Here is a 70,590-nt window from a genome sequence, read left to right as displayed (position 1 = left end):
CGTCATACTCACCCCCAAACAAAACAAGCTAGATATACAGCTAAATAATATTTAGAAAAACATGAAAGAAACCTGTCAAACCACCCTCAGCATCTGTCTCAGGACACAGGAATGCCCTTGGCTGAGCATGGTCTGGGCAGGCTGAGATGTGTTCTTTATCCCAAGGGGCTGGGGACTGCTCACTGGTACCCAGCAAATGAACAATTGTATTATGAGCAGGATTGATCCTCTCTCTAGACTTTCTTTCTTTTTTTCTTTTTTTTTGGATTTTTCGAGACAGGGTTTCTCCGTAGCTTTTGGTTCCTGTCCTGGAACTAGCTCTGTAGACCAGGCTGGCCTCGAACTCACAGAGATCCGCCTTCCTCTGCCTCCTGAGTGCTGGGATTAAAGGCGTGTGCCACCACCGCCCGCCCTTCTCTAGACTTTCTGTACATCCTAAAATTTCTATAGTAAGTGTATAATTTTATAATCACACCCAAAAATGTTTAGTAAGGGAAAATTGAGACAAGCAAGGGACATGGTCAGAAGTGTGGCCTGCCCTGAATGGCACCCGTTCTCCTCTTCCAGGGGCCACTCAGGGCAGGCCACACCTCTGACCATGTCCCAACACAGCCAAGGTTTGGGCTTCTAGACAATCCGAGGACCAAAGCCTTGGCAACTGCCCAGGCGAGGCGAGGTACCAGTGTGGGGAGGTCCTGGGCAGTGGGCGGGGTGGGGTCCACTCTCCATTTCTGAGCCAGGCACACACTTGCCATCAGATGTTGCTTGGGTAGACAGCCAGGCAAGTGTGGGGCTCACAGTTATCTCCTGGGGTGAGGTTCATTGCCAGCACTGAGAGGCAAGGGTGAACCAGGGAGAATGAGTCATGCAGAAAGGGAGCTCCTGTCACTCGCTGTCACCACCACCTCGAGAAGGAGGCTGTGCACGGAGGAAGGATATAATTCCCCACCAGCTTCCCTCCTAGTCCCACCGTTCCCCACTAATATGTTTCCACGTGGTTATAAAAGTGATTAAATCTGTAAGATGAAATAAACCCCTCCCCCTCAGAAAATGATTATGTTTAAAGTTTTGAATTATACAGGGAAATTCTTTGAAAATGTAAATTGCATTTATTTACTTATTGTGTGGAGGGGCTGAGTGTGCACACATGGAGAGGCCAGAGGACAACCCCCAGGAATCAGTTCTTTTCCTTCTACTGTGGGGTCCCGGAGATCCAACACACAGGCCAGCTCACCTGTGTCCCCCACACAGGAAAGCCTGTGGAAGAATGTTGAGCTCACCCATGATTCATGCATTTATTCAGCCAGCACTACTGGGCGAGCCCTAGGTCCGGTGAACAGAACAGAGACAGGGGATCCCGCCTCAGCTCTCCAGACATCATGCGCTGGGCTGGGGATACAGCACAGCAGTGAGGCAACTGCCTAGCGCTCACGAGGCTTGAGTTCAAGTTCCAGTCCTGCAGGAAACGAAGACTAGAACTTTGTGCCCGGCAGAGGCATCCTAGAGACAGGGAGCAGTGAGGAACACCAGCACCTCTGAGAGTGTCTTTGTTTTCACTGTAGCAGTGGGGGGCTTGGGAAATAGTTCAGCTGGTCGTGTTTGTCTAACATAAATGGGCTTGATGCCCAGCACTGTATAACTGGGTGCGGAGGTGCGTGTCGTGTCTGTAATCCCAGCTTTCCCGAGGTGGAGGCAGGAGGGTCAGAAGTTTATGCTCATCTTTGACTTCATTGGGAGTCTGAAGGCAGCCTGCTATAATGACCTAGCAATAGGTGTCATTTGGGTATTTAGGATTTATTAAACAGCTTCCAAGCAGCGGAATCCATCCTCATTTTAGCAGATAAGAAAATGGACGGTCAGGAAGATGAAGCAGGTCACTGAAGCCCAGCCCTGTTGGGGTGGAGCGTCCTCGGGCAGGAGATGACTCTGAAGCCTTGGTACAGACTTCTTCTTGTTTTTTTTTTTATTATTTATTTATTTATTAAAGATTTCTGCCTCCTCCCCGCCACCGCCTCCCATTTCCCTCCCCCTCCCCCAGTCAAGTCCCCCTCCCTCGTCAGCCGGAAGAGCAATCAGGGTTCCCTGACCTGTGGGAAGTCCAAGGGCCACCCACCTCCATCCAGGTCTAGTAAGGTGAGCATCCAAACTGCCTAGGCTCCCACAAAGCAAGTACGCGCAGTAGGATCAAAAACCCATTGCCGTTGTTCTTGAGTTCTCAGTAGTCCTCATTGTCCGCTATGTTCAGAGAGTCCGGTTTTATCCCAGGCTTTTTCAGACCCAGGCCAGCCGGCCTTGGTGAGTTCCCGATAGAACATCCCCATTGTCTCAGTGTGTGGGTGCACCCCTCGCGGTCCTGAGTTCCTTGCTTGTGCTCTCTCTCCTTCTGCTCCTAATTTGGACCTTGGCATTTCAGTCGGGTGCTCCAATGTGGGTCTCTGTCTCCTTTCATCGCCTGATGAAGGTTACTATTCAGATGGTACAGACTTCTTAAGAGCAGAATCAGGCAGCCTCAGTTCAGCCTCGGCACAAGAGCCACTAGGGGGCAGCAGAGGCCTGGTTTGCAGGCCTCCTCGTCCCCAGCTGACTGCGTGCTCTGGTTGGTTGTCCTGGGTCAATCTCTGAGGGCCCAGAATAGCAAGGGGCTGTAATTCACGTGGCTGGATGCCTCTTCAGGTTTCGAAAGCCCCTCACGTCATGCCTGCCACTTCCTAATCCTGCTCACAGGGCACATTTTCCGTCTTCTTTAGACAGGTTTGGAGTGGGCCAGGCCCTCGTGCTGCCCTGGGGTTGTGTGCTAGATGCTAGCTGGGGCCTGGAGCCACAGAGATCAATAAAAGAAAACGCAGGGCTTGCTCTTAGAAAAGATGGACACAACCTTAAAGTGCAGTGACAAACATTCGGGATTTCGGAGGAAAAGGGGAGGAATTATGGGCTAGAGGTTGGCTCAGAGGTAGCCCCAGGTTGGGTCTCTGTTTGTGAATGTCCTTGTTACACTTGATCACTTATCCTCAAAGCAGAGAAAGAGGCTCATTCTGGATGTTGTGTGGTAAGGAGCCCCCGGTTGAAGAGCATTGGGTGGCAAGGGTGGGCCAAACACTCTGGAGAGCGGTGTGGCTGAGTTGGCAGAGGGCCGCCTGAGTGGCTGAAGCCCTGGCTTTGATTTTTGGCACTCCACAAACTGGGCATGGCGGTGGGGTGGTGCACATCTGTAATCCCAGCACCCAGGAGAAGAGTTCAAGGCCATCCTCAGCTACTTAGCTAGCGGCTAACCTAAACTATGGGAGACCCTGCCTAAAACAGAACAAAAGAACAAGCAAGGGCCAGGAAGGTGGGGGTAGGGGATGTACTCTCCCTGCAAACTTGAGGACTGAATTTGGGATCCCAAGAACCTACTGAAATCCTGGTGGGCATGGTGGCTCCCTGTAATCACAAGGCTCAGGGGAGGGAGGATTAGGGCAAGCTAACTAGCTAGAGTAGCCATAGCAGCAAGCTCTGGGTTCAGCGGAGGGACCCTGATTCAGTATAAAAGGTGGAAAGTCATTGAGAAAGACACCCAGGGTCAACCTCTGACCTCACCACACATCCATTCTCACTCATACATATGTGTGCGCTTCTACACACACACACACACACACACACACACACACACACACCCATACACACACACACACACACACACACACACCAATTAAAATAAGGAAAATAAAAGCTAGAGATCAGGAAACTGCACCTCTAAATCTTCTTGGGTGTGGGCTGGGACCGCAGAGGCAGGCCTGCAGAGACAGTAAAGACAGGGCCGTGGTGAGGTACTTAACACACCCAGTGTCAAGGCCAGCCTTGCTTACCTTCTTTGTAACAGACCCACAAGAGCCGCAGTTCCTTACCTACAGGGGTGTCAGAAGGGTGACCCTGCCTGGACCCTTTCCTCAGTACAGGGAATGAGGATCTCACACTTTTCCCAGCCACAACCACCCCAGTGGGATTCCATGTCTACCCCCAATTCCCTATTCTAGCCTCCCAAAAGAAGTCTGAAACAGGCCTGACTAGACGAGGTAACCTCACACTGGTCCTCATTCTTGGCTAAAATCCTGTGTGGTCTGTGAAGCTCTGGGCTTGCCCAGGACTGGCCCAGAAGGGGATGGAATTCAGAGATGGAGGCGCTGGTGGTGCTGTTGTGTCTCCACCTGCTCCCCGTAGCCCAGCAACCTTCGGGGGTGCCCACTCCTTAGGCATCATGAGCAGGTGTGCCTCAGCACCAGCAGGCTGCCAGGGTCACATGTGTGGGACACCTCTGCTTCGCCAATAGTTAATTTTAGCACTAGGCCACTTTTCTTTGGGCAGCTGGTCCAGGAGGGTGATGTTAGGTAGCTGCCCTCGAAGTTCATCCTGAGGCAGGACCCAAGGGCAAGGGAGGGAAAGGACACTGACCGTGGTCTCACATCCTGTGGCTATACGAGATTTTATGTCATCTTATTTTAATTTCCCCCTTCTTCCTCTTCCCCATCTGTAGCATGATTAATAAAAACCCAGAGACAGAAACTGTGGTTCAACCTGAAGGTCAGAAAAGCAAAACAACCAGCCTCTTACTTCTACCTCAGACTGAAAGGGTGATCCCGCCTCCAGGAATCTCAGGTTGAGACTGTGTATGAAAGCTGTCTCCTCCCATCTTGTACTCCTCTCTGGGGCTGGGACTAAAGGCATGCACCACTACCGCCTGCTTTCTATGGCAAACTAATGTGGCTACAGGGATTAAAGGTGTGTGTTACCACTGCCTGGATTGTAAGGCTGGCCAGTGTGGCTGTTTTACTCTCTGGACTTCAGACAAACTTTATTTATTAAAAATACAAATGAAAAAAAAAAGAAAAAAAATACAAATGAAAAACCACAAAACCACTAAACCCATCCTCAGTTTGTTCTTTTCCTTTCTTCCTCCTTCCTCTTAGAAACGTTTTAATTTTATTTTTGATTATGCTTCTGTGTTTGAGTGAATGTGTAGGTATGTGTAGAATGCAGGCCCGCAGAGGCCAGAGAATTGATGAGATAGCTCGGAGAAGAACTTACAGGCTATGCGGTCAGTCCAACAAGAACCTGGAACCAGACTCAGGTCCTCTGGAAGAACATGTACACACTTTTAACTGCTGAGCCAGCTCTCCGGACTACCCTTTTTCTTCCTTCTCTCTTCTTTCTTTTTTGGCAAGGTGGGGTGGAATGGTGGGGTTGCACTTTTGGCTGACCCAGAACTCACTATGTAGATCAGGCTGGCCTCCAACTCTTAGAGATCTGCTTGCCTCTGCCTCCCACGTGCCGAGATGAAAGGTGTTCATCGGACCTGGCAAGATTTGCAAAAACACTTGCTGCTTTTGCAAAGGACCCAGGTTTGGTTACCGGCTCCCACTTGGCTGCTCATAACCACTGGACACCAGGCATACACACTATGCCTAGATATACTTGCAGGTAAACACTGAAACACGTAAATTAAAAGCAAATAAACTTTTTTAAAAAGTGCACGTTCATTTGGACTTCTACTTTTCGGCGTGTCCTCATAAGTTTTAGCACAAAGACAGTATCTTAAGTGGCTCACAGTTCCATTTAGAATAAGTTAGGTCATTAGTTTATTTTCACACTTGGAAGACGGTGTCGATTGCAGGGGCTGCGGATGTAGCCCCCTGGTAGAGTGCTTGGCTAGCGTGCATGAAACTCTGGGTTCAATCTCCAGCACCTCATAAACAGCCGGTGGTACACACCTACAGTCTGAGAACTTGGGGGTAGAGGCAAGGGAATTAGAAACTTAAGGTCATCCTTGGCTACAGAGCAAATTCAAGGCCTGGGGGGCTGGAAAAAATAGCTCAGCAATTAAAAGTATTTGCTGGTCTTCCGCAGGACCAAAGTTCATTTCCCAGAACCCATGTTGGGCGTCTCACAACTACCTGTAGCTCTAGCTCCAGGGGATCTGATGTCCTCTTCTATGGAGAATATATGTGTTACAAACACACACACACACCAACATACAGGCACGCACACACACACACACACACACACAGAGAGAGAGAGAGAGAGAGAGAGAGAGAGAGAGAGAGAGTCAACTGCAAGAAGAATGTTGGCTATGGCGATGTTTAATTTCTTAGATGTATGATGCTTGGCCTTGGCTTTGTGTTGGCTTCGCATAGAGTGAGGTTGTTGTAAGTTGTCCCTGAGTTTTCCCACTTGTCACCTAAAATGTTCAGGAGCTCTGTGGAAACATTCTAGTAAAATGGGGCCATCGGAAATGTGATCATCTGGGACAAGAGCTGGCTGTGAGGTGCTGTCCTCCCGACAGATCCCATCTGAGACAGCCGCCACTCACATCCTCCTGTACTCCCCTCCCCAGCCACACATGGTGGTGCTAGATTGCGGACGAGATGGGACTGTAGCTGAAGGGGGTTCCTCCAAGCAGCTCCCCAGAGGCTGCGCCTCCCCCGTGTTGGGGGGCTTTGGTGATGCTGCTGTTTTTCGAGTCATCCATGTTCCTGTAAGTTAAGTAAGCACAATTAAGTCATTGTCTCCAAGCTGGAATTTTGTTTTATTCTTTAGTACATTTATTTGCTTGTATGTGTACGTGAGTGTGCATGCTTGCACACATGTGCGCGTGTATGTGGGAGGAGGGGGTACTTGCCATGGCACTCCTGTAGAGGTCGAAGGACAACTCGCAGGACTCAGTTCTAGTCTTCCACTCTGTGGGTCCTGGGGATTGAACTCAGGTCGTCAGACTAGGCAGCCAGTGCCTTTATCCACTGAACCACCCACCTCACTGGTCTCTCATCGACCACCTATTTGGGGTGAACAGGCATGAGTTCATGTCTCCCCAAGAAAAGCTATGCAACAAAACTCTTCAAAACAGCATTTCCACAACATTCGTTCACCCCGCATGGCTAGACGCCCCACTTCTCGCAGGTGACGAGCTCACAGAATCCTCCAGGCTCTTTACACCAACAGGGCTTCTGGACCCAGGCAGAATAACCTCCAGCCCACTGCTGTGCTATATTTTCTTGGAAATCACTTTGTCGCCTGTCATCTCATTGGTTTTTGTTTTGTTGTTTTGTTTTTGTTTTTTGTTTAAGTTTTTTGCAACAATGAACTTTTTGCCATAGCTCTTCCTTCTTATGGGACCGAAGCATAAATTTCAGCTCTGATTGATTGAGCACCTTGCCTGACATTGTGCAGATACGAGGGTGGGGAGCCCAGAGTCCCCAGGTCTTGCTTTCTTCGTTGGCTTCCTGTGTGCAGGAATTATTTCAGTACTTTTGATTTCACAAGAACAATTTGATTTTTTTGATTTTTAATATTTTTTTATTTCTCCCTCTATAACTAAATGATTCCAAGACGTCAAGGAGAGGTCCCCATGCTCCAAGGATTGAGAATTGTAGAGAGACTATGATAAATGTCTTTTCAAAGATAATATATTTATTTTTAACATGGAGTCTCTTGTAGCACAGGCTGGTCTTGAACTAGCTATACACCCAAGGGTGGCCTTGAAGTTCTGATTCTCCTGCTTCACCTCCCACCTCCCAAGTGAGGCCTAGTTTTATGCTTTCCTAGGGATCAAAAACCTAGGGATCTGTGCATGCTGAGCAGAACTCTACTCAGGAGCTATATCCCCAGTCAAATAAAGGCCTATGTAAATGCATTCCCTCAGTAACTATTTGCTAGTGCCCCAAATGTACCCTCAGCAAGGACAAACACGTCACCAGGGTGAGCCTGATATACTCATAGCTGTCTGTAAGCCCTGAGGACAGGCCCTGGTGGTGGAAGACAAGTCAGTCCCGAGCTTGGCCGGACCACCTCGGCTGCCCTTGAGGCCCTGCTGGCTGGCCGCGCTGACAGACAGGTGGCTGTGAGACCATCTGCTAACCCAGCAGTGGGCACTCCGTGCCTGTGCATGGAGCTGCTGGGGGCTTAATGAATCTGTTCATGAGGAGAGAGGCTGAACGTGAGGCCAGTGTCAGGGACATCAGGCCTCTTGAAGGCTGAATGGAATTTACCAGGTGGACAGAGGACATTCATGATGAGCAAAGCATACAGACACAGAAGTCACAGCACATAGAGGACAGTGTGGGGGATGAAAGTGTATGTGTGTGTGGGGGGGGTGACTTCAATGTTTCTCTATCCTTCACCCCACAAGTGCTGTCTTGCCCCCCGGCAGTCCTCTGCCTTAAGCTTGTCTGTGAGAAAAGCTGTCTTTGAATCTGTTCTTCTTAAGCCTGTCCCGGGCTTGGCTTCCAGAGGGACAGACACTCGATCCAGCCCAGAGCTGGGGAGGGACCGCACTGGGAGCAGCTGGCCGGGTGGTGTTGACTCCAGATGGAAAGCCTTTGGAGAATTCTGAGTGACATCACACCACCCAACACCGTGCAAGTTGTGCCATGTGTCCCCCCCCCCCCCCCCCCCCCCGCCTGGTTAGCCCAGATTAAGGACCTTGGCTTGCTGGAAGCTGCGGGGAAGTAGGAATGATATCGAGAACCAAGGGGTGCTCCCAATAGAGGCCTTCTGGCCATCCACACTGGCTCTGAGCCCACCCAGGGCATGCACAAAGTGCCCTTCATCTGTTCCCAGGGACTGGAGGCCAGTCTGCCATCTATGCCCCTGGCTGGAAGAGAGTCCAGTATGGCTGCCCTGTGTTCTCCTGCTCAGCACAGAGTCTTGTCATCTCTTCTCTCAGCCAGGTCTCTGTTTCCAAAGGGTCACTGCCACTCTGCTATGAGGCTTTCTGCAGCTCAGCCCCAGGCCTGTTAAGCCCTGTTGAGCCAGGTGAAGAGCTGGGGCTGCCCCAGCCCTAGGCGGGAGGATGAAAGGGGAGCCCTGCCACAGCTGACATGGTCCCCCTGGGCTCTAGCCCAGGGCTTGGCTTCAGGGCACCATCTGTCACTGTGAGAGCTGATCAGGGACAAACGGCTGGCAGGAGGGCTAGAAAGCAAGCCATAGTGGCCTGCACAGGGGTTTGTGGGATGTCCCTCTTTGCCCGTCTCCTGCCACCATCACCCACCTGGGTAGCTTGGAACTGGGGCTGAAGGCCATGGTCGGCTCCCCGCTCAGGCTGGCTTCCACTGCCCCAACATCCCAGAGCGCTGTCTTCTGTGGAAGCCAGAGGGCATAGCCAGATGGTCTCCAGCCCAGACTAGCATCCAATTCCAGGCATCACCGCAGTCACCACAGAACTATAGGCATAGCTTGGCACTGGCATCAGCCACAGGAGGAGCCGCCTCGGGTTAGCACCTTGGCTGGCTTTCTGTCCCCTCCCAGGGAGCAGGGCACCGTCAGGGCACATAGCTGAATATGGCCAGGGACTCCTTTAGGTGGAGACACATCTCTGGCAGGGATCAGCCATTGGAACGGGGACATGTCCATACAGGCTGGATAGCAGCAGGCCTACCTGTGTCCTCAGCAGACCCATTTTGCCACCTGTCACTGTAGACACGTTAGGGAGATGCAGGGTAGACAGAAGCAAGAGATGGGGAGGAGAAGGGGGAAGAGGAAGGGGCAGAGAAGGAATCAGATGACAGGAGAGGGGAGAGAGGAGAAGAGCAACAGTGGAAGGGAGGTGGGGTTGGGCTACAGTTAACACTAGACCCCAAGGTGAGGCTGGAACCTTCACCACCTAATAGGTGTGAAAACCCAAGGTCTTTCGCTTTTGACCCTTTCTAATGCATCCCCTGCAGCCGTTTGTTTTAGGACAGAGTCTCACTGTGTGGCTCTCACTGAACTAGAATTCACTTTGTAGACCTGGCTGGCCTGCCTCTCCTACATCTCACAAGTACTGGTATGAAAGGCATGTGCCACCATGCCCAGCAGGTTAGAAGATGGGGTGTTGGGGAGGGTACAGTTCTGACTTTAAGGACCCCACTGTGAACTAACAATTTCTTTAGCCTTATCACTGGGCAGAATTTTTCTCACCATAGCTACATCTAGCTGCAAGTGAGCCTAAACAATGTAGTTTTTTTTTTTTCTGAACATTCATGGATCCAGAATGAAAACCTCAATGAAAAAGGAGACAATAGAAACTGGGACAGAGGGGGATAAAGAAGAGGGAACTCTTAGGAGGAAGAGGGCAACAGGAAACCACACAGGGGAAATTAATAGCCTTGCTAGACCTGACCTTGAGCCTCCCTGGCTCTCACCCCAGGATGGCTAGGTCTAGGGATCTGTCATAGATAAGATCCTGGGAGACCAGATCCTTCCCTTGTCCAGAGATTGCTAAGACTGCTATGAACTGGGAGTATGATGTGGATTTTGTGTGTGTGTGTGTGTGTGTGTGTGTGTGTGGTTTCCCAGGAAAGGTCTATGTCTAACACCAAGAGAGAAGAGCAAATCAAAGGGCTTGGGAGATGACTCAGTAAGTTGTTTATTGTATTAACTGACATGGGGACCTGAATTTGATGCCCAACACCATGTAAAATACCCAGTGACGGAGAGGCGGAGACAGAAAGCTCCCCAGGGTTTGCTCCCAATAATTTCTTAAAAATAAGAAGGTAGGAGCCAGCAAGATGTCTCAGTGGGTAACCTGATGATCTGGGTGCCATCCTTGGGACCCACAGGGCAGAAGGTGAGGATCAACTCCTGCAAGCTGTCCTCTGACAACCACACGTACACAGTGCTATGTGCATACTAAGTAAAGGTGTAACACACAGGCACACACACATTTTCTAATAAGACAGAAAACAAATCAGTAAACAAACTAATGTCAGCCTCTGGCTTCTGTACCTATCCCCCCTACACACGTATGCACACTCACTCACACACATGCGCACACTCACACATGTGTGCACACTCAGGAACTAGAACACACATAGATATTCAAATAAACTAAGTAAAATAAAAATAAAGAAGATAAAGGTCAAGGTCAAACTGTCTCTTAAGCTGAGGAAAGGCTTCTGGGTATAGCCGGGGAGCAATGTCAACAGAATTAAGTAGTTTTTGTGGCACTTAAACAAGAACTTGTGGGGCTTTCTTCAAGGTAGTAAAGGTATATACACTGGATAGGACTGTCCCATGTAGCAATTAGGCTGCAATTGGCTTCACATGATAGAAAACTCATCCAAAACGTTCAACAAGGGCATCTGCATCGCTCAAAGCAACAAGTCCTGAGGACTCCATCCAGGACTGGCTAATTCAGCATGTCCTTGAGGCTCGGGCTCTTGTCCCATCTCCCAGAACCCTCATAGTGCTTCTTTTTAGATGTGAGGTGGCAGTCAGGCACCAGGAATAATACCCTTCCAAAATTTCTTTCTAAATTTTTATTTTATTTATTAGTGTGGGGGTGGGGTGGAAGGTACATGCAGAGGCGTGTGTGTGGAGGTCAGAGGATAACTTTTGGGAATTGGTTTTTTTCTAGATTTCAGGGATCAATCTCAGGTTGTCAAGCTTGCACAACAAGCCCTTTGGCCTGATAATGCCATCTCACCGCCCTTTAGATCTAACTTTTGAGTGTCTGTATGTGTGTATGTCTGTGTTCACATGTGGGTGCACATGTATGTCAGGTGTGCAGGGGAGGTCGGCATCAGGATTCTTCTTCAAACACTCTCTACTTTAATTTAAATTAAAATTTAATTTGTTTTTATTTGATTTTATATGTATGAGTGTTTTGCCTGAATGTTATGTCAGTGAACCACATGAGTGTGTGATCCCCTTGGAGGCCAGAAGAGGGTGTTGGGTCACCTGGAAGTAGAGTTATAAATGGTTGTGAGCTGCCATATGAGTGCTAGGAATTGAACCCAGATCCTCTGGAAGAGCAGCCAATGCTTTTGACTGTTGAGCTGTTGTAGAATATTATTTTAATATATGTTACATCTGGGCTAGAGAGATGGCTCAGAGGTTAAGAATACTGGTTGTTCTTGAAGATGTTCTGAGTTCAATTCCCAGCAACCACACGGTGGCTCACAACCATCAGTAATAAGATCTGGCACTCTCTTTTGGCATGCAGGCACACATGCAGGTTTAACACTACAGAAATAATAAATAAATAAATAAATAAATAAATAAATAAATCTTAAGAAACAAAGATGCGTTACATTTGTTTATGGCTCACTGGTTATGAGTGAGGACTGCAGAGGATCCAGGTTCAATCCCCAGCCCCCATATGATGAATCACAATTGCTTATACCTCTAGTCCAGGGGATCTGATCTCCTCTTTCTGTGGGCACTAGGCATGCATGCAGTGCACAGATACACATGTAGACGAAACACCCACACACTTAAAATAAAAACAAATAAAACTCAAAAAAAAAAAAAAAGAATCAGAATATGTTATCCAGGTCTTAGCAGGAAGTAAAGAAGCCATGATTTAAGCGTTTGGGAGTTTTATTTGTTTTCCCAGTGTTGGGGATTGAACACAGACCTTTCGATCACTGGCAAGCACTCTACATCTAAATGAGTCTCAGCCACAGTTCCAGACCCTCCCTGCTTTTTGAAGCAGGGTCTTACCATGTAGCCCAGGTTGGTTTTGAACTTGCAATCCTTCTATCTCTGGTTCCCAAGTGCTAGGCTTGCACGCATGTGGTACCACGTCCTCGGGGCAGCTTTTGTCATTTCCTCACGTGGGTCCTCTAGAGAGAGAGGTCTATGAACTCCTCGGCGTTCCTTCCAGAAGGTAGACAACACCTGGATTAATGACCCATTCCTAATAGACAGTAGCTGACAGGTGGGGTGTGACTTCTTTTTTTCTTTTTTGGAGACAGGGTTTCTCTAGTCCTAGTTGTCCTGGAATGCACTTTGTAGACCAGGCTGGCCTTGAACTCAGAGATCCACCTGCCTCTGCCTCTAAGTGCTGGGATTAGCAGTGCGCACCACTATGCCTGGCTCAGGGCTGTATAGTTTATTCATTTCTCCTTCACACCTTCTGCTCTGGGGGATTCAGCTTCCATGCCATGAGGCATATGTATCGGTAGCCCTTTGGGGTGGAACCAGGCCATTCTACCAACAGCCATTTAAGAACAAGCTCTTCAGGCCTAGCAAAGCTTTCAGATGACCGAAGCCCCCACCGACATTTGGACTTCACCTCACGACAGACCCCAAGCCAGTTCCCCCAGCTAAACCACCTTCAGATTCCCGGCCCACAGAAATCTCCACAGAACAAATGTTTATTGTTTCAAGTCAGCAAGTGCTGGGTAGTGTGCTGTGTAGGCAGAGCTGGCACTGAGGGAAGCAAACGATCCAGCTGGGGTGCACAGTGGAAGGAGGTACGCCACCCTCAGAAGGCCCGAGTCTGGCTTGTGAGATGGCTTAGGGGTCACACATCAGATATCCTGCATATATTTCCATTATGATTCAAAACAATAGCAAAATTACAGTGAGGAAGTAACTAACAACAAAATAATTGTACAGTTGGGGGTCAGCACAACATGAGGAAACTGTCTCAAAGGGTTGCAGCATTAGGAAGGTTGAGAACCACTGGCATAGTGGATACAAGCACTTGCTACCAACCAGGATGACCCGAGTTCAATCCCCAGGTCCCACATATGGGAAAAAAGAAACAGCTCTTGTGAGTTGTTATCTGATCTCCACACCTGTACCTGCCACATGCATGCCTACAAATTAGCTAAATAAATAAGTTTTAAAAAATTAAAATTGAGAAGGGCAGAGTCAGCTCGTGGCCTTGAGTGGGGGGACAGTCAGCTTGTGGCCTTGAGTGGGGGGGGCAGGGTCAGCTCGTGGCCTTGAGTGGGGGGAACAGTCAGCTCGTGGCCTTGAGAAGGTGGGGCAGGGTCAGCTCGTGGCCTTGAGTGTGGGGGGGGGCAGGGTTAGCTCGTGGCCTTGAGTGTGGGGGGGGGCAGTCAGCTCGTGGCCTTGAGAGGGTGGCGCCCTTTGTTCCTCCTGGGCCTCGTCTTAGTCCCACCCCTCTGCCTGGTAGGAACTGAACCTCCAAGTCCCTGTTTGTTCCTCTCCCTGCCACTCTCCAGCAAGATTCTGGAAGTTCAGAAGATGCTGCTTCCATCTCTGTTTCTCAACTGGAGCAGACAACTAAGCCAACATCCAGGAACCTCTGGTCACAGAGTCTGGATCTTCTGGGATGTGTGACCCAGTCCTGTCCAATCATAATAGGCATTGAGGCTTTTGTTAGGAATGCTGGGATAAATATGATCCTATCTTTCTGATGTGAACAAGAGCAGGCTTCTGGTGACCTATGTGGGACCACCCAGGGGACCTTGTCTGGGACAGGGAGGTGGTAAAGGTGACAGAAGAAAGCTAAGAAACAGAGTCCATGAGGATTGTATTCGGAGGCTAGATTAACACGTACCGAGAGCCCAACCTCGACCTTATCCTGGGGCTCCTCAGCCAGTAAGCTAAGCATTTCCCTTTTAAAATTTAAACCAGTTTAGGTCTGGTTTTTGGTTACAAGGCAAATGAAAGCATGAATGTGATGTTAAGCACACAGAAGAGACCCCCATCACGCAGATGCTGCCAAGCCTGCAGCTGTTCCATGCTGTGCAGAGTGAGTATCCAGATGTTCGGCTACACTGCTCTTGTTTCGGCCAGATGTTTAGCATCTTAGAGATGGGGAAGTTAACATGACCTCATGCTCAACCAAAGGCATCCTGTATCCGTCCTGTCTCTGTGCTCTGGGGTGGGGGTTGGGGAGTAGTCTAAGGCCTCTTTGCTCCTAGCCTTTTCCAGGTGGCCATGCACCCTGGGGCAGGTGTTAAGTTTTGTGTCATGTAATGCCATGTCCTTACTTGTCCCCTTCACCAGAACTCTTTAGGATCCATACTTGGCATAAAGAGGCAGCTCAGGTGGCTGTCTGATAATCCGTGTTGCACGAAGAGAGGAGCCCATTGATTTCTATCGACTCTGTAAATGAAGATGCTCTGAAGAACGAGGCTGTCAGACACAGAGCTGCAGAGCAGAGTTTAGCCCAGAGGAGAGAATGCAGGCCAAGCAAAGCGCATTGGGGCCAGAAAGCAAAAGAAGGTTCAAATGAAGACCAAACTGTCCTAGAGTCCAGGAGGAAAAAGATTGCGTAACAGACCATAAAAATGGGCAGAGAGAGAAAAAAAGGGACGGGGGAGAGGGAGAGGGGAAGAGAAGGGCTAGGGACGCAGCAGGGAAAGAGGCCACATGGGGGTCTGGGGAGATGCCCTGAGGGGTTAGGTGCTGGCCGCACAAGCATGAGAACCAAAGTTTGGATCCCCAGGTCTCCTGTATCTCTTTATCAGTGGCTCACACTGGTAAATACGGCCAGGCATAGTGATGAGTGCTCACAGTATTGGGAAGGGTGGAGACAGGTAAATCTCTAGAGCTTGTTGGCTAGCCAGGCTAGCAGCAACAGTGAAAGATCACATCTTGAGAAATAAGGTGGAGTAGGATAGAGTTGGTTTCTGACCGCCATACATGCATACTGGCACAGTGCACACACGCAATGCACACACATGCACACATGCACAAAGGAAAATACAAAGTGAGAGTATTTGGGCTAAGATACACTGTATTTTGGTGACAACTTTAAATCTTAGCAATTAAATCAATCAAGGCTTCTTTTTTTTTTCTTAAATTGTATTATTTTATATACATGGGTGCTTTGCCTGCCTATATATATGTGTATGTATGGTGCCACAGAGATCAGAAGATGGTGTTTAATTCCCTGGAACTGGGGTTATAACCCATTGCAAGTGCCCTGTGGATGCTAACAGCCAAACCAGGCTCCTTTTCATGTTCAACAGGTGCCCTCAGTATTTATTCTCTTTTGTTTGTTTGGTTGGTTTTTGGAGAAAGGGTTTCTCTGTGAAGCAGTCCTGGCTGTCCTGGAACTCACTTGGTTGACCAGGCTGCCTCAAACTCACACAGATCCATCTGCCTCTGTCTCCAGAGTGCTGGGATTAAATGCGTGCACCACCAACGTCTGGTCAGGTCAGTGTTTATTCTTTTTTTTTAGATATTTATTTATTTATTTATTTATTTATTTATTTATTATGTATACAATATTCTGTCTGTGTCTATGCCTGCAGGCCAGAAGAGGGCACCAGACCCCATTACAGATGGTTGTGAGCCACCGGGAATTGAACTCAGGACCTTTGGAAGAGCAGGCAACGCTCTTAACCTCTGAGCCATCTCTCCAGCCCCATCAGTGTTTATTCTTGACCACACCCAATCTGCCCCACAGATCAGAAGGGAAAACTTCAAGGCATGGTCATCATGAAAGAACACCTGGTGTGAGCATCATGGCTGCAGAGACAGGACAAAGACACCTGGCAGACCACACGATTCTGGGGATTCTGTATGCAGGAGACACGAGCCGCTTGGGACACACTGGCTAGAGTGAATTTCACAGCCTCACCTAAACTTCAAAGGGAGAAGAGGCAGACACTGCTAACGTAGACATAGACACGGGGTGGCCACCCTTATCAGCTATCACAGAGAGCCAGCTGCTTCCAGAGCGGCCTCAGATGCTGGGGGAAGAGTTTGGAGGCTCTGATGGTCCATGTTCACACAAGCTCTCTCTGTCCTTTACTGGCTTGCACATGCCTTGTGCATTTGTGTGTTATCCCTTGAAGCATCCACCCACGGACTTCTTATTTCATCTGGAGGCTCCTTTTGCAACTGGGAAATTCCTCCCTCCATGGTATAATGTTACCACTGTGTCTGTGGGGTTGGTGTGGGTTGCTTCTGGATCCTGGGAAAGGGCATGAGAACCTCACACAGGATAGGCAAATGCTCTATCACTGAGACACAGTCCCAACCCTGTTTCCTCCCTCCTTCTCTTCTCCCTCCCTCACTTTATTATTATTATTTAGATCAGGCTGGGATCCTTCCAGCTCTGGCTCCCGAGTGCTGGGATTAGAGGCATGTGCCACAATGCCCCTGTGTCCTTCTACCTTTATTTGTTTGTATGTGTCTGCATACATGTGTGTGGCATGTATGTGGAAGCCAGAGAACAATATGTAGGAGATGGCTCTCTCTCCATACCATGTAGGTTCCTAGAACTGAACCCAGTTATTCGGCTTGAGAGTACTTTCTTTTTCCCTTGGCACTATACTCCTTCCCTCTCTCCCTCCCTCTCTCCCTCCCTCCCTTCCGTCCTTCCTCCCCTCCTTTCTCCCTTCTCCTTCTCCTCCTATTTTTTTTAATCTTCATCTTCACCGTATTTGTCTTCCTCATCTTTGTCTTTGCCTAGTTCTCTTCTGTTTTAGGTTTCATGTAGCCCAGGCTGGCCCAGAACTCACAGCCCTCCGGCCTGAGCCACAGCACAGGAATTACAGGCATTGTTACCACACATTGCCCTGACTCTGTTTTATAACAAAGTGGATATCAAGGGGCTCACACAGACAGGATATCGAGGAGATCTTCCAGAAACTCCGTGGGCACACAAGGAGTCTCCAGATAGGCATTATTTGGATCTGTACTATTTCCTTGTGCTTTCCGCTTGCCGGTTTGTGTGCTTAAGAAGTTTGCCCGACAGATTTCATTTAAAGTACCCTGGGCCAGGGAGATGGTCATACATACACGCAGGCAAAACATTCATACACATACATTGATAAAGTAAATATTTTAAAATACAAAAATGCAATACTTTGATGGTGCTGTTGGAAGAACTTTGGCTTAGAAGCTCAGCTCCCGGGAACTGTGATTTTAGTGGCTGAGCCCCTCACATTTGGCACGCATCCAAAAGAAGCTGTGCACTGCGGCCAACCCTGGGACCAAGATTAGTCTCTGGGAGGGGAGAGGTGACGTCCACCAGACAAAGCTCACCTTTCAGGACTGACAGCCTCAGATCTTGGAGAGTCACACTTAGCTTCATAATGCCACATCCTTTGGGTGGCCCCGTCCTGAATGCAAATTCTTCTTGGAGAAAACCTAGAGGCAGAGAAACACATGCGGTATCTGAGAACGTGGAATGCCCTGATGTGGACTTGAGTATTCTCTCCCACAGGAAGGAGCGACGCTTCCTGGAGAGCTGCCTGTTTCCAGGTCAGCGACTAAGATAAGCTCAGAACATCTTGTCCTAGAAAGCAAGTAAGATCTCACACAGCAGCAGGACCATGACAGGAGGACTCAGGTGCCAACCTGAAGGCGGCCGCACTGGATAAATGGGGCCATTTGCATATGGAAGGTCCTTGAGTTCAAAATGCTAATACATTGGGGAGCTGGCTCAGTTGGTAAAGTGGTTGCTGCACAAACATGAAGACCTGAGTTCAAATCCTTAGAACCCATGAGGGGGGAAAACTCACCACTAACAAAAGAACAGTGATGGTAGCTGCTGGAGAGGCGGAGACAGGCCTTGGCCTTGCTGGCCAGTCAGCCTAGCTGAGTCAGTGAGCTCCCGTTTCAGTGAGAGACAGTTGCCTCAAAAAATAGGGTGAGAGCAGGCTCCAGAAATGGCTCAGTGGTTAAGAGCACCAGCTGCTCTTCCGAAGGACCTGGGTTCAATTCCAGCACCTACAGGGCAGCTCATAACTGTAACTCCAGTTCCAGAGAATCTGACACCCTCAAACAGACACACATGCAGGCAAAACATCAATGCACATAAAACAAAAATAAATAAATTATAACAAAAATAGGGTGAGAGAGACCAGGGAAGAGGCAGCATTGACTTCTGACCTCCATATGCTCACAGGCACACACACAGACAGCACTGACATCTGGCTCCACGCGCTCACATGCACATGTACACACATAGACAACACATTTTTTAAAAGAGATTTTTAGAGGACTTTTAGGAAGACACCTTGTCTTTCTGAAACCTGACTAAATAGAAGAGGAAATTTTGCAAAAACAGTTCTTGGGGGCTCCCAACAATACAGTGAACTTGAAAACTAGTTGACCAATTTTCTAGGGTTCTTCCAACCTCCATCCCTACCTCCTGGCTTCTCCAGGCCATTAGAGATTCATTTCTTTGGAATAAGAATAATCTTGGGTAGAATGATATTTTGGTAAGAATATCCTTTGAATAAGTTTGTGAACTACTTTGCTTGAAGACTGTGAGGGCACAAGTGGGAAGACCTTGGGGGTCCTAGGTCTGGAGCACAACTGGAGGAAGGCCAAGGGCCAAGGATTTGTCAGCCTCTTCTAGGGGAGGAAAACTTCCAGGCTGGCCATTCCAAGTTCAGCTCCTTAGGGGCCTGTCAATCCAGCAGGCCAAAAGAATGGCAGGGAGGCAGAGCTGGTGACATACCCCAGGTGCTCCCATCATGGTGTCCCTCTGGGAGACACTAGCTGTTTTCCCTCCCTTGTTCTACATGAGTGAATCCCTCCTCCAACAACCCTATATGTCACTGCTCAGTCCCACAGCCACTTCAGACTCCAAGTCCCCCGCCCCCCAGGTCTCATTCACCCAGCAGTTCCCCATTACCAAGGTTTTCCCTATGTGGGAGCTGGCACCGTAGAGAAAGGGGAAGCTATCTGGGTCCCGGATTGTGTTTTCTCTCAACCCTTACTCTAGTTGTCCAGCTGTCTTGACCAGCTCAGCTTCTCCTGTGAGTGCCCCATCCCTAACGTCTGACAAGCTTTCTCCAGGCAGCCCCCACCTGAGTGTCTAGGCTGCTCCCAGCACCCTGGCTCCTCACTTGCATACTTTCCGGTTGCTCTTCTCATCTGTGTGTCGATGGCATCTGTGTCTGTCTGTCCGCACTCTGCGGATTGCTGACCATCTCTCTGTCCTCTCTCCTCTTCTACCTCCTCCCCTCCCCTTCCTCTGCTCCCTTACTTACCCTGCACCTCCAGAGCCATCGCCTGAGGACCAAGATCAGCACCATGTCCCCAGACTATCTCCATTAGTGAGGCTGTGAGGCCATCTCTTCCCTGAAGGACCCCCACAGACACTGACCTTCAGAATCCTGTCCCCACACGCCCTGGCCCTTGGCTAACAGGCCTTGGCGGCACTTCCTTGCTCTGACACCTGGCCTTTGCCTGACCTCATGAGCAGGCCAGGGCGCCAGCCTCGGCCCTCCCTGACTGGCCCATCCCCTGGCCGCCCCAGCCTGGCTTATGACATCTTTCCACTGAGCAGCCCTTATTTTGAGAGGGCAAACCCAGTGGCGCCCACAGGCATGTACACATGCTAACACACGTACACACACCCTGTCCCTCTAGCGCCCCAATGCCGCACGGACAGGCCTTCAAATCTGGCTGACCGTGTTTATTTTTCTTCCTGTAATTTCCCCTTTGGAACAAACGCGGGTGCCGAAGCTCGACCGCCCTCTCCCCAGTCTCCAGCCTCTCATCATCTTTGTCTCCTGTCCTCTATGCACTCAGCTATGAATGAGAACAGAGTCGTCTTTAGCAGCAGCCTGAATGAATTGGTCTCAGCTTCCCAGCCAGCATGAGAGGCGGGGTGATGGGCAGCATGTGGGTTTGCTTCTTAAAACCCTTTGCACCCCTTGAAGCTTCTATTTTTCCATGTGCCTTGGAGCGAAGCCCTCACCCTCCAGCCCTCTCTTTTTAAAGTTTATTTTGTTGCAGTTTTTGGTCCCACGCATTTTGTTTTCTGTTTTCTACAAGGGAGACTGAATTAGGGCCTCAGAAAAACAAGGCCAGGCTGCCAACTGGAAATGTTTGCTCTGGGGGCGAGTTGGGAGGCTGGCGTCAGGCGGGGCAAGATCCGAGCCAGTGGAATGTGATTTGGGGAGGAAGCTGCAGGTCACTCAATTGCTGGCAGGCGGCCCGGGAGCAACTGGATGCTTTCTGGGCTGTGTGTGTGCATGAAGACTCCCCCGCCTGCAAACAGAGCCCCAGAGACGTGGAGACAGAAGCATGAGGAACAAAGTAGACAAGGGGTTGGAAAACCCGAAGGGGGTGGGTAAAATGGGTGGAGCGGATGAGAGGCAGGATCCCTTTGCCCACTTTGTTCAGTACTCTCTGAGTCCTTCCCTCAAAGGTGGGGGGCACACTGGTAGGAGGGAGTGGGGGGACCCTGGCACTGGAGGCTCCCAGTGCAGAGCGCAGGCTGATGTTCTTGAAAGTCCTCCCAGAGCAGGGTGCATGGATAGGCTAAAGTACTCAGGGGAGGCTTCCTGGAGGAGGTGTGGGAGGTAAGGTCCCGAAGCATTGCATTAAAAGGAAAGAATCTATGTTTGACTGCCTGGTGGTGGGCGCCATGAGCCAAGCCTTTCCCACCAGTAATCTCCTTAATCCCCCTTTCCCTTTGTGACACAGGGTAGCCTGTACTCAGGCTAGCCTTGAACTCCCTGGATAGTTGATGGTAGCTTTCAACTTCTAATCCTCCTACCTCCACCACCCCGGGACTGGACTGCAGGAATGCATCACCATGCCTAGTGTGTGTGGTGCTGACTGAACCCAAGGCTTCACATATGCTAGCTACTAACTGGGCTGCTTCCCGGGCCCTAGGCTCGTCAGCCCTCACCACAGCTTTGTGAGGCTCAGTAATCTTTCAGTCCTGGCTTGGCAAGTGAGGGGACTGAGGCCCAAAGAGATCTGGAAACTTGGTCAATCTTTGAGGTTGCAAGTGTCAAGCTAGAGCCCAAGCCAGGACTGTGTCTCCATAGCCTGGGCTCTTGGCCCAGCCAAAGCCCCAGCCAGGACTGTGTCTCTATAGCCTGGGCTCTTGGCCAGCCAGAGCCCAAGCCAGGACTGTGTCTCCATAGCCCAGGCTCTTGGCCCAGCCAGAGCTCAGCCCAGGACTGTGTCTCTATAGCTTTAGTTCTTGGCCCAGCCAGAGCTCAGCCGGGGCTGTCAATATAGCCTTAGCTCTTGGCCCAATCAGAGCTCAGCCAGGGCTGTCTCTAAAGCCTTACCTCTTGGCCCAGCCAGAGCCCAAGCCAGGATTGTGTCTCTATAGCCTTAGCTCTTGGCCCAGCCAGAGCTCAGCCGGGGCTGTCTCTATAGCCCCAGCTCTTGCCCCCCCCCCCAATGTCTTTAGGCACATCAGCAGATTTCCTAGGCAAGAGTTAGTTTCTCTTCTAGCGCCCCATTTAGAGGATTGTTCCGCTCAAGATGAGAACCTAAGGAGGTGGCTTCTTTCCTAGGGCTCGTTGGGACAAGTGTCTGGAGATGAGAGGTGCTCGCAGGAGGTGGTGACTGGATCTCTGAGCAGCTCTGCTATATTTTCTACCACATGCTATATTTTCCTATAGCCTGGATACCGTCCAGTACCCCACCTTACACCTTTCACAGGCTCCCTTCATGTGCCAAGATCCTGGCCACCCAGACCTTTTCTCAGGACCTTCCCTGGGCATCCTCAGAAGTTATTTGTGCTGTTCTGAGGAGTAAATGAAGCTGGGATGAAGTCTAGGATGTATTTACTCAGGACAACCCCCCGGAGTAAGGGCTAGGCACCCCGGATCTGTCACCCCTGTGTGACATCAGGTGAATTCTTTCCTTTCTCAGGTCCCAGGGTCCCCGGTTTTAAAAATGGAAAGTAGCCTGGTTAGTGTTTGTGCTGTGGCCGACTTCGGGTAGCGGAACTGATCAGCAGGTGTGGCGGGCCAGGAAGGCTTGTCTAAGGAACCCAGTATACCACAGAAGGCCTCTCTGCCAAGAGAAGCGAGGTCAGGCTTGAGAGAGAAGGAAATGAACTGGGTTGGCGGGGCTCGAGGAGATGGCCCAAAAGAGGTGAGGTTGTGGGTAGAGCCGCTGGGCCAGCTCAGCCCAAATATGCTGGACAGTGATTCGTCCTATGTGGGCAATTCCACGGACTATTTGGGGAATTTGATTGCCCTGTGCCCAAATACCAGCTAATCTCACCCACAGGTCCTGTTCTGAGCAAACTGAGCACTAGTCTCAGGGTGACTGTGAAGGTCTGCCATGGTACCTGCGTCAGTTGCGCCAAATGGCCAGTCCAAGGTGATAACCGCATCTACGAGCTGTCTTCAGGAAACCAGCAACTAACCCCGCTAACCCACGCCAGTGGTTGCCTTGCTTCTTGGAGACTGCCCTTGGATCTGACACATGTCCTGAGCTCAGGACTGGGTGCCACTTAGCCAAAGCAGCTGGCTTCCTGAGAAGACTGGGGAGGAACCCCTACACACGCCGGGCTCTGGGACTCAGTCTCCCCCATCGGTAATGTGGGAGGGTTGGACTACAGTAGGCGTGGCCAGCACGTGGTGCCAACGGCGCCACTCCTCGGCTTTCACCCACGGCAGACACCTGCCAATCAATTGCAGCCCCCCCACCCCAGGGACTGAGATACCTCAGAATCGTTTCCAACACAGAGCTTCAGGCCACCCTTACTAATCAGTTAGATTTGGCATGCATGATAAAAAGCATTTATCCTTGGGATATTAGACAATGGCCATGGCCAAGCCTTGTTCCAGCTGTGGCGATCTAGGACTGTGACTGATGGGGTACTCTGCAGACTCAGCCAGGGCGGAGACTACCCGGTCTCTGGCTGTCCCTGGGGCTTCCCGGGCCTATGGAGTGGGCCTTGCGCCGCTGATCCTTATTAATTTTCCTCACTGCTCCTAACTGTAGATGGCGTCAGTTCTCTTCTGCCCCCTTATGTCCTCCGACTGCCGCCATCAGCAGAGACTTTTTTAGAAGTCTCACTGAAGGAGCCGCCAAGCCCCCCCCCTCCCTTCTTTCTGAGAGGCTGGGGGAGATGGGTTGGGGAAGACTTCACAGTGGAGGAATGCACTCCACGGGGAGTTGGAAGTTGTTTTCCTTGAGAAAGGAGATGAAAAGGAAGGAGTCATCTTGTAGTTTCCCATCCAGCCCTGGAGCACAGCAGTGGGGACTGGGAACCAATCCCGGGAGGGTAGCAAGCCTTGTTAGGCTGTTGACAACTAGGTCCTGAAGCGCACAGCCTTAAGGAACCACTTGCTGGCTCCCCGGCGGGCTCCCTGGCTGATCTGCTCTATTTCCAAGGGGCCAGAGCCTTCCCTGCCGTGGGGCGGCTACTTGGGCTTCTGTCTGCAGAGTGGAGGTTTCGCTTTCCCCAGGGTTGTGCTCTCGGGTGGGCGTATGTTTAGCACAGATCTGAATTTGCTGGATCTGGCAGTTTGAGGTCTGTGGTTCTGCATTCTCCTGCTTCTCAGTTTACAGAGAGCTGAGCCTTGCAGGGGGCCTAGGCAGGGTGCAGACCTGTCTTGGAAAGAGGATGCAGCTCAGAGCTGTACGAAACTCAGACATTGTCCAAGCCCAGAGCCTCTTGGACTTGAGTGACAGCAGTGTCCCAAACCCCTGGATTTGAATTAGACTTTTCCTTCTTTTAAAAAAGATTTTATTGAGAAATTATGTTTTAGTTCTAGGAGGTCACATTTATGTATTTTTTCTCTCAATGTCTGTGCTATTGGTGTTATATTTAGGAAGTAAATTCCTGTACCCATGCAATGAAGGCTACTTCCCACTTTCTCTTCTATAAGGTTCAGTGTGGTCAAATTTATATTGAGGTCTTTAATACATTAGGACTTGAGTTTTGTGCAGAGGGATAGATATGGATCTATTTGCATTCTTCTACAGGATGACATCCAGTTGTGCCAGCACCATTTGTTGAAGGGGCTTTCTTTCTTCCATTGTATAATTTTAACTTCGTTGTCAAAATCAGGTGTTTATAGGTGTGTGTATTAATATCCGGGTCTTCAATTCAATTCCATTGGTCAACCTCTCTGTTTTTATGCCAATACCAGGATGTTTTCATTACTGTAGCTCTGTAAGAGTTTGATGTCAGGGATGGTGATGCCTCCGGAAGTTCCTTTATTGTACAGGATTGTTTTGGTTATCATAGGATTTGTTTGTTTGTTTTTCCATATGAAGTTGAGTATTGTGCTTTCAAGGTCTGTGAAGAACTGTGTTGAATTTTGATGGGAATTGCACTGAATCTATAAATTGCTTTTGGTAGGATTGAAATTTTTACAATGTTGATCCTACCCATCCAAGAGCATAGAAGACTTTTCCATTTTCTGGTAACTTCTTCAATTTCTTTCTTCAAAGACTTAAAGTTCCTGCTGAACAGGTCTTTCTTTCACTTCTTCGATTAGTGTTACCCCAAGATATTTTATGTTATTTGTGGCTATTGTGAAGGGTGATGTTTCTATGCTTCTGTAAAGCAAAGGACATGGTCAATAAGACAAAAAAGGCAGCCTACTGAATGAGAAAAGATCTTTACCAACCCCACATCAGACAGGGGACTGATCTCCAAAATATATAAAGAACTCAAGAAACTAGACATCAAAATACCAAGTAATCAAATAAAAAATGGGTACAGATCTAAACAGAGAATTCTCAACAGAAGACTCTCAAATGGCTGAAAAACACTTAAGGAAATGTTCAACATCCTTAGCCATCATGGAAATACAAATCAAAATGACCTGAGATACCACCTGTCAGAATAGCTAATATCAAAAACACCAATGATAGCTTATTCTGGAGAGGATGTGGAGTAAGGGGAACACTCTTCCATTGCTGGTGAGAATACAAACTTGTACAAATGCTCTGGAAATCAATATAGCAGTTTCTCAGAAAATTGGGAATCAACCTACCTCAAGACCCAGTGATACCACTCTTGGACATATACCTAAAGGATGCTCAATCATACTACAAGGACATTTGTTCAATTATGTTCATAGCAGCATTATTTGTAAGATCCAGAACCTGGAAACAACCTAGATGCTCCTCAACTGAAGAATGGATAAAGAAAATGTGGTACATTTACACAATGGAGTACTACTCAGTGGTAAAAAACAAACAAACAAATAAACAAAAAAACAATGACATCTTGAAATTTATATGCAAATGGATGGAATTAGAAAAAACATTCTGAGTAAGGTAACTCAGACCCAGAAAGATGAGCATGGTATGTACTCACTTATAGGTGAATACTAGCTGTAAAGCAAAGGATAACGAGCCTATAGTCCATAACCCCAGAGAAGCTAAATAAGGAGAACCCTAAGAGAAACATATATACATTTCCCATGGGAAGGGGAAATAGACCATATCTCCTGAGAAAATTGGGAGTGGAGGGAGAAGGGAGGGCAGAAGGGGAAGAGGATAGGGGGAGGAAAACTTGAGGGAACAGGATGGTCGAGATGGGGAAGGACAGAAACTAAGAGCAAGGAAAGAGATATCTTGATTGAGGGAGCCATTATGGGGCTAGTGAGAAACCTGGTACTAGAGAAGTTCCCAGGAATCCACAAGGATGACCCCCAGCTAAAACCCTAAGCAACAATGGAGAGGATGCCTGAATTGAACTTGCCCTGTAGACAGATTGATGACTATCTTAAATGTCACCATGGAACCTTTATCCAGCAACTGATGGAAGCAGAGGGAGAGACCCACAGTGGAGCACTGGGCTGAGCTCCCAAAGTCCAGTTGAAGAGTGGGAGGACTGAGAATATGAGCAAAGAAGTCAAGACCATAATGGGGACACACACTGGAACAGCTTACCTGAGCTAACGGGAACTCACCAACTCCAGCCTGACAGGGAAGGAACCAGCATAGGACCAAACTAGGCACTTTGAATGTGGATGACAGATGTATGGCTGGGGCAGACTGAGGGGCCATTGGCAGTGGGACCAGGATTTATCCCCACTGCTTGTTTGGCCCTTTTGTAACCCATTCTCTCCGGAGGGATAGCTTGCTCAGCCTACATACAGTATGTGTAGGTATGTACTGTATGTATGCCTGGTGCCCATGGACGTCAGGAGAGGGAGCTGGGTCCTCTGGAACTAGAGCTACAGATGGTTGTGAGTCGCCACATAGGTGCTGGAAACCCAGGACCGCTTCATGAGCAGCAAGGGCTCATAACCTCTGAGCCATCTCTCTAGTCCCTATTTTTAAATTTTAAATTATGTTTATATGTGTGGGGGCAGTGCATGAGTGTAGTTGTCCGATTCCCTGAAGCTGCTGTGACCAGCTGTAGTGCTGAGATCTGAACCCAGGTCCTCTGTAAGCTCAGCATGTGCTTTTAACTAATGAGCCACCTTCCCAGTCTTTCTTCTTTTTGAAACAAGGTCTCATGTATCCCAGCCTGGCTTCCAGCGCCCTATGTAGCTGAGAATGCCTTTGTGCTTTTGCTCCTCCTTCGTCCAGCTCCTGAGCTGGGATTACAGATGTGCACCACGTGCCTAGTTTATGCAGTACTGGGCTGGGACTTGGCGCTGCATGATCTCAAGGCTCTCTATCAGCCTAGCCAACCCCACCTCTGGATTGTATAGTCTGTGCTTTTTTCCTTTTTAAATATTTACTGCTTTACCTGTATGTGTACATGCCTGAGTGTGTATATATGCACCATATGTGTGCAGTTTCCCGAGGAGACCAGAAGAGGACCTTGGATGCCCAGGAACTGGAATTGTAGGAGGTGCTGAACAACACAATGTGGGTGCTAAGATCTGAACGTGGGTCCTCTGGAAGAGCAGCAAGTGCTCTTAGCCACGGATCCAGCACCTCTCCAGGCCCCCGTTTTCTCTTATATAACCACAAACCCCAAAACCAATAAATGGACACAGGCATAGATGCTCAGTATTCCTATTGGCCGCATGAGTGACTACGGTAGGTTCGACCATAGGCAAACACCCAGGAAGAGCAGACAGCCTCTCTGCCTGCACCCCTCAGAGCTTCTCCATTGTTGGCCCTAGGAAGAGGAATGCAGAACAAGTCCTACACTTCAGTAGTGAGGTCAGGAGAGGATGAGGGCAGGGCGTGCCAGGGAAACTGGGTGCCTGGAGACGTGGTTGCTCTCCCTTCATCTGCCAAATGTCCTCTTGGCTGACAGTGTGTCAGCCTTGGACAAAGATCCCTGCAGCTGCAGCCATCCCATCATTTCTTAGCAGAGCTCGATTGTTAGAGTAGCACCGGCCACCTGCCTTAGGGGTTTGTTTGCCCCAGACAGTGCTCCATCTGCTTTTCCTACTGCTGACCAGGGAGCGCAGACCATGAAGTGTAATGTAAAGGAAAAGCATGAGCTGCAGAAGGCTACAGGCTGAGAACGGCCAGGGCTCCAGTGGCGAACAGACCAAGAGGAAGCCTCAGCTCATGGGCCAGAACAGCACAGGCAAGAAGGAAGAGAGGGAGCAGGCCAGGGGTATGGATCCTCTAGGCAACTCCTCATGCCTTCCAGCCCCATTTGAATGCCCCTGCTTTGAAGAAGTACCCCAGATCTGTTCCACCATGCTCTATTTCCTGCACTCTTCTGGGAGCATGCCATTTTGCAGAAGGTCAAACTTAGCCTTTCTCCAGAACTCTGTAGTTCTACTGAGGTCAAGGGTTTGTCTCTACTCACTGCTGTATCCCCAGCCTTAGTAACAACATCCCAGGACTACAGATGCTCAGAGGAATAGATGGGAACTACCTGCCCTTAGGATGTTGACTCCTCATCAAGTTCCCTCTGCTAGTCAGCGCCATCACGGCACCTGGCTCAATCTGTCCAAGCTATGAACGGCCACTGATTTTCACTGTTGTCTCTTCCTCAATTTATCACAGCAGGAGAATGTCTTAGAGGCACCACGGTGCTCCCCGCAACCCCCAGCAGAATCACAGGAGCCTCTAGTAAGGGCTCCAACTGGCAGGAAGCTAACACAGCCAGTCCAGTCCCTGTAAAGCACTCAGCCACTTCCTAGGCTGCATCAGCCTGTCCAGAACCACTGCTCTCTCCAGGGACACACAGAGAGACGGATTCCGTGGAAGTCTTCAGGACACCTGAGCAAAGTGAAGTCACTGGGATGATGACATGTGCCATCCCTCCTCCCTTTCCATCACGCTAGGAATCAAACTCAGAGCCTTGTGCATGCTAAACAGTCACTCTACTAAGAACGACACCCTACTCCTCTCGGTCCTCTTCTTTCCTTTTCCTCTGAATTTGAGTCAGGAGAAAGCCTTCCATCTCCACCCCACAGACAGTGCCCTTCTCCAGAGAATCTGTTCCACTAAGGACAGAGCACACTCAGGACAAAGATAGACCCACAAGATCTCAGAGAACGGCTCCTTTCCCCTCTCCTGAAGAGCCCCAGCACCCTGTCCTAGCCCCGAGACCCTCCGTTTTTCTATGGCTGGATGCTCATCCCTGGATCCAGCGTCCTATTGGCTAGCAGCGGTTCCGGGGCTATGGCAGAGAAGAGCTTACATGGACCCAGGGTAATCTTGTTCTTGCTCTTCAGTCCCCGCTGGTCCTAGGCAGGGCTGCTGTGAGACAAAGGGCACTATTCGCATTGAATTCTATTTGCACCTGGCTGTCCAATTCTCGCTCCTCCCCAATTTCTCTAACGGGATACAGGCACTGCGGAACCATCTAAACAGCCAGAGATAGACTCCGTGTTCAGGAATGTAGCGCTTCGTGCGGCAAATATTTAAGGTCCTTTCTCACCTGGCCAAGAAGACAGAAATCACGGAGCCCCGTCCTGAAGCACTGTCCTGTCCTCATAGGCTGTGCTGTGTGCCAAGACCCCTGGGGCAGGTTCCACTCGGCAGCACAGAGGACAGTAGTGTATGGCTACTATGATTCAGGCTTTTTGAGCCGGAGACTCCCGACTGTCCAAGGTAGGGCTCATGCCATTTAACTCTGACCTGGAAGGAGCCATGCAGACATCAGGCGGGGCTAAAGGAGACCTGTGGCTCCAGCTTCTATCAGACTAGAACACAAGCTGAGGTAGGCAGCTGTCCAAGAGACCAGTCCCACCGAGGGACCAGCCCCTCACCTCCAGGTGCTGGTCACTAGGCTCTCAAGGAGCAGAGGACGTACAAGAGTTCAGAGCGCAAGTTTCAGCGTCATTTGGTCTGGATTCAATAGCCTTTCCCTCGCGCCCTTTCTGCTGGCGACTTCTTCCTCCAGAAGCCTCGTTTCTTGTGAGTAGAGTGGGTTTGCGCCCCTGTGCCGCGAAGATGAGGGAGCTTTTGCTCCCTACGTGGTGGTAATTATCAGCTGGCATGTCTCTCCTGTGGTGTAAGCCCTAAGCATTCTCCTTCCACTCCTCCAGCTTCACTCCTGTGCCATGGACATGGAACCTTCCAGAGGTACCACTGCGCTCTTCCGGTGTCACCTCAAAAGCTTGTCTCAGAGGGGGGAGGTTTTACTAAAGGATATAGATTTTCTTTGCGGGTATCTGCGTCATTTCCTATAAAGCGAGGATGGAGAACTGAGAGCCTCTTTATCTCGGCACCTCTTTGGATTTGTGAAATTCTGTCTTTACAGGGCCACTCCTGGAGAGCCGTCAGTACTGTGGTGAGACGCCTAAGTTTTACACCACCAGGGGGCGCTGTTCATCTGGTTTCTGTCCAGCTTCTCAAGGAAGCCGACGGGAATCAGGAGTACTGTGAGTACTTAATGGGAAGGGACAGGCTTTCGCTCAGGGATATGCGCAACTGCCCTCATCCGGCAGTCTGTCTCCTGGTGGGCGGAGAAACGCACTCTTCCCATCCGTTAGGTCACTTACATTTTCCCGTGTTCCTTCGGGCACCCTTCTATATTGTGACGGATAAGACAGTGTTAGCTAAGGAAGGGACACTTGCCCGTTGCCAACTCCAGATCCTCAAGTTGACCAGAAAAAGAGGTGGCAGAGTGAGGGGGTGGAGGAGGCAAGATCTACCCAGCATAGCTGTCATTCCCATCCTTCCATCCCAAGGGATGACAGTGGTCTCTCCCTCCTCTTGGGGGATATCAGGAAAGGGCTGGGGTTGAGCTTTCATGGAGCTCAACCAAAGATGTGTGTTCCACGAACACTGGCTGCCTCTTTAGGAATGGAACCCTACCAAATGGAAGCTTCCAACGCACTCCAATGGCTATGGGCAACCCATTCTGCAAGTCTGCCCAACTCTGGCTGGATCCTGAGCTGCACTTTCACCACACCAGTGAACCCCAGGCCACTATTCACTTGACTTTGGGCATCAGTCAAGCTAGACGCAAGCCTCCTCTAATCCCTTTAGTACCACTTGCCTCAAGGAAAAAGGATGCTGGAAAGCTCGGCGAGAAGAGGAACCCTGTGTGACGGACAGCACATGGAAAGAAGGCCTTTGGAGAGGACCTCTTTTTTTCTAGAAGGATCTCCAGTGGAATGGAGGAGTGGGGATCCTGAGAGTGGATGCAGCCCCTTACCACTGACATTAGGGTCCAGATTATGGCCCCATCCTAGCCACAGGAGAGGGAGGAGCAGAGGGGGTTCGTTACTGTGCCCAGCTCATTCAGTAAAGGGCAAAGCTGAGCTCTGAAACTAAGAACCTCACCCTAGCTGTCCTGCGGTGGTCCAGGAGCATTAGTACAGCTACTGTGGAACCCGCACCCATGCATATGGGGCCCTAAGTCTTCACAGCCAGGCTGTGACAAGCATGGATGTTCTCCGGATTTCTCATTTCATAGATGAGTAAACCTGGGTTTAGCAGGGCGCCTCGGGTGAGATGACTTCACATCTTCACAGATGTTAGGTCTGCTAAATCAGAAACGTCCACCCTCCTCAGCCTCCTGTGTACTTTGGTGCCTCCGTTTCCTAATGTCAATGTGTCCTCTTCTGTTCCTGGGATCTCTGCTCCAGCTAATTGGAGAAGGGAGAAGGCCTTGCAATGGGATGACAATGTCCAGTCACTCTGGGGTTCTAGACTCCCACTTACCTACCCCTCCCAGAAGAAGTCACATCTCTAAGATTTCTCCCTCTGTTGGATAGTTTGGGTGGGAGGTAGACAGGAAGGTTCTGGGTGGGGAAGGTCGGCGCTGCGTCACCCCCAGACCAAGAAGGCATGGCAGTGAAGGGTCAGAGCGATCAACAGCCACGTGCTTAGGGCAGTAGTGGAGAGAGCCGACTGTCTTTGGGGAGACGAGGCGCGCCCCTAACATGAGTAGGGGGCGGGGAGGACGAGCAGGAGGAGGCCGGTTCCGGCAGAAGGCATGGGGTAGGGGGAGGCAGAGAGCACGCGGACAAAGGAGGCGGCCCTCAACCCAGCTGTTTTGAAAAATGCTTCCTGTTTCTTTAAAGGCGCTCGCGGCTCGGGCTGCCTGGGTTAGGAAGGCGGCAGCGGCGGCGGCGGCGGCGGCGGGAGCTGCCTCCTCTCCGGGCGGGCGGCGCTGAGTGATCTTGCGAACTGGGCTTCTGTGTAAACTGAGGCTAAACAAACACAGATGGAGCGCAGCGGGCGTTCTGCTGAAATGCTGGCAGGGCGGCAGCGACTTCTGATGACACTCTGAGCTCTCATAGAGGGAACGGGCAGCCTCCGAGGCTTCACCTAGCCTGAGGCGCAGCTGCCCCGGGAGTGGGGGAGCGAGGGAGGAACCCGGGGAGGGAGGGTAGGAGGAGAGAACGAGGCGACAAGGCGGCGCTGAGCACCGCGGCCACCGGGCGCAGCCAGGCGCTCAGCGTGCAGAGCGATCTCAGCGGGCGCGCGTCCCTGGAAGTCCCACGCCCCTGCCTGGCTCTGTCCGCACCATGAAGCACATCCCGGTCCTCGAGGACGGGCCGTGGAAGACTGTGTGCGTGAAAGAGCTGAACGGCCTCAAGAAACTCAAGCGGAAAGGCAAGGAGCCGGCGCGGCGCACGAACGGCTATAAAACTTTCCGACTGAACTTGGAAGCACCCGAGCCCGGCGCCACGGCCAGCGCCACCGCTGCCACCAACGGGCTCCGGGACAGGACACAGCCGTTCCCAATCGCAACCCCAGTGCCAGCCTCAGTGGCGCCGGCGGTTCCTCCAGGTGGGGGCACGGACACAACCAAGGAGCTCAGGGGCATCCGAGCGCCTGAAGTCTCAGACGCGCGCAAACGCGGTTTCGCCCTGGGCACAGTGGGACCGGGACTACCCACGCCGCCACCGGCGTCCCAGAGCTTGGCACCGGGGCGTCACGAGGCGCAGCCCTACCGTGAGCCGTCTCTGCGTCCCCGCATCTTGCTGTGCGCCCCTCCCGCACGCCCCACGCCGTCTGCGCCTCCTGAACCCCCAGCGGCGCCACGAGAATCCCCCGTGCGCCCTGCGCCCCCCACGCGCCCGGGGGAAAGTTCCTACTCGTCAATTTCACACGTAATTTACAATAACCACCCGGATTCTTCTGCGTCGCCTAGGAAACGGCCAGGCGAAGCGACCGCCGCCTCCACGGAGATCAAAGCCCTGCAGCAGACCCGGAGGCTCCTGGCCAACGCCAGGGAGCGGACGCGGGTGCACACCATCAGCGCCGCCTTCGAGGCGCTCAGGAAGCAGGTATTCCCTCTGCCGCGGGGCAACAGTGATAGGCGTGGGTGGGTGAGTGGCCCCAGAATTGGAGTCAGAATAAAGGGGATCCTGCAGCGCAGGCAGGTTGCGTTATCAAACTGAGATTTGGCCACAGACCTTAGTTTGCAAAGTGGACCAAAGCTAAGGATCTCTAGCCCAGACGCATCCCGGTGTTCGCGAGGGCTAACTTTGTCCGCGGGTCTGACTTGTATGGCAGCGAGTATCTGTCTTCTGGAATCCCGTGGGCTGGGTGGGGAATACAGAGGGGAATATGGAAATCTTCCCCTGCCCCCCCCCCCTCGCCCGGGAAAGGAGGAGAATACCACCTTACAGCCCTGCGCACTTGGCATGCTTGGGGTCTTGGTCCCTGTGGATGGCACCCAAGAACCTCAACATTAGAAAGGTTCGTTCCTGCGGGGGTGTCCTGAAATATAAAGGGCCGTCAAGGGAGCTTGTCAGCCTCTCTTTGGTCCTGGCTACCATGTTCATTCAGTTTCCTTGTGGGATCTCTGCACTTGCCTGGTCTCTGTAGTCCCTAAGGACCCGCTACAAGCTTGTGGTCCCTCCAAGGACAGCTTCAGGAACTGATCTGTGGGAACTTTCCCAGGAGACCCTGCCCTCCACTGCCCTTCCTCTTCTGATCACATCAGTCACCTCAGCCCAGGAGACTGCTGCTTGGGGCATTCCCTCTAGGGAGGTCAGGAGAAGTCACAGGCTCCTCATGGGGTTGGGGAGGGGGAGGCGGTGGTGGGGACTGCTGTCACCTGGCAGCTCCTGTTGGGGAAGCAAAAGAAAACTTGAGAATTACCCATGGTGGAGGGGGGCAGTTGACAATTCCACTTCGGATAAGCTTGGTACTCCCCTGGAACTCTAGTTTCTCATTTTCTTACGGACGGGTGAATCTAAAAAGGGTGTGGCATGGGCCTTCCCATTCAAGTCATGTAAGGGGTTGGAGTGGGTGGTGGATGTAACTGCTTTAATGGATGAAGTTTTTGTTTGTTCTGTCACTGATTAGCTGTCTGTCTCCTGGAAAGTTACTCAACCTCTCTGGGCTTTAGCCAGTCACAAACCATTTCAGAAAACATCCTCTTTTTGGCTCATACTCTCGTTTTCCTTCTGTGGGTATGGTCAGGCAATAGAGATCTAGTCCATCTATGACCTGGACATGTAACCCTTGGAAAGAAGTGGCCCCCATGGCTTTTCAGCCTGAGTGTCTCATCTGAGTTTGGGAGCAATGTTTGGTCAATGAGGTGGGGTGGCGGTCACTGCCTGCAAATGCATCAGCTGTCACCCTGGGCTGTGGAGCCACCATTCTGCCCTAGCCAGCTGCTGTGTGCCTGCATGCCTGGGCAGTGACAGCCTGTGGGATCTCTCAGGACAGGAGGATGGTGGAAGGCGGGAATTGCCTGTGTGCCTGCTCCTTGTGCGGCTAGGTGAGTCTTTCCTGAACTGGGGACTCACGTGCCCAGAGTCTCCGTTTATCTGCGTCCAGCCACCTTCCTCAGCCTTTCCCACAGAGAGCGTTCATGCCTGTGTCTCTCATGTCCTGTGGCTTTTGTGACTTTCAACAAGGAATCCTGTTCTACTTAGTCTTAATGTCCAAGTCAGGCAGGAACGGATAGACCCATTTTGTAGTAAGCAATGCTGAGGCCAGGAGAAGGTACGAGACTTAGCCATGATCATCTTGTAGTGAGGGGTTAGATGGCAGCAGTTTCTGGAGAACGTCTCTGACTAAAATCTTCCCGCTGGGTGGTACCATTGGCGACTCTCTGTGATGAGGGTGTTACTCCCGTCTCCTTTCGTTTCTGTTATCTGTGAGGCAGGTTCTGCACGAAAGAGTCAGTTCCATGTGTCTCATGCATTCTCAGAGAGAGGCGTGTGTGTGCACACATGCAGTTCAGTGTATGTCTGTATGTTCAGTGCATGTACTCAAAGAATACACGAGCGTGTACACCTGTTCCCCACCTCCCCCGTTGCCTTTTCCTAGCCCTAACCATCTGTCCTGTCCCTAGAAGGCCTGCTGGGCTCTACTGGACACCTACCTGTTGTCTAAGGACAGAAACATAGCCAGGGACTGAGACTACATGCACCAGGTCCCCTGTCCTCTCTGGGCTTCAACTGCTAAGGTTCATCGTGATGTTATCCACGACCTCACAGGCACAAAGGAATGAAGTAAGGCAGGAGCGGTGAGGAAGAGGAGCATTTCCCAACCATTGGCAGGGCCTCGGGACTGAGCAGGGCTCTGTAAGACGAGACGTATGGATTCCTTATTATTTTAACCGGCTCCCTGTTTTAGACAGGGTCTCTTTATGTAGCCGTAGTTAGCCTACATCTTTTTTTTTTTTTTCGATTTTTCGAGACAGGGTTTCTCCGTAGCTTTTGGTTCCTGTCCTGGAACTAGCTCTTGTAGACCAGGCTGGCCTCGAACTCACAGAGATCCGCCTGTCTCTGCCTCCCGAGTGCTGGGATTAAAGGCGTGCGCCACCAACGCCTGGCAGCCTACATCTTTTATAGAGACCTGCCTGCCTCTGCCCCTTAAGTGCATAAAGGCATGATATCCAGCTCATTTGAAAATTTTAAGTTGTGTGTGTGTGTGTGTGTGTGTGTGTGTGTGTGTATGTGCGCGTGCGTGCATGCATGCAGCTCAGAGGACAACTGAGAAGTTGGTTCTCTCCTTCTACCCCGTGGGCCTTGGGGATCCAACTCAGGCTGTTGGTCATGACAGCATCTGAGCCATCTCACAAGTCCTTTTATCATTCGACAGTGAACACAGAAAGTGCCAGGCTCTGTGCTTAGCATCTTCTGTGTTCTACCTGGTTTTGTGAAGCAGGTGCTGTCATCAGAAGGTGATCCCAGGGTCTCAGGAAGTTTGTGTGAGCTGGCTGAGGTCCTGCAGTGTTGTTGGTGGCCTCACAGGCTTTGTGCGGCACTGTCTCCACGTGCCACCCTTCGGTTCCCAGGTTGGCACTGTACCCATGGCTTTGTGCAGGGGCAGAGCTGTGCGGTCACCACAGAGCCTGGAATGAATCAGGGTTGGTGAGTCTTTCCGGTGGCCAGTGCTTAATGGCTTTGCGTCTTGGCATATCCACCCCGAGCACCAGGGAACCAGTCAGGCCTCAGCCTGTCACTGCGACCCTCCCAGCCAGGAAGAAACAGCAGAGGGGGCTGTGTGGCTGCTGGCCCAGCTACAGGTGGGACAGAGTCCCTCTGGTCTGAGGAGAGGGCTATGGGGCAGATGGTCAGGCTACCGCACTTGCCACCAGCCCAGCTGCACCCGAGCCCTCCTTGCTGCCTCATATGAAGGCCATGTGTGTGCAGCTGGGCCTGGCCACGTGCAGGCTGCTCCCTGCCAGGTGGGAGGGGTCCACGGGAAAGGCCAGCTGTGCTGGGTAGAGGACCGAAGGGCCTGAGCAGTGGGACTCCTTTTCCTGGCAGGACCCACCAGCTGGGCTCACCTTGAGGATGTCTAGCCTGTGGGTGGCTTTGTTCTCTCCCTGGAAGCCCCTTGATGTCCCTGGAGAAGTGGCAGCAGCGGGCCATGTTGGGCCCTTAGAAGCTGCATCTCCCCACGAAGGAGGCATTGAGCAAGTGGAGCCCAGGCTACCTCCCACAGTGTGTCTTGGGGGTCTCCAGGGGTCCCACCAGGTTAATCCAAAGTGATCCCAGAAGGGTATGTGGAGGGTGGTCTCATCTTAGCCTCTCTTGGACTCCCAAATCCTCTGAGGTGATAGAGGCACAGGGGACCCCCAGCGGGGTCTGTGCATTCCCCCAGATGCTAGTGAGTCGGGAGGGGGCAGGTGCTTACACTGGAAGGTCCACACGGTTGGAGAGGGTGACAGGACTCTTCCCCTGCCCCCAAGCTCACACTTCCGAGGGAGACTGATTATTGAGATTCCTGTGACATGGGTATATAGCTTCAGTCATAAGTTTGCAGGGCTACTTGTCATTGCACTGATAAGGACACGTAGAAAGTGGTCAGGGTCTGTCCTCAGGTTTGTCAGACCCTGGGGTGACTTTACTTTGTAGAGACTGTGAATTTTAAAGGATATTTCTAAGTAGACCTGGCAGGGATGTTGGACAGGAGGTTTCACGAATCCTCTCCCGCAGACACAGGAGACTAGCTTCACACAGAAGGAAACCAGAATGTCACTATATGCAGAGACATCGTGTGCTTGCAGCTCTGGAGGGGTCTCTGAGGACTGCCCCTGAGAGACCGACAGAGGGCAAAGGGCTTTGAAGGCTGTCCTGCGTGTTCTGGGAGATTCTTGATTTTGTTTTTGTTGTTTCTTTCTCCACTTAACCACTGTGACCCCATTTTGAGAAGCAGCTGTTGGAATGCCCACGTTTCTGGTGAAGAAACAGGTCCTGTTAGGCCACGGTCCTCCTTAAAGTTGGGAAGATGTCCAAGGGGCAGCCAGGCCCTCAGGCTGCCCAGTCAGTATTTGCTGGAGCCAAGGGAGGGTCTAGCTTGGGCAGTGGAGGAGGAGTGGAATGTTTGGGGGCCTAGAGGACCTTGTGAAAACGCCAAAAGCCGATCCTTTGAGAAGTTTAAAATCCAGGAGCAGGGGCGACAGCTCAGTCAGTAAGATGCTTGCTATACAAACGTGATTCCTGAGTTCATCCTCCCACCTACAGAGGCAGGCACACTGGCGCGTATCTGTCATCTGGCACTGGGGAGGTAGAAACATGAGGCCCTCTGGGGCTTGCTAGCCAGTCCAGTTCTGCTGAACCCGTGAGCTCCAGGTTCGGGAGAGACCTTGTCTCAGAAATCAAGATGGGGCGTGATGGAGGAGAGCTGACATTGGTGTCTGCCTCTGCGCATGCTCAAACACGTGCATGCCCACCCGCACAGATATATGCAGGTACAGCCAGTCTGTATGGAGAAACACGAGGGAGGCCCCTTTTCCATCCTAGAAGCTGGGAAGTGGAGATGAAGAGTGGGAGCCAAGTGGCCCTGCCTACTCCTTCAGCTCCAGGCTCCTGACCAGGTGGGGTCTTGGGGTGAATGGATGGGGTCTGTGACTGGCTGAGGGTGCTCACAGAGGTAATGTGCAAGGGTGGGGTCTTCTGGGGTTACCAGCCCAAAGCTCTCTATCCAAAGCTATCCCCACCCCCACCGTAAGCTGAGTGAGAGCACTCTCAAACTTCTGATCCTCCTGCTTCTACCTCTCATGTGCTGGGATTACAGGTGTGCACCCCTACTCCTGGCTCGTGCAGTGTGGGGTACTGAACCCAGGATATCAAGGTATTCTAGGCCAGCACTCTATCGACTGAGTTATCTCTCCAGTCCAGGATAGCCAGCCTTGCGGGAGGGGAGGAGAAGGGGCAAGTCACCTGACCGTTACTGTTGCCTCACGTGGCCACCTTGGTGGCAGAGGAGTGTCTGTTTGTATGTGACAAGCTGCAGGCTCCAGCCAGGTCTCTGTTGGCCGATCTGAGGCTCAGCGTGTCACCTGTTTTTCTTGTGCGTATGTGGGACATTCATTTTCACTTGGGGCAGATTTCAGATAGGATACTGCCGTGAAAGGCTGTGGCCATCAGATGGACGAGGGCTCAATCCATGGTTGGCTTTCAGTTTGACCAGGACGTTGACCCAAGCGATGGTACAAAGTGACGAGTCTAGGACAGACTGATCCAGAACCTGGCATGATGTTCCTGGGTTGGCCTTGGCCTCACCTGTCATTTTGGATCCCAGCACAGAGATCTTTCTCGAAGTCTCGCTTCTTCCTAGAAGCCTGGGTGTTTGGGGACCCAGGTGTAGAGCTGCCGTTGAAGGGAGACTTCCAGAGTGTTCTGTAAGTGACAGTAGTCCCGGGTTCCCAGATTCCACCCTGCAGGCAGACATCACCTCCTGGGTCGAGGGGCAGGCAGAGGTGCTGGGCCTGCCCCCGAGACCCTCTTCTCTGGCCAGACTGCGTTTATTTGTTCAAATTGATAAAAGTGTTTTCTGGACTCAGAAAACAGGCAAATCACATTGTTCTGCCAGCTTTTCTTGGATGGGTTTGGTGATGTGGCCATGGGGAGGATGAGTGTGCTGGTGGGGGCTGGGAGTTCAGGAGAGTTAGCATGCTCTGTAGTCTTCCCTGCCCTTTTGCTCTGGTTTTCTAGTCTCTGGTTTCTGTAGGCTGAAGGGTGGTTAGCTACTGTGCCCAGGTTTCTCATCCTCTCTGGAGCCCGCCTTAGGACCTTCTGCAATACTGAATGTTGTCATTTTGTTGATCTCTGCTAGGCTTGCTGTGTACAATGCCTATGTCACCCACTGAATCCCTGTGAGGTCAGTCTTCTTCCCAGTACACAAAGACACCAAGGTTCAGAGTGAGTATAGCATTCACTCTGTCTTATGCTGGGCAGTCGGAGCCGGGTGTTGAATCCGTGTGCATGCGTGTGTGCATATGCGCGTGCGTGTGCATGTGTGTGTGCGTGTGTGTGTGTGTGTGTGTGTGGAGGTCAGAGGACAACTTCTGCTGGGCCTTTTTTTTTTTAATGTTGTCTTACTGGTCTGACTGTAGCCTAGGCAGGCTGGCCAACGAGCTCCACGATGCTTCTGATTCTGCCTTCCCAGTGCTGAGATCGCAAGCACATGCTGCCGTGCTGGACGTTTTTAATATGTGTTCCAGGACATCATTTTTGCAAGGCATACTGATGAAACTATCTCCCAGCCCAGATAAAGTTCTTTTTAGTTTTATCTTTTTAGAAAAGACTTGTTTGTTTTATGGATGTGAGCATTTTGCCTGCATATGTGCCTGCACACTCCGTGAGTGCCTGGTACTGAAGAGGCTGAAAGGTTACTGGATCTCCTAGAACTGGAGTCACATGTGACTGTGAGCTGCCGTGTGGGGGTCAGAATCAGACCCAGGTCCTCTGGAAGAACACTGTTCTGGAGGAGCTCTCTCTCTCCAACCCCTTATCACTTCGTTTTATTTTTAATTATGTGTCTGTGTGTCTGAGTGTGGGTTTGTACAATAGTGCAGTATCTGAGGAGAACAGAGGGGGCCTTGGCTTCCATGTTGCTGGAGTTCTAGGGAGTTGTGAACTGCCCTGTTGGGCTGCTGGGAAACAAATTCTGTTTTTTTTTGGGAGATCAGCATACTGTTTTAACTGCAAGCCATCTCTGCAGCCTCCAAATAGTGTTTTTGAATTAGATTCAAGATATTCTGGAGCTAATTCACTCATTGCCTTATTTAGTCAGCCCCTTGGAAGTCTGCTTCAGGCAGAATTTGGAGAATACTCCTCAGCTGGGAGCCTTCCCCTAGCATATGGGGACACTGGTCACGACGGATGGGGGCCAACTGAGGACTTAAAGACAGAAAGGTGCCATTGCAGCACCACTAAGCAAGGCTGCACTCTTAGGATAGGGTGGGCATGAGAAATCAGAGACGGTTCTAGATGAAGTGAGTGCTGTATTTAGGGGACGGTCAGAGGTCTTGTTCATACTTAATTCTGGGGCGTCCAGTGGGGATTTTCATGTTTGGCCATTGCTGAGCTTTGGCCGAGGAGTTCTTTCTTGTGGAAGGCACTGAGAATCCTGCACGTGGTGTGATGTTCTGCAGCACAAACCCTCCAAACTGCTGCTCCTCTGTTGTGACAACTAGAATGTCCCCAGGCCTTGCCATCTGTCCCTTGAGGGATAAAATCATTTCTGGTTCAAAACCATTGACTTCAAAGAGCCGCTGCTCCCTAAATACTACAGCAACGGTTCTGTGTGGGCCCCATGCTCGGTGGCGTAATGCGGATACAGATGCTGTGTTTAGATGCCAGAGAGTTATGGTAGGACCAGAGCCTTGGCTGCTGGTGGGACATTTCAACCGTTTGTGTGAACGAACGGTGGAGAGAAGGAACAGGTCCAGGTTAGTAGCTGTCGGGTAGATTCTGAGGAGTTACATCCATGTTACAATGCCGTGTTCAGTTCCACGTCCGGTGGTCTGAGCTCTATGACAGCTCACATAGTACATGTAGAGGGTGGAAGAAGTCCGAGGCTCCGCCCCCTCTCAGCACACGCCCCTTTATAATTAGTGGGTGATTAGCTGCCGCTGAATCCCAGACTAATGAGTCAAGTCTGGTTGGGGCTGTTGGCATTTATTACGCACCTGTTGTGTGCTGTGCTTGGCAGTAACCCAGGTCCAGAGGGCATGGGAAAAGGGAAGAAAGAAGAAAACACACCACAGTTTTGTGTCTGTGTATCTGCACTGTCCCCCTGAACATCTCCGGGGTCCCAGGAAAATGTATGATGTGTTTAAAATGTTGTTTATTACTAAGTGTGTGCGTGAGTGGTGTGTGTTTGTGGGCACATGAGGGGCAGACAGACAGCCTGGGTACATGGGGCCCCAGGATTGGCCTCTGGTCGCGAGGTTTGCATGGCTACAGCTTTTCCCGCTGAGCCATGGCTCTTCTCGGGGCTGAATCCTTTGAAGGCAGGAGTTGAGGCTTGTCTATTTGCTTGCTCGTTTCCAGGCAGGATCTTGCTCTGTAGCTCTGGCTAGTCTGGTACTCACTGTGTAGCTCAGGACGGCTTCCAGCTCACAGTAGTCCTCCTGCCATGGCTCCCCAAATTCTGTGCACCTCCACACTTGGCTGAGAGTCGTGTGTTTATTTTAAATTTATTTAAGTTGTTTTGAGACAGGGTCACCTGTGACTTTCTGTGAACTTATGGAGCAGGCTGATTTTGAATTCTTGATCCTCCTGCCTCTACCTCCCAAGTGCTGGGATCATAGGCATACACTACCAGACCCACGGGAGTCGAGTTTTTGCAGAGCACGGTGGCACATGCCTTTAATGCCAGCACTCGGGAGGCAGAGACAGACGGATCTCTGTGAGTTGGAGGCCAGCCTGGTCTACATCACAGGTCCGGCACACCCAGGACTGCATAGTAAGACTTTATCTTGAATTTTTTTTTCTAGTTGTTGAGGCGTCAAGTGTCCAACAAAGTGAGTGTCAGTGGATGAGTGAGCATGTGAAAAAGAGCATCAGAAGTGGAAAGAATATCTGTCCCTTCAGAGGGAGGGAGGATGGGGCTCTGTCAGGGCAGAAATCTGTGGTACTTCATCTGCGTTGGGCCTCATCGTCTTCCCTTGTCAAATGGGAGTGTGGGAGTGGGTGAGCTGGGATGTGGGAGTGTAAACTTCAGATGCTTAGCACAGGTCGTAAATTCATGTGTCAGACCCAGACATGCAGTAGACAGGCTGCCTCTACCCCCCTGCCAACCTAGGGGCCTTTGCAGCTGCTCCTAATGCCTCCCCCTGCCGTTCTCAGGTGCCATGCTACTCCTATGGGCAGAAGCTGTCCAAACTGGCCATCCTGAGGATCGCCTGTAACTACATCCTGTCCCTGGCGCGGCTGGCTGACCTGGACTACAGCGCCGATCACAGCAACCTCAGCTTCTCTGAGTGTGTGCAGCGCTGCACCCGCACCCTGCAGGCAGAAGGACGGGCCAAGAAGCGCAAGGTATGCACCTGCACTCAGGCAGCAGCTTTGGGGGGCGGGGACCGTGAGGTGGCGATACCCTGTGTGCCCAGGATTCCCAAGCAGCTGGAGAGCTCAACCTCTTGGAACGTCCTGGTGGACACCTCGGACTCAGGAGTCCCCACCTGCCTGGGATCAGGGATGGGATCGTGGGCTTAAAGCTGTTGGGTGACGTTGGATAGCCTGGAGTCCTGGAGTCCCTAGGTTTGGGTTTGCTTGTTGCTTAAGTAAAAACAGTGGTCCACCTTTGAAGCCCTTCCTGCCCTTGTGTGATCTGAGGCCGAATTATCCATGTGGCCCTGACAAACATTGCATCAGGATGAGATTGTCCTGAATGGGCCACAGCCCAGGAGATGCCTTCTGCGGGTTTGGGGAAGGTGATTTCGTCCAGATAGTGGGGATGAAACCGCGTGGGGGTTGATGATAATCTGTTCATTCATTGATTTTATGTATTCATCCTGGAGCGATTCACTGGGCAGCTTGGATAGGGCTATGAACTCCCTATACAGTGATGGGGTGGTCAGAGAGATGTCCCCTGGTGGAGAACAGACAGCGTGGCCCATGCTGGGGCAGGGGAAGGCCAGATGGAAGAGTTACTCTCCTGTCCAAGAGAGCTGGGCAGACATCTTACTGGAAATGACATTTGAGCTGGGAACAGCAAAGAGGCTACCAGGCAGATGACACAGTGGACAGACGATGCTAGACCTGATGTATTTAAGGAAATCTGTGGAGGAGGAAAAGGATTGGGCACAACCATAACTTCCTACATGTGTGATGCTTCAGGACATCCAGTCGGGGGCTAGGATTTAGCAGAGTTTTTGTAGCTGCCTGGGTCTCTGGTCCCCTGTTGTGCATGGAGAAAGACAGAGAGTGGGAGCCAGTCTGTCTGTGAGCCGCCTGGAGGTCCTGCGAACAGGAGCTGGGGACTCTGGTATCCTCATCCAATCCCCTGCTTCCATCCTCTTGGCCTGCCCCTCCCCCAGGCTCTTTTTAGGTAGGGAACCTATGGCTTACCCTGATTTCCCAAAGGCTGCGGAGGCCCCAGCCAGGGAGGCCCTCCTCAGGGGGTGCTACCAGCCCTAATTGTACATTACATTCCTGGGAGTGATTTAGCAGGGCCAATTAGGAGAGGCCCTCATCAAGTGGGTGAGAGAGGAAGCCCCACTGGCCACTCTGGGGCCAGCTTTCCTGCCTTCCTCGGGAGAGTGACATGGGTAAATGAAGGTGTGATTGATGGCCCCATGCCGTGTGCTCGGTGACAAAGGAAGTTGGTAAACTCTTGGTGAACTCCCGTGGCATTCAGCTGTTGGTGTGTGTCCCTCGGTGGTGCAGATAGGCAGCCTAGGCAGGCTCCCTACTTTCCCCTCTCCTCTCTGACTCCTCCCCACCTCTTTATACCCCCCACTCCAAGCAGCGCCAGCCACCCCCCTCCGCTAGTCTTTTGATTGGAGTAGACAGTGCTCTGCACTGCAGCCCTAGCAAGGGGAAAAGGCCGGCAGAGTGAGGATGCCCCTCCAAGCCATGCTTTGGGAGTGCTGTGACATCACAGAGCCCTTCCTGCAGCGCTCGGATTAGGCAATGAAGTGGTAGGTTGTGGATGAGTTACACCGCGGCAGCGCTGGCTGAGAGCTCTTTCCTAACCCCTGAGTTTCCTTGATATTTGGAACTAGTCACTCACTCAAAGATAAAATGTGTTCATGGATCTCGAAAGAGAACGAGGAGACAGTCCTGCCTGTTTGGTGATTGGTTCGAGGATGCCTTCCCTATTTCTGGAGTGGGGGATTCATGTAGGAAGCACATACATATTTAGATATGTCCGATCCACTCAAAGTAGAGCCTGGACCTCACTGTTCCCCTTGGCTCTTGTGGCTTCCAGGCCCTGCTTCTGCTCAGGGTTCTCCTTCTTATGTAGAGAACTACCCCTTTGAGAAGTCTCATGAGGCAAGAGGGGATGGAGGGTGTACTCTAGCTCCAGGGCTCAGCACTGCCATGGCACAGGCAGGTGTCTGCCCCTTATAGGGCATGTGACCACTGCAGGAGCCCTTAAGCAGGTGATAGAGGGGGTATTGAAGTCACCCTGTGTACACCTACTCCACGTACCGTACCCTCTTTGTGATAGTCATGGGGGTGTAGATAAGAAATCGTTTGCCACATTGTCCCTGCCACCTAGTGGCAACAGGACATTGTGGTTGGAAGATTTGGAAGCCAGGCATGATCAAAGTGGAAGAGACAAAATCTCATGAAGAATCCTTGTTCTCCACATGGGTCCAGCCACCAGGAAGCCAAGGACAGAGTCTGCTCTGCCATTGGGAGGACGAGGCAGATTTGCCCAGAGTCCTTTTGGGCTCTAGAGAGTATAAAAAATTAAGAGCTAGAACCTTCCATGCAGGTGTCTGCTTTGCCCTTTCTGAGTCTAGAGTAGCATGTGGATCCATGCCCTAGGCTTGTCGTTAACATCACCCTCGAGGAGGCTCTGGAATAGGGCACGTGGGTCTTAGCGAGCTCTGAATGACATCGTGAGTATGTGCCCTCCACTTGGCTTCTGGGCAGCTCAGGAGCACTAGGGGCCCTTGCTGTTCTTCCATGAAAAATGGGATGACTGTCCCAGGCTCCACCTACCAAGGCTGAGTCGTGGTTGGTTGCTGGCCCCTTCACGTGTCTGTAGGGGATAACTTCCTGGTTCCCCTCTGCCTTTGTTCCTTTCTGTCACTGTAACAGAATACCACAGCCTGGGTAGTTTGTGAAGAAGAGAGGTTTATTAACTCTTGGATCTGGGCTTGGCAGTAGTCCAGTGTGGGATCCTGATAAGGGCATTCTTTGCTTTATCTAACCTGGCCAAGGGCATCACACAGTCAGACAGCAAGCATGCTAGCTCAGGTTTCTCTCTCACTGACAAAGCTAGTACTGTCGCACAGGGCCCCACCTTGGTGACCTCATCTCATGTAATCAACTCCTAGAAGTCCCTGGCCCCATATCATTGACATCATGAGTTCTGGAGTTGAGTTTCCAATACATGTAGTTAGGGTACATGTGTTGTGAAATTGAAACCCCATTACAACTCATTTATATTAAAAATTTAATTCCTGGAGGCAGGGACGGACGTATGCCGTGCTTGTGGAGGTCGTCAGAGGAAAGCTTGTTGGTTCTCTCTTTTCTACCACGTAGGATCCAGGGATAAACTCAGTTCGTCGGGCTGGGTGGATGGCTTGTTTACACTCTGAGCCATCTCATGCCGCCTGACTCTGCTCATTTTAACTGAAGTTTAAAAACGTAAGCGGTGCCTAGCAAGATAACTCATACCTGTAATTTCAGCATTCTGGGAGCTGAGGCAGGAGGATTGCCAAGAATTCCAGGCCAGCTCCGGCTACAGAGCGAGCCCCCCTGAAAAGCCCTAAGTGGAAAGAGTAGTTCTGACTCAAGACCACCAGGAAGGGCGGCAAGAGGCTGTGGGCAAAGACTGCTGTCTGTGAACAGATTTCTGCTCTGCCTCTGTGATGCTGGTGGTCTTGGCCACTGTGACTGGTGGCAGTTTGAGCCGGTGGATTGCACCCTGAGCGACCATGTCCCGGAGAAACTGGGTAATGCTCTTTCAGGATATCTGTTTGAGAGCCTGGGTCCAGTGGCTCCTGACCCCCCGACCTCGTGAGCCACCTTGCCCTTCAGGTCTGCAGTAGGGAGAGTTAGCACTGAATTGGTCCACCCCCCAAGCCTCAGGTGCGCCCCTCTGTCCATAGCAGCCCTTCATCAGCCACTCTCCTTTACTAGTTGTGAGTTTTCCCCACTCATACGCCCTAGCAATGCAGAGAGCCCCATGAGAGGATGCTCCATAGCTGCAGGACGGGAGGAGGGAAGGCCCCAGGGAGGGCTGGCCCCCCTCTGTGCTGTGCAGAAGCTCAGCACCTGGTCCTGCACCTTGCTCCTGCAGCTTCAGCTGCCATAGTGGCGGCTTCTGGGAGCCTCTCAGGAGGAGGAGGAAGACAGAGAACCAGAAGGAGGACCGACCTGTTCCTTCATACCTGGGCTCTGTGCCACTTGCCCAGCCTATGGAATAGGAGAGCTGGTACCCCCAGTCTAGGCACCCCCTTGCAGGGATTTCAGGTAGCTCAGTTACTTCTGCTGACTCAGTGGAGTTCTTTGAGTCTTGGGAATGAGTGGTCATTAAGCCCCCGCTGTAGCTGCTTCCAGACAGTGGGGTGGGGTGGGAGGACAGGATGAGCAGCAATCCATTGAGGAAGCCAGGTTACCAGCCTGCCTGTGTGGCCTGCAGGGCTAAGAAGCGAAGAAGCAGCCCCCCCTTGGTGTGGGTGCCTGGGAGTCTGAGAGCTCTCAGGCAGGTAAAGCTTTTCAGACAGCCCTCTCTGTCTGCTGTCACCTGGGGGAGCTTTTTAAGGTGATGGCAGGTGGGGTAACAGACCGTCAGTTCTGGCGATGGACCAAGGGCAGACTGGTTTTGAGTGGTCGTCAGTGCTGGAGAGGGGAGAGTCAGTATGAGCTTTGGGTGTTCCAGGATGCTTCCTATCCAGGTGGCTGAGCCCTGGACAGTCCTTTTGTGGGCTGATCACAGAGCCTGGGTACATGTGGCATAGTCTCAAGAGACCATCCCTGGCAGGCTTCAGCTCCCCCAACTCTGTGTGGGTCCGAGCACTCACGAGGGCCCTGTCCTAGCCTTGTCCCCAACCTGCCTCAGAAGTGGTCATTCCCACAGTGCCTGGCTCTCCCCTTCTGTGAGGCCTGCCTCCGGGCTCTGACTACTTCCCACGTGAAACTCAGAGGCAGGCTGGAGTGGTTCTCAAATCCAAATCCTCTAGGATAAGTCATTGAGTTAAATGCCATTTGCTCTCAAAGCCTGTGGAGCCCCTCTACGCTGGGAAAAAGGAGAGGTGTGTGGGAAAGCCCCATCCAGTTCCCCTCCAGTCATAAAAATGGATGCAATTTATTTTTTCTGGCATTCCAATTACATAGATGTTTGTCGCCAGCTGTTCCAACATGGAGGGTTCTTTCAGCTGCCATTTCTTCTCTCACATTCGACACTGTCAGGCCACAAGTCTGGCAGGGCCCGGGTTGGAGGGATCGTTAGCTGGGGGGCCTCCCAGGTGAGCGGGGCTGGCTTTCCTTGCCATGGTCTGTGATGTTCCCTGGGTGGTCTTAGTGAGGCAGAGACTGGGGTGCTGCTGTCTCAGCCCCGTGGATCAGAACTCCGCCTTTCACCCCACAGTGTCGGATATGAGTGAAGACTCGGGAGCCTTGGTGTAGTGAGAAGGCAGCAACTACCCCGCATGCGCAGACATGAAAGCGGTTCGTACTCGCCATGCTTCGGACATGGATACAGAAAGACGTCTGTAGAACGGGGATGAGCCCCTGGAGTCCTACAGGAGTGCTGCCGTCCCTGACATGTTTGTGTTTAACTGTGAAGTCAGCAAAACGTAGGACTTGGGGGGCTAGACCAGGTTTTAAACCCTGGCAGTGGCACTTCTTTCTTGGTGCCCCTGGAATTGTTATTTAACCTTTCTGATCCTGAGGTCTCTTCACCACGAAGCAAGAACAGCATATCTTTCCTATTTATATGGGAATAAACAAAGCTGTGTATCAGAAAGGGGCTGTCCTTGTATCTAAAGGGGAATCTCTGAATTTACAGCTGCAGGGTGACAAGATCGAATCCAGCCCCAGGAAGGAGCATCTCCGGAAAGGGCAGGACCCAAGGCCGGCAGATGAGGACTTGTCCTTTCGAGTTAGAGATTCTCCCTTGATGGAAACATTGGTTCTGTCCTTTAAAGTAAGGCCAGCAAGCAGTCAGTCCATAAATCCTAGATTTCAAAGGGCGCGGATCTATACCAAGAAACCTAGGCAACATTTGGTGCCGAAGAACGCCAATAAACAGACGACCATCAACAGACACCAGCCATATGGCGAGGACCACTGTGCACCAGGCACTGCGCCTACCATTTCTACCCCTGTTAATCATACTCGTGAGTCAGGGGCACTGCCCATATTGCACAGAGTGGAAACTGAGGCCAAGAGAAGGCCTGGGCCATCTAAGAAGTAGGCTTTCTTTCTTTGGTTGAAAACTGCAAGCTCTTTCACCCCTGAAGTCTGCCCAGGAGCGCCCCCCCACCATGTCCTGTGCCCTACCCACTTGGAGCCCTTGTGGAAATAGGCATCTGTAGCACGTGGAGGTTCCATTTAGCTACAGGGAGCCAATAGCCTGCTGGTGGTGGCAAGGAGAGGGGTGGGCCGGGATTCGGGGGCGGGGGGGGGGGGGAGGTGTCATCAGCTCCAAGCACCCCCAGGGCTGCGCCGCCAGTGAGGCCTGACACCGGGTTAAGTCGCCTGGCGGCCTTCGGCTGCAGCTGGGAGCGCCGCCTGGTTCCCATTCGGTGCTGTGGTTTTGATTAGCTGCTGGGAGAGGCGGGCCTGGCTGCAAGTCTATGGGAGCTCCGCAGGAACAGCGGGTCCCCCCCCCCCCAGGCCGCCCGCCCCCCCTCCTGGCAACCCCAGACTCCAGATGTTCCGAGCGCTCGCTGGGAAGGCCTGCTGGCGCCACGGAGGGCAGAGGGCAGGGAAAGCACGCGAGCTGGAAGCCCAAGAACTCAGTCACCGCAGGCCTTGGCAGCCCGCCCGGCCCTCCGCTGGCACATTCCCCAGCTCTCCCCTGGCCATCTGTTCCCAAAAAGCCCTTTCAGAACCTCATCATCACTCAGGATACAACAGCGCGAGCAGCTGGTTTGGAGGCAGCAGCGAAAACCGTGCAAAAGGTTCTTTGTGAGAGAGGAAACTCGCTTATGAATAACAGGGCTGGATGCCGTAAAAGTTGGCGGCTGCAGTCCGTGTTTCTCAGGCGCCGCTGTTTGCTCTTGACTTTTTATCTCTGGTTTTTATTCCTCCCCACCCCCACGCCCTTGTTTGCTTTCAGAGTTTTTCTTCCTTTTCTGGCACCAGGTGTCAGTTCTTCCTCCTTGGGAGTACCTGACGGCCACCTAATAAGTTCTTAGGATTCTGTCAACTGTTTTTGGTCTCAAAGCTGTTAACCCCAAGGCTGGTGGGAAGTGACTGCTTTCCCCTGGTTAGGAAGAGACTGGCAAGCAAGAAGGTCAGGGTGTCTAATGGGAGGGTAGCAGCTGGGGAGACAGCTCAGCGGTCCAGAGTTCCCACCACAGCACAGTCATTAAGAGCCAAGTGTGGCCACCATGCGTTGGTTAGGCTCAGGGAGAGACCCTGTCTCAAAAAAGAAAGGGAAATGATGTGCAGAAGTGAGGGACATGTCCTGATGTTAACCTTTGTCCCCCACGTCCCCGTCATGGGTGAGCGCACACACACACACCTGGATCAGCGTGGCTAGGTCCTGGCCTGTTCATTGCTGAGGTGTCTCCAGAATTCCTGGTCCTAACTTGTCGTCCTTGGAGGTCTAACTAAACAGGGGCATTGAGGTGGAAAGTCATTCCATTGTCACCCCGACTGACCCCAGTGTGCAGAGGAAGCCCTGTGCCCGCAGGGGCTGGATTGAGACCACCACGGGCTCTTCAGAAAGCAGCACAGGGGAGCCTTTGGGAGAACGGTGGTAGCCATAAACACCCCAGTGCCTGGGCCCCCACAGCTGACTGCAGCGTGACGTGAGGGCCTTTTTAAAGAACCGGCTGCTGCCACTGTCGCCGCCAAGCGCTTCTGGGACATGTCTGCTCAGAATCTGGGCACCTTCTGGGAACAGTCACCAGGTGGCCTGTCCTGGCGGTGGGGTCCTGGGCAGGGCTGGCAGCTGGGATGAAAAGAGAGAAGAGCAGTACTTCCCCGTCTCCCTGGCACCCCTTGGGACAGGGAACAGGGTCAAGACTGCCCTGTAGGGGTGGAGCTGGGGACTTCTGATGTCAGTGCAGTGATGGGGTGGGGGGAGGGCAGGGCTGGAGTTCCCTTTGCTTCCTCAGTTCCCTGGCTGCTTCGCTGTTTGCTGCCTCCCTGCTGTCCCTTAGAGAGCTCAGAGTCTGTCAGCCCCTCACTCAGCCGCTTGAAGTGGCTGTCTGCGGCCTGTTTCCCCAAGTCCAGCATTCGGGTCTTTGGAGAGCCTGTTGTGTTTCTTCTGAGCTTTCTTTAAACATCTCACCTCTTTCCTCCTGCCTTACCCTCTGCTTTCCTCCCACCTACGGTGGGGCAGATAGGGCAGGACCAAAGGTTTATTTTATCATAATTTCTGGGCCATTAATCTCATGTCCAGAGGGGCTTGGCGCCAGCCCTTGGTCCTCCCTGTGTGGCCTCTGTGGGGGTGGGGGTGTCTGAGTCTTAGTCTGGACTGGTCTTAGTGCTGCTTTGGGTACCATGAGATTTCGTTCAAGAGTCTCAGGCTTGACTGGAAAGAGGGTTCAGAGGTTAAGAGCACTGACTCGTCCTCCAAAGAACCAGGGTTCAATTCCCAGCACCCAGGTTCCCAGCTCACAACTGTCTGTAATACTCCAGGCCCAGGGGGTCCACAGCCCTCTTCTGGCCTCTGGGTGCACATCACACATGTGGTACACAGATGCACATAAGACAAACATTTTTAAAAAATGTCTGTGGCTCATGCTGGGAGGTGCTCCAGGGGCTGACCAGGGATGGACAGTTGAAAGGATATAAATTTGGCTTGTGAATTGTTCCTCCCCCACATTTTCCATACGAGGATTCAGCTTTCCTGAGGACCTAGGTCAGAAGAGTGACTGCTGATCTTATGTCCCTGGGGACAAGGTGGCACTGGCCCCGTGACCAGGAATTGATTTCAGTTCTAGCTTTCCAGAGGACAGGGTTTGGGGAGGGTTTCCTGCTCACTGCGTAGTCCTGACGGCCCTCAGTAGAGGCCTAGGGCAGGGCGGGTTGACTGGCCCTGGCCCAGGTTGTCCCCTTATGCCCACCCCAGGCCTGATAACAGCTTCTAGGAGAAAACACAAGCCCTTCCCTCCTTGATTTCCCAGTGTAAGTGTTTCTAAATGACAAAGGTAGGAGCCAGTCCCTCATTGAAAACATGCATGACTGCCCCAATCCTGGGCCAGCAGTCCAGCAGCTCCAACTCCAACAGAGTCCTCCAGAGCCCACCCCAGACGTTCTGCTGGAGGCCAGGGGCAGCCTCCCTCACCCGTTCAAGGTTCCCAGGTATTCTACACAGGAAAGACAATGTCAGACTCAGCAGGACTCCTGACTGTCCCCTACCGCCACCCCCACCCCTGATGACCCAGCCCCAGTTTGATAAGAGCTCCTGGACTGCCCTGGGCACATGCTAACCTTGTGTAACCCTCCCAGCCATCTGATCTAGCTCTGCCTCCCCCCCCGCTTCCTCCAGGAAGCCCTCCTGGATTCCTACTCTGGTTTCCTCATGGGGCCTGTAGGACAGCTTCGGGGATCCAGGCTTCTTTTTCTCTCTTCCTCATGACTACACCGTGGCTGCCATAGGTCCAAACACTTCAGCCTCAGAGTACACCCAGAATCTGGTGAGGACAAGACCAGGATGAAGGCTTCTTTAGTGCAGTGAGTTCTGCCTAGATATCGCCTACCTTCCCTGAGGAGTGGCTCTCCTTGAACCCGAGAAAACCATCAGGGCCTGTCCAGGGAGAGCAGGGAGTAGCCCCTCCACAGGTCAACCCAGCAGAGTTGACTGGACAGGGCCGGTGTTGTGTCCTGGACCACCGTGGCAGAAATCTGTTTTCCTAGCTCACCTAATACTAACCACATCCTTACAAAGCTGGTGCCCCAGCCTCACTTTCAGCCGGTGGCATCCAGGTTCAGAGAACATAGGTGGCCAGCTCCCCAGTGCCCTCACACCTCTGTACAGTTACTAGGTGTTCTGCGGTTCGCAGAATCCCTCACATCATTTCCGGATCCCACCACCTTGTGGGGTCTCTGTTATTTAAGAGTATGAAATGGCACAAAGTCACCCAGGCCTGAGCAAGGCAGGACTGGGCAGGACCCACGCAGGCTGGTACATCAGGCTATGACCCCTGCCCTTTGACACACCCCTCCCTTTGGGCTGCCTAGCAGTGTGGGCTCTGAGGACCGGAGTCTGCACTTCAGCACAACCGTTTGTGTATGCTCTGATCCTTGGGTATTGCCTTCAGCAAGCAGAATCTTCCTCCTGAGATGCAGATACAGCTGTCCTGGGGGCAGGGGCTGGAGGGTACAGTGGCTATAAAAAGGTTTTCAGAAGGGGTCCTGGAGGACAGGGCTGGCTCATCTGAAAAGTGACCAGGAGAAGCCAAGTGTCATCCTAGCCTGGGGCATTCCCAAGAACTGACGCTAACTCAGGGAGAGAACTCAAGTCTGTTGAGAGAGAATGTGTGTGTGTGTGTGTGTGTGTGTGTGTGTGTGTGTGTGTGCGCGTGTGTGTGCGTGTAGGCGTGTACGCTGTGCACATCTGTCGGGATCAGATGGAGGTCTCCTGCAGACTGTACCATTTTCTAAGGTGGGAACAAGGTTCATTTCAGAATGCGGTTATTGATGGTTTGAAACTCTGCCTTCAGAGATCAGGAGCCATTATAGGTGGGCCTGTGGAGCTGCTTCCCCTCACAGTAGCAATACTCCACACCTCTCTTTCCTGTTCTCCTACCCCTAAAACCTTGAACAGGAAGGACACGGATAGGCACCAAAAGGTTAGTTATAAAAGGTGGGCCACTTTGTACCTTCCCCAACATACATACATTAACCTTTATATATACACACACACACATACATACATGCATACACACGTACATACATTTTTGGTCCATGTAACCCAAGATGTCTCCAAACTTCTATCTAGTGGAGTATGACCTTGAACTTTCGCTCCTCCTGCCTCTATCTCCCCAGAGCTGAGATTACAGAAGTGCTCCATCCCAGCTGCTTCCTCAGTGCTGGGATAGAACCAGGGCTTTGTGCATGCGAGGCAAGCACCCTGACAACTGAGCTACACCCCAGCTCATGTAATTGTACTTCTTCGGTCTTTTTCTATCCCTGGGTAGAAGATGATGGAGCTGACCCAAAGGGCCCTGCGCTTTTATTGAAGACTAAGTGAGTCTCGGGCTCACTCAGGCGTCGTCCGAGGTCCTAGGATTACTTCAAAGAATAAAACAGAGGCCTCACCCTGGAGATCAGAGCTAAAAGACACAAATGTGATAACCGAAAATCCAGAGGGGGCCCTGTGTGGACAGGAGTACGCCATACTTAGTGTGCGTGTGGCCCTTAACACCTTGACTCCAGGGTGTCCGGGCTCTGAGCAGCCAAACAGAAATAACCCGTTTTGCAGCAAGGCCATCTCTGGGAGCCGGCGCAGAGCTGGCCAGTGGTCACAGCACCAGGAAAGAAACAGAAGCCATTTCGTGATAGAGCAAAGGGCTCCATGAGTGGCAGGGACTGTGAGTGTCAGTGGCCCAGGGACCTGTGCAGACAGGTGATACTCCTGGGCTTGACCCTGTTATCCAGGAAGAAGTTAACTGACATGCTCAGGTCCTACAGTTAGGAGATGTCAGACTCGGAACGCAGACGCCCTGACGCCACCGGTTGGCACCTTTAATCGCTACAGTGGATTGCTTGCTGGGAGGGTGGCACTCCATGTGTGGACGTCTGTGAAAGGAAGGAAAGAGTCATTTCCCTCAGCTCATTCTTAGCCTTTCCTTAGCATAGCTAGAACCTCCTTTTATGGTGTAATTGATAGGGTGTCAGGGAAGAATGAGCCCTGAAGAAATGTCTCCACCTGTACCCACATCCTACAGTGCTCCGGATTCTAGCTAAGGCATGGGCTTAAGGATATTAGAAGAGACAAGGGAAGCGGTATCTCGCTCATGTTAAAACCATATTTGCAGGCTAGGAATAGTTCAGTTGGTAGTGCTTGCCTAACACGTGTGAAGCCCTGAATTTGACCCCATTATCAGAAGTATTGACTTATGCCTCCAACCCCAACACTTAGGAGGTAGAGGCAGGAGAAACAGAAGTTCTAGTATATAGCATGTTTGAGACTACCCCAGGCTACTAGTGAGATCTTATTCTCAATAAGTAAGTAAATAAATAAGGAAATAAAACAAAACTCCATGTTTTTGTGGAGCTCCAACTGGCTTTTGCTGAAATCACTTATTTGGGCTACACACACGCACGCACACACATGCACCCACACACACATGCGTGGTCCATTCGTGTCAGGCTCTCTCATGTCTTCTGGGTACAGTTAGGAATTTTTACAGACGCCTCCTGTCCAGCATGAATTTGTTTTTCTGTGTTGCTCAGCTTTGCCCCCGGCTGTCACCTTTCTGGAAGGGTTGGGAAGAGGGACACTGAGACGCAGACAGAGTAGCTGTCCTCTCAGGGTAGATCACTCAGGGTCCTGAAGTCCTGGCCACTCCAGAAGAGGCGAGCATCTGAAGGTCAAAGCCAGGGTCCGCCTTGCTCTGCTCTTGTCTAGAAACGTGAGAGGCAAGAGCCGTAGCCAGCCTGGCAAGGATGGGTGTCTCCAAGGAGATGCTGTGCCCCTCCCTGTGTCTGTCAGATTCTTTAAGCACTGAGCCCCAAGAGATTGGAATTTCCCCAGGGACTAGGGTGTGTACACACAGAGGGTGTCTGTGAGGTCAGGCCCACTTGGGAAGATGGAGGAGTGGGGCTTTTCTACTTGGCTGGGCTCTGTTCACCCAGCCTGGTTCTGCAGGATAAAGTCCCCAGCCCTTGGGGGGCTGCTGGGAGTGAGCCCGCAGGACTGGAGGCAGCTGGGAAGCTGTAGCTACTGTGCCCTATAACATTGCCCGGGCCAGCCCAGCCCTTACAGGGCATCAGACCAAGAAAGACAGATAGACTGACAGACCCAGAGAGACAAACACAGAAGAGGCCAAGAAAGAGTTGGCTCGGGGAGACACAGGCAGAGCTCTGAGAAACAGATCGGCAGCCAGAGAGAAGGCGTCAGCATGGCGTGGCAGTCCCCTGCAGGCCCTGGGGGCTCCTTGCCGGCTGTGGTCCTAGCTGTGGGTGTGCCAGGCCTCTCCTGCCACCAGCCAGGAGAAGGAAAAGGCTGAACACAACTTGTCAGACCACTTCTCAGGAGAGACTCGAGCTGAGGTGGTGATGACGGGCCGGACCACACCTTAACAGAACCGCTGGTATACTTACCTCCAGTCCTCTCTGTTTAATAGATTTGGGGGTCACTGGACCTCTTTCTTCATTCCTCTTCCTTCTCTGGCCACGGTCACTATCTGTTTAATTGGCCCCGTGACGGCAGACAGCGGGAGTTAGTTTGTTGGGACTGCCAGGGCCCAGGCTTTACCCACAGCAGCTCCAGCAATAGGGTGATTATGCAGGGCTCACTCGTCTGCTGAATGGACACAGTAATACCCACTTCCCAAGGGTTGTCTCAGTCAGTGTGAGCAAGGAATGAAACGAGAGGTTCCTGGCACGTGGCCATGCTTCTAAAAAGACAGCACTGAGCCCTAGTCCCTCACTCTCCTGTCAGGCCATGGGAAGATCAGGGTGCCTAGGGCCATGCCCATTGGGAGTTCAGTGGAGGGGTGGGCAGAATGAGCATCTCCACTAACAGCATCCCAGGCTACAGACAGATGGAGGGGACTGGGAAATAAAGGGACTTGTTGGGAGTAACAGCTCATTCTTTCCGGGTGGGAGCTGATGGGCATGAGGGGGTGACTTGAGCAGACCCTCAGTATTCTCTCCGGGGCAGTGCCAGCAAAAACACAAGCCGTCGTCCCCACTGGAGTTTGCGGGTAGGGTATTCCCACCAGTCTCCAGAGCCAGTGGTCAGAGTGCTGGTCCAGGTTGCCTGGGACTCAGCTCTACCTCTGACACATCAGCATGGAGAGGGATCTTATGCCCACCTGCTCTCGGCTTCCAGCATTGTGTAACAACTGTTGCCCCTTACTGACGGGCACCTCTCTTCCATTCCCTGGCTTAGAGGTCTGGCCTGAGTCATTGGCTTCAGCAAAGGAAGGGTGTGCCTTCTTGGATCCAGTAGTCTCGGTCTCGGGACCTAGGACCTGTGGGTCACATACATTAGCCTCACAGACAGTCCAGGACAAGGTCTTCCCGGGGAATAGAGGGTACTGAACAGGGTTGACAGCTCTTCTGTGAGGAGGGTCAGGAAGCAGGGCAGGGCCTCCGACTCAGTGTCTGTCACCAGGCTACCATGTGACAGCAGCTCAGAACAACTGGTTGAATGAATACATTCTTCGCAAGCTTGACTCTCCTGGCTCCTAGAGGCTTCTTCTGTGACTTTGATGTCCTAGGCTCCCAAGAGATCTGAGGGTCCCCCCAGCCAAGACATAGGGTGGGCCCCAGATTCCTATCATGTCCCTGTCCTATCTGTGTCCCCAGTAAACGGTGGCTAACTGCAACTGCTCTCAAATTCCCTGCCTGCTGCACGGTGTCCAGGTCAGGTGGGACAGCAGTGGCTAGCGATGGGTGGACTCTGCCTGTGGGCTCAGAACAAACCTGCAGTTCCAGCTCAGAAAAGATGTGAAAACAGACCTGGGCTGTTAGGGGGCTGGCTCAGCAGCAGTTAGTCTCTGGCTTCTGTGCAGGCACACACACACACCCACACACACTAAAGATAGAGGAAATGAGGGGCTGGGGAGGTGGCTCAGCAGTCACAGGTGAGATGCCGCCAAGCCTGAGGACCTCAGTTGCACTCCAGGAGGAAGGAGAGACCAACTCCTGCAAGCTGTCTCCTGGCTGACACGTGAGCCCTGTGGCCTGTGTGCGAGCACAAACATACATACACACACACACACACACACACACACGTGCATTCACGCACGCACAAGCGTGCGCACACACCAGCACACGCACACACATGCGCGTGCACACACAAGCACACACACACATCCCGAGGCTTACCTGGAGGCCCCACAGCTGACTGCCTTTGTGTAACAGCGAATGGGGAAGATAAAGGACGGCAGCAATGCACTTGATGGAGAATTCTTCCCCCTCCCCATGTTCCTATTGCATTGCAGCTTTTTAAGGTACTTAAAAATCTGCTTGCTCTTTTTAGGACATAATATTTTTTTTTTTTAAAAAAAAAACTCTCCAGATTTAAAACTCATTGGATATTTTTTCACACACATGGAAGATTGTTTCCAAATTGCTTATATGAAGAAAAATGCATGATTTGAAAATGGTGGGAAAATGGTTAAGTTAGGTAATTGGACATTTTAGATGAACGATGAAGTTTTAAAACCTAGGAGGGAGCTGGAGACTGGAGAGATGGCTCAGAGGTCAAGGGAACTGGTGACTGTCACGGAGGACCCCCACGTGGTGGCTCACATAGTCTATAACTCAGGTTCCAGGCGATCTGATGCTTCCTCCTGGCCTCTGTGAGCACCAGGCACACGTGTGGTGCACACACATGCAAGCAGGCAGAATATTCACACATACAAATAAATTACAACTTTTTATACACATGCACACGTATGCACATATGTGCAGCGGCACAAATATGAAGGCCAGAGGACAACCTGTGAATGTCGCTTTTCTCTGTCCTCCACTCAGTTTCTGGGGTGGATGTAGGCTGGTCACCAGCTTGGTAGCAAGTGCTTTTCCCGCTTGTGTCACCTCACTGGCCTGAAATCAATGCTTAATGTTCCCAGAGTGACTCAATCACCCTGCATGACACAGGCCATCAAGAGAAGAAAGCAAAGGCCTTAAGGCTGGAGATGCTCAGTAAGCAGAGGGGAGAAGGAGAAACTGAGGTGACAGATGAGCTGGCTGAGGTCGCTCTAGGTCACAGGAAAAGATTCGGTAAGGGACAGCCGGATTAACGCCGGGTGCTGGATGCTCCCCCTGAGAAGGAACGTCCTGTGGTACGAGAGAGCTGCTCTAATACACCGAGGCCTGCGGCTGAGAGGAGTTGTGTTTGTTCTACACGCTTTTACAGAGATGGCGCCGGCAGCTGGAGTTGTGCCCGTGGGGCTGCTGTTCTGACCCCCAGATGAGTAGACAGGGGAAACGTGTTTGCGATGATCTCATCCATCTCCATACTGACTGGATGGTAACCATCAAACCAGGCATGCTGGAATAGCCAAAAGCAACTGTGCTTGCTTCCTTGCCCTCTGCCCCAGCTGGAGGGTCCAGAGGAAGCAACCGACTGAATGAAGACTGAAGCTAACCCAGTCGGCTCCTTTGCTGGTCTGGGGTAGGATGCTCAGAGCTGGGCATCCATCGTCAGCTCAGCCTGAGAGCTTGCAGGGCTTGTAGCTGGAGCCAGGCTGCCCTGGCCACCTTCGCAGTGTGGCTAGGAGAATAGTTCCAGCCCTCCGCTCCTCCTCCAGACCACAGTCAGGCTGGATGAGAAGGGGCTCCAGGCCCAGTCCACGGCATGGCCCGCCCAGGCAGCCAGTGCCTGGATGACGTGGCCATAAACCATGCTGTGGACCACAGACCCTGTGCCATCCCTATGGGTTTCCTTTCCGCTACTTAATCCTTCTCCTCAGACTCAGTAACAAAAAGCAGATCTCTGTTGGGGCCAGCCGTGCACAATGGGCTGGGAGAATGCAAGCCTGGGATTTACCACATCAAGACCCTGCCGGCCTCTCACTTTTCCTTTTCCCCGGCTTAGCCACTATTAGCTGGACAGCCTTCCTCCCCCATGGCCTGGCTCACTCACCCTCCTTGGACCCTGCATCCAGCATGGCTCCAACCTCTTAGTTTGGATCTTGGACCATGTCTTGGCTATGTTCCTACCAGTGTTCTGGGGCCTCCGAGGCAAGACATACAAGGGTCTGTGGTTAGCAGCTCTCCAGCTCCATGGTTTGACTCCTTACTGCTTGCTCTCCAAAGCCAGGCTTCAGTAGGAGCAGCTTCTGTTGGGAGGAGAAGCAGGGTCCATCTGGGTTCAAATCCCGTCACTGCTGGTGTGGAGCACTCAGCTCTCGCTCTGTGTGGCCCAGAGGACCCTAACATGCCAGCGCTGTCAGATAGAAGGTTTGCTGGACCGTCAGCTTGTTCAGGATTCTTGCAGAATGGGAAGCTGCACCGAGGTCTCTGGGCGTTTTTCCTATGTTCTGAGTGGATTCTTGGAACCCTCATGAACTTCTGTGGTCATTTTCACACACGCACACACACACGCACACGCACACTCAGGCTGATGCCCCAATGTATTCTTGGCTTGTCCTCCTCTTCTGTCCCTTCCTGGAAGGTTAGACTTGGAAATGGCCTGACCCAGTAACTCATGGGTCTCAAGATGTCCCAGATTCCTCACTCGTGGGCCCTCTGTGTCTTAACTTCATGATGTTCAGAATCACAGACCTCTGTTGGTTTGTTTTCTGGGTTAGGATTCTACAGGTCCATTCTCATTTCTGCTTAGAAGGAAATGGAGGGAATGAATTATTGATGTCCCTCAGTTGAGTCATCTGTCAGAGGTAGGAACCTAGAACTGGAGAAGTGACTTCAGATCACCTGTGTGGCGGGTGGTGGGCCTCATGACTTGTGGCATGCTCTTGTCTAAACAGAACGGGGAAGATGGTACAAGTCATGGACAGACAGTTATTTCCATGGGAACCAGGGAGGCCCATCGTCCACCCATTCCAGCATCCTGTAGTAGCAGGACTGACTCTCATGTCCCCGAAAGGTGTGAATCTGGGGTTCATGATGTCAGCACCAGATGTCCCTCAGCTTACAAGGCTTGACGTCCTTGGTGTAGCAGTCCATGGAGGTGGAGAGAAGAGGAGCAATATGTGCTTTGGGGACAGCTAGTCTTGGATCAAATCTGGCCTTAGTGTTTAACTGAAACTCTACCTGGGCAGGATGGGCTTAATTTCTCCAGAATGTTCCGTAAGCGTCGGCATCCAGCTTCAGGGTGAGTAGAGAATGTTCCTGATAATGTTTTCTTTTGTTTTTCAGGAGTGACCAGCCACAGACTAGACCACGGATACTGCTGCGGGTCTCTTCCCAGTCGGGCCTGAGGAGAAAGAAGCCGAGGCCACCAAGACAGCCAGCCTCATTTCCTGCCTTCTCCAAGATGCTACCAGATCCTCAGCCCACTTACTGCCTCTCAGGTTCGCCAAGGACCAGGACAAGGGCAGCCTGCCTCCTCTCCGTCTCCTGCTGTCCGCCAGCCATCCAGGGTTACTTCAGATTTTGCTTTCTGACTGGTGGTGCAGACTATTGCCAAAGATTCTACAGAGATTATCTAAGGAAATTACGGGGTGAAACCCCAACAGCGCAAAGCCACAACACCATTGCTGCCTGAACACGTCCACCTCAAGCCAAAGATGGATTAGCACTTCTGCCAGGAACTCATGCAAGGAGTGGACATTTGGTGACCTTCGGAAGCACTTAACCCTCTGAGCCAGTGCTCTGTCTGTGCTGAACCCCGAGCTGTCTGGGTACAAGAAGGCTTTCTAGGGCTGTGACAGACAGGTTGGGTACCTTGGTGTGGTGGAAGGTGGGGTCTGAGATCTTGTTTCTTCCCATTAGCCATCCAGGCCTCTGACCCTATGCCCAATATTCTTTGGGTCCTGGCTCCTTCCTGGACTCCAGGCCTCCTGAGAAGGGAAGAAGGGGAGAATGAAGAAGCAATATTGCCCCATAGCCCACCCAGGACATGCCCCAAGACAACCTGTCTGATGGTCTTTGCTCCAAGAGCCTGCTCCACCAGGTGCTCACCAGTGGCCAGTCTCAGGCTAGCACACGAGACAGTGTCGTGCTGTAGGTCAGCTGCCTTTGAACAGTCCAGGCAGGAGGACTTAGGGAGGAAGGGACCAGGGGAATGGGCCAGTATGTGGGGAAGGGAGCATGTTCAAAGCCAGGGCCTGCTCCATGTGCTACAGAGGCCAAAGCTGTTCACATCTGTGTGCAACCATCTGCTTCAAATTGAAGTAAAAGCTGCAACATATAAAGAAAGTACTGGTGTGTGTTGAGTGGACTTGGGAGCAGGGGAAAGGACATTGGGTATTCGTTAGCTGGGGAGTGTGAGGGAGGGGTGGGGACCCCCACCATGGCCTTAGGCTAGACTGTGCTCACGAGGGCTGGCCAGGTCATGTGAGAAGCCCTCTCTATTTCACCCTGCACTTAGCCCCTCACCTCAAGATTTGTGAGACCAGGCTCAGTAATGCCAGTTTCCAAATGAGGAAAACAAGGTCCCAGGAGATAGGGCCAGTCATCAACAGAGACAGTCCTTGAATCAGGACGGCCTGGCTCCACACCCCGGGCTCTTGAGCCCTTTCCAGTCCAGCACACCACTTTTGGGTGGCCTTGTTCCTTTCCTTTCCTTTGCAGGTCATTTTGGGATCGAGATGGGATGGGGAAGACGGTAAGGACTGTTGGGTGTCAGGTACTAGGTGTGTGTGTGTGTGTGTGTGGTGGCTTCTGGGGACTGTAGTGTGCCTGACACGGTTTTTCCTTGGTTTCACTCTGTATCACACTCACCTCCATGTCTGGGGACCAGACAGTAACTGTCATGCCTAGAGCCATACTTGCTGCTGCAAGAGAACACAGTCTGCGGTCCTGGGCAGGGACAGGGTGCCACTGCTTAGGTTAGGACAGGCCTGCAGGGCTTGGAGAGATAGATGACTGTGTGATGAAGAGCCTCTGGTCTAGCTGATGACCCAAATTAGGCTCCCCGGACCCACACTGGGCAGCTCACAGAAGCAGTAACTTCAGGGAACCTGAGGTCTCTGCAGGCACCATATTCACATGCACGCAGACACATCATTAGAAAGAAAAGAAATCTGTTTAAAAAAAAAAGAAGCAAGAGAACAGGCATGCTGCAGACTGTTCCAACATCTCTGAAATCTGTAGCCTCTACTCAACCTATTTCAGCTCCCGTCCTGGCTGGGGTGCCGAGTCCCATCCCAAGACCATCCGTCCCAAGACCATCCATCCTTCTTTCTTGAGTCCCTGTTTCCTTTTCTGTGGTTTCCCACGGCCCGGGTTTCTTTTCTGGAGCCCTGTGCTTGCGACAGTGGAAAGAGCTCCTTTGAGTTCTAACTGAGCACCGTCTGCTGCTGGGTCTCTGGCTCCCCTGGGAATTCTAGTTCTCGTGAGTCAGACCCTGGGGCTGATGGGGAGGTCGGACTCATCCAGCAGCAATGACCCAGGTTCACGCCCTTTTATCATGGGCCACAATTTTCCTTTCACATAGAGATAAAAACCTCACTCCACCCTGTGTCCCAGGGAAGCAGGCAGAGCTCACTCACATCCCAGATCCCTGACAATTCTCAGGGGACTGACATCCCCAACTCTCTGCCTTTGGTCTCTTGGGTCAGCTCCCTGTGTCCCTGAAACGGGGCCACACAAGGCAGCCGTGTGGCAAGCGGTTAGTTTTTGCCGTTGTGATGGAGTTTACAACATGTGCAAACCACAAGGAGCAGGGCATCGCCTTGATGTCCCCATTTATGGGGCTCTTCTCGTCGCATTTCTAGCGTCGTAATTCCCCCGGACGCTGCATTTCTGGGCCGTGACTCACCCCGAGCCTGTCCTACAGCTGCAGCTCAAATCTGCTGGACACAGAACTGTAATGTATGGTGACCAGTGGATAGGCCGTGAGGCAGGGGAGTAGCTAGCATGGCTGGTCCGCTACCTCAGCTGAGGGTCTTGGTCTTGTCTCCATGAGGATTGAGGCTCCCCCCAAACCAGACACGTTCCCACTCCTAGGTGCTGTCCCGAAGATTGGTTCAGAAGCAGCAGACGGGCCACAGAGTAAAGGATGCCCCCTCCCCAACACACAGGAGCAGTTAAGACCATGACCTAGACCATCTTCAAAGCCATCCGGTGCACAGACTGCATGCCTTCATCCTCTGGGACTGCATTTCCAGCCTTACAACCAAAAGTTCCCAGAAAATTCCCTCTTACATGCACACACAGGCATGTAATACGCACCACCCACACTTGTGTGGTGTGTTCATGTGTACCTGTGTATATGTATATGCATGTGTGCATGTATGTATGCATACACAGTATGTGTGCCCATGTCTGTGCAGCTATGTGGGAGACCTGAGGAAAGTGTTGCATGCCCTCCTACACCACTGTCCTCCTTGTTTCTTTGATGCAGGGTCTCCCACGGACCCTGGAACTTTCAGCCCCAATGTCTTCCTGTCTCTGCCTCACTCAGTTCTGGGGTTTAACACATGCCAGACGGTGCCCAGAATTTTTATGTGGGTTCTGGGATCCACATTCCAGTCCTTGTGCTTGCAGAACAAGCCTTCCTAGCCACTAAGATACCGCTCAAACCCCCACACATAGTTTTTAAGAAATAATAAAGACCTCCGGATCTGGGAGTGAGCTCAGTGGGTAGAGTGCTTGCCTAGCACGCATGCCTTCAGATCCTATAGGACATGTGCTACTGCTGGTCCTGGCAACCTCAGCTCCAGTGTGATCTTTCAGGGTCCGTCCTTGGCTTGGAGGACAAGACCCAGGAGCCAAGGCTGAGGAAGCTGTTGGCCAGGAGGTGGCAGCCACCCCCATGATGCTTCATGGGTTCCAGTACCACAGCTCTGTGTGTGTGTGTGTGTGTGTGTGTGTGTGTGTGTGTGTGAGAGAGAGAGAGAGAGAGAGGGAGAGAGAGAGAGAGAGAGAGAGAGAGAGAGAGAGAGAACACTATCCAGAGAAGTTAGAACAGGCTGGCTAACGGCTCAGCAGGTGAAGCTGCCTGCTGCCAGATCTGATAACCTGAATTTGATCCCTGAGTTGCATATGGTGGAAGGAGAAGAAAATTATCTTTTTATAAAGGTCCCTCAAATAAATAAATAAACAGATAAAATAATTTCAAAAGAAGCGGTCATTCTTTGATTCTGGATGAACGCTTTTCCTTCACAGTGCAGTGACGTGTGTGGCTAGCTCCCTGGCTCAGCCAGGCAGACTGGGCAGGGAGAATACCCCTGGCTTACCTCCCCAGGACAGGGCACTGGAGAGGGGTGGGGGTGGGTGGGGGATGGGGGTGTCAGTGCCTGAAAGGCGAGTCACCTCCTGCTCTCTTCTGTGGTGGGGGGCTGAGCAGCAAGCCCACGGGGTCCTGCTTACTCACCCCTGGCCTTGGATGTTCTGCAGAGCCTGGAGGAGATTCATGGCAGGGAGCAGAGGATGAAGTCTATTGTGTTCTAAGCATGAAATGAAGAAGGTTCTGGAAACTGGCTTAGCACTATGAAGAAGGGAAACAGGAAGTGTTGTACTTCTCCAGCCCAAAGCTGTTCAGAGGGTGAGATGGCGGCAAGAGGGAGTGCGTGCGTGCGTGTGTGTGTGTGTGTGTGTGCACGTGCGCGTGCGTGTGTTCATCCTTCCCAGGGCCACAGGCTGATCTCCAGGCCTATCTTCTTTCATAACTCTACCTCCTCCTGCCGCGTGGGTTGGCTGTTCTCACGGTCCTTCCCTCCACAGGTGCCCACTCTCCTCAGGTCCAGGGCCTCTCTTCTCTTTCTCTTCCTTTATCTGGAATCATTTTACCTTCTTTGGGTCCTGCTCCCCGCTCCCAGCCCAGTCTCCTAAGTGTGTCAGTGTTGGTGGCTGCAGGTTGTCGTGGGTGTCAGAGGCCTGGTGTAGTTCCTAGCCCTCCTCTGATTGGGTGACCCTGGGCAAATGAATCCGCCTCTGAGCCTCGGTTTCTCCTTCGGGAAACAGGAACGATAAAGTCTCGCTCCATACTTCTATCTCACTAGACAGTTATCTCCCGACTGGCCAGCAGTTAAATGCAGGTAGCCCCGCCTGTGAGTTCACCACGCTGCGCCTGCCCTGCTGGGCACCCCAACGAGGGGAAGGAAGAAGCATTTTGCTCCGTCTGCTTTTCCACTCAACGTGGCCTCATCTGGCCTGGCCTCTCCCTGGCCCCTCCCAGGGCCGTGTCCTTCCTCTGGCCCAATTCTTAAGTCAGGAGACGTCTTCCTCTTTGGAGCCCCAGCACTATTCCCAGGAGCCGGTGCTTGAACTACTCGCCTGCCTGCTTCCCCTGGGCCAAAGCCTCCGCCAGTGAGCACGGCTGGGCTGTGATGGAGACTTACCGAAGGGACCTGCTTTGTCCTGGCTGGGTAAGAGGCTCTGGAACACAAGGGCATCCCATTGTTCTAGAGGAACAGCTGCCTGGGTGCAGCTGCTCAGGGCTCTGTCACCTGCTGCCCTCTTGCTCTCAGAGTCCTTTCTGCGTCCCTCCCCTAAGGAAGCACACAGTGCCCACCCACAGCAGTGGAAGTTCTTCTCCCGACCAGGCCCCTCCCACCCTCTCCTCTTCATATGTTCATTTGCAGTGTTCAGGGCACAGTCACTAGTCCTCATCAGACACATCCCTCCCCGAAGACCCCCTTATCTTGGCTCCACATCCCATTCCAGACACTGTCTGGTTCTGGTCACAGGAAAGCTGAGTTTTCACTGTCACCTCCAAGGCCCTGTGCCATTTGCCCCTTGTCCCTCCTTGAATTTACCATCTGCCAATACCGTCATCCATACCCCCCCTTCGTGTGTGTGTGTCTAATACTGCCATCCATATCCCTGTGTGTGTGTGTGTGTGTGTGTGTGTGTGTGTGTGTGTGTGTGTGTGTGTGAAGGTCTCATGTAACCCAGGCTGGCCCTGAACTCCATATATATCCAAGGATGCCCTCGAATTTCGGATTCTCTTGTCTACCTGCCAAGTGCTGAAATGACAGGTTTCTCCACTCCACCTGGCTGATGTGGTGCTGGGAATCTGACATAGGTCTCTGTGCACGCCAGGCAAGTGCTCTGTCCACTGAGCTCCAGCCTCCGCCGTGTGGTTTGCTGACACACCAGACTCAGCATGCCTCTAAGATTTTGCATTGGCTGTTCTTACTGCTCGGGATGCTCTCTGCTGGTCCGTTTCATGTCGGTTTAGCACAGCCAGAATCATCTGGGAAGAGGGTCTCTCACTGGAGAAAACGCCTCCATCAGACTGGCTGTAGGCAAGTCTGTAGTGCATTTTCTTAAGGTTGATTGTGCAGGAGCGCCCCCACTGTGAGCCATGCTGCTCCTGGGCTGGTGGCCCTGGGTGTTAAAAGAAAGCAGGCTGAGCCAGCCATGGGAGCAAATCAGGAAGCAGCACCCTTCCGTGTCTTCTGCTCAGCTCCTGTCTCTAGGCTCCTGCCCTTATTTCCCCCAGACACGGAGTATGAGCTGAGAATTGTAAACCGGAATAGACCCTTTTCTCCCCAGGTTGTTATGCTGTGTTTCATCACAGCAATAGAAACTCTAACCAAGACAGCCTTAGATGTCCCCATGGCTAGTTCTCTCATCTTCTGTTCTTCAATGAAATGCTATTTGTGATGTTGAGTCTTGCCAACCAGACGGGATTTAGAATCACACGAAGACACATCTCCGGAAGACCCACCTTGAGTGTGGGTGGCCGGGATGCTGCCATGGATAAAAAGGACAAAGTGGACTGACACCAGCGTCCATAGCCCTGATTGCTGAGTGTGAATTTAGTGTGATCAGCTGCCTCACACCCCTGCCTACATGCTTTCGTCATCATGATGGATTGTCCCCTCAAATAATAGCCCAAAATAAACCCTCCCTTCCTGTCCGAATTTGCTTTCTGTTTCTGTGATAAACACCATGACCAAAAGCAACTTGGGGAGGAAATGGTTTATTTCATATTAGAAGTTACAGTCCATCACGGAAGGGAGCCAGGACGGGAACCTGGAGCAGAGACCACTGAGAAACCCTGCTTTGAGTCTACAATCAGCTTTCTTTCTTACACAGCCTAGCCCCCCCACCTATGACTAGTAATACCCACCCCCCATCTATGACTAGTAATACCCACCCTCCACCTATGACTAGTAACACCCACCCCCCATCTATGACTAGTAATACCCACCCCCCATCTATGACTAGTAACACCCACCCACTACCTATGACTAGTAATACCCACCCCTTACCTATGACTAGTAACACCCACCCCCCACCTATGACTAGTAATACCCACCCCCCATCTATGACTAGTAATACCCACAGTGGACTGGGCCTCCCTACGTCAATTAGCCATCAAGAAAATGCCCCCACAGGCCGGTCTGGTAGAGGCAGTTCTCTAACTGAGGTCCCCTCTCTCCTGGTGACCTTAAATTCATGTCAAGTTGATGCTGAAGCTAAAACTATGGCCCTTTCTTGAGTTGAGTTTGTCATAGCAACAAGAAGAGTAGCTAACATATGGGTCTTCTCCAGGAAGCCTTTTCTCACATACTTAAACCCCGCCCTCACCCACGCCCATGGTTGACCAGCGTCTTCTCTTAGTAGGTAAACTTGTCAGGAGGCAGGGTTTGGGTTTGTTTTGTGTGCTGCTGTATTTCTGGTATCCAAACAGCGGGTGGCCCATAGTGACTGATGAACAGATACCCACCGATTAAATGAAGGGGTGCTTCAGTACAGGTCCTATGTCTTCGTGTTCTGGGGTTTGGAACTGGAAGTGGGGCGGTTCTGTGACTGTCCTTTCAGAGTGTGCTGAATGTTCATCAACAACTCCAGATGGCTTCTCCAAGAGTTACATCCATCCGTGCCCATTCCCTTGCCTGGCAGAGACCTTATCCCACTTGAGTGTTTGCCAACCTTCCAGGGAAGGGGGGCATCTCACTGTTTTAACTCTCGTTTCTCTGAGCAATAGAAGAGAACATCTCTCATGCTTGTTGGGCACTTCAACCTCTGGTTCTGGTGATGGCCTTGCTCATGGCGTTTGTCTGCTCTTTAGAAGGGGGGGGGGAATGACTTTTAAAATGGGATTACAGATAATTTTGACACTTCAGGAAAGTTCCGGAACTGTTGCTCTAGTAGGAGAACCCTCCTGTTTCTCTCCTGACTGACAAGTTGTGGAGGCCCCGATGGACTTTCGGATGAAATGTGTCTTCAAGTTTTTAAAATAAGTCTTATTAATTTTTATCTTTGTTTGTTTCAACAACTCACATAGCTCAGGTTGTTCTTGAATTTACCATGCATCAAGGATGACTTTGAACTGTCAACTTTCTGCCTCTATCTCTTGAGTATCAAGGTTACAGGTATATGCCACTGTGCCTGGTTTATGGGGTGCTAGTGATCAAACCCAGGACTTCATGCACACTGGGTAAACACTGTATCAAATGAGCAGCTTCCCCAACTTCTAAAGTGTATTTTTTCTTTTATTAGTTCTCTATAATGAGATTGTGTTACTTAAAAAAAAAACACATTAAGAAACAATCGTAGGAAAGTCCTGTCCTGCCATGCCAAGTGGAAAAAGCATTTACAATTAAGACATACCTTTTGATTACAGCTGCATAAAAAAGTTCCTGTGTATAGAAAGCCTAGTGGTGGGTCAGCCAAAATGTGAAGGGTGGAGTTGTAGACAATTTTTCCTTACTATGGGGACATCCAAGTGGGGGAAGAGGAGAGGAGGGTGAGTCACTAGTGGGGAAGGAAGAATTCCAGAAGTGATGTGCTTGGTCATCACATCCTCCTCCCATACCCATGCAGACATCACTAACCAATCACTTAATCTTTTAATCTTTGTTTTTTGAGACTGAGTCTCTCCTATCTATCCCAGGCCAACCTTCAACTTGTATGTGGCCAAAATGACCTTGAACTTCCAATCTGTCTTGACCTTGTGAGTGCTGGGTTTGGCACTTTATTTGGTACTTGGAATCTAATTTAGGAATTCATATATGGTAGGTAAATATTCTACTGAAGAAGCTGCACCCCAACCCTAAACCCTTTACCATTCCTTCCTGAGTAGGAGAGTGTGGTCAGCATCTGTCTACACTTGATTTCATTGCTGGGTGCTTAGATTAAGCCTTCTCTGGCCCCAGTCCATGCCTTTGGTACCACACTGCTTTTAGATTTTATTTTATCTTTTATGTATATCGATGGGTGGTTTGCCCACAGAGGCCAAAAGAAGGCATTAGATCCCCTGGAGCTGGACCTACTGGTGGTTGTGAGCCACCTGATGTCGGTGCTAGAGACCAAACTCCAGTTCTCTGAAAGAGCAGCAAGTGCTCTTAACCTCTGAGCAATCTCTCTAGCTCCCAGCTGTAATTTCATGCCTTGCTACTCTGTTGGCTGGCTTAGCCTGTCTAACCAGGCCCTGGCCCTGCCCCTCCCCTCCTGCCTCCCTTGCACTTGGCATTCCTCAGAGATAGCAGGTTCAGAGTCATAGAAATGAATATAGGACAGTTATCTACTGCATGGTGTAAGCCCAGCTAAAAATCTGTTGCCGTGAGAGAAAATGAGACATGACTATAGTTTCTGCCAGAAGAAGAAGAAGATGAAGACGAGGAGGAGGAGGGAGGGAGGAGGAGGAGGGAAGGAAGAGTAGGAGGAGGAAGAGGGGAGGAAGAAGAAGAATACAGCTGCGCTATGAGGGTGAGAGAAAAGGTGAGGTGGAAAAAGAAAGTATAATTTACCTTCTAGAAGACTGTCTTAGTCATTGTTCTAGCTGTGGAAAGACACCATGACCAAGGCAACTTGCTAAAGGAAGCATTTAACTGGGGCTTGCTTACAGGTTCTGAGGGTGAGTCCATGACCATCATGGTCGGGGAGCATGGCAGCTGGCAGGCAGGTATGGCGCTGGAGCAGTAACTAAGAGTTCCCATCTGATCCACTAGGAACCAAAAGTTCAAATATATGAGCTCGTAGGGGCTGTTCTCATTCAAATCACCACAGAGATACAAACATATTTTCAACTCCTGATATTCTTTGGGGATTCTCATAGAGTGTGGTTGATGAAGATTGCAGCTGGATAACATCACGATTGTGGCAGCTGACAGTCACCTGGAAAGAGCCATTTTCCAAGTCGTGAACTCCATGAAGCAGTCCTATTGAATGGCCCTTGAGCAAGGGATTGAGGTTTTTCTGCCTGAGTCAGCCACTGTGGAAGCAAACCTCACACCCAGCCAAGCCTTCAAAAGGCTGTCATCCTGTACTATGCCTTGTCCACAGCTTTCAAATTCCTGACTCACAGAAACAGAGGCAACAAATGCTTATTGTTTGTAACAAGTACATTTTGCTGTTATTTGATATAATAAGACAACTGATGTGATGTGGGATTGCCCTCTGTGTGCTGTGAATATGTTTTATTACCACTGGTTAATGAATAAAGCTGTTTCAGCCAACGGCTTAGTAGAGCAAAGCCAGGCGGGAAATCAGAACAGAGATATAGAGAGAAAGCAGGTGGAGTCAGAGAGATACCACGTAGCTGTCAAAGGAGAAAGACACCAGAATAGAACCTTATCTGGTAAGC

General features: G+C 51.6%; 1 protein-coding gene across 4 annotated transcripts; it reads left to right on the top strand.

Moving 5' to 3' along the window:
- Positions 1 to 31,871: 31,871 nt before the first annotated feature.
- On the top strand, positions 31,872 to 61,282 carry Atoh8 (atonal bHLH transcription factor 8). 4 transcript variants are annotated; one of them, XR_005973667.1, is made up of 5 exons: positions 31,872 to 33,020; positions 42,282 to 42,473; positions 45,804 to 46,069; positions 47,454 to 47,584; positions 47,707 to 48,074. XR_005973667.1 is itself a non-coding variant. In XM_041645215.1 (3 exons), the coding sequence occupies exons 1-3, from the start codon at positions 32,256 to 32,258 to the stop codon at positions 60,303 to 60,305; spliced, it is 963 nt and encodes a 320-aa protein (XP_041501149.1). In that variant the 5' UTR covers positions 31,872 to 32,255; the 3' UTR covers positions 60,306 to 61,282. The 4 variants fall into 4 exon arrangements, 2 of the variants coding, with proteins under 2 accessions (XP_041501149.1, XP_041501144.1); XR_005973664.1 differs by lacking the exon at positions 47,454 to 47,584; XM_041645215.1 differs by lacking the exons at positions 45,804 to 46,069; positions 47,454 to 47,584; positions 47,707 to 48,074 and adding an exon at positions 60,300 to 61,282.
- Positions 61,283 to 70,590: the final 9,308 nt, after the last annotated feature.

This window comes from Microtus oregoni, unplaced genomic scaffold (assembly GCF_018167655.1).
Source record: "Microtus oregoni isolate MIOR12 unplaced genomic scaffold, Mior012 000002F_ref0000024, whole genome shotgun sequence".
Lineage (NCBI taxonomy): Eukaryota > Metazoa > Chordata > Mammalia > Rodentia > Cricetidae > Microtus > Microtus oregoni.
Note: the sequence above shows the minus strand (reverse complement) of the source record. Positions and strands in the feature narration are given on the sequence as shown.

Coding starts and splice junctions, on each gene's coding strand:
- Atoh8 (XM_041645210.1), top strand. CDS start 32,256: ATGAAGCACATCCCGGTCCTCGAGGACGGGCCGTGGAAGACTGTGTGC. Junction 33,021..42,281: donor TCGAGGCGCTCAGGAAGCAG/GTATTCCCTCTG, acceptor TGCCGTTCTCAG/GTGCCATGCTACTCCTATGG.